Source organism: Artemia sp. Qi Xiang Cuo, chromosome 7 (assembly GCF_049724085.1).
Source record: "Artemia sp. Qi Xiang Cuo chromosome 7, ASM4972408v1, whole genome shotgun sequence".
Lineage (NCBI taxonomy): Eukaryota > Metazoa > Arthropoda > Branchiopoda > Anostraca > Artemiidae > Artemia > Artemia sp. Qi Xiang Cuo.
The window spans coordinates 69,003,890-69,075,978 of NC_142800.1; the positions used below are offsets into that span (position 1 = coordinate 69,003,890).

General features: G+C 36.4%; 1 protein-coding gene across 3 annotated transcripts; it reads right to left on the reverse strand.

The window, feature by feature from the left end:
• Nucleotides 1–2,599: 2,599 nt before the first annotated feature.
• LOC148950637 (JNK1/MAPK8-associated membrane protein) lies at nucleotides 2,600–37,301 on the reverse strand. Of its 3 annotated transcripts, none has more exons than XM_089092526.1 (7): nucleotides 37,243–37,301; nucleotides 23,365–23,458; nucleotides 19,575–19,809; nucleotides 16,733–16,945; nucleotides 13,167–13,339; nucleotides 8,163–8,239; nucleotides 2,600–3,108 (listed from the first exon to the last, which is right to left on the reverse strand). In XM_089092526.1, exons 2-7 carry the CDS (start codon nucleotides 23,396–23,398, stop codon nucleotides 2,893–2,895), a joined length of 948 nt encoding a protein of 315 aa, XP_088948652.1. In that variant the 5' UTR covers nucleotides 23,399–23,458; nucleotides 37,243–37,301; the 3' UTR covers nucleotides 2,600–2,892. The 3 variants fall into 3 exon arrangements, with proteins under 3 accessions (XP_088948652.1, XP_088948654.1, XP_088948653.1); XM_089092528.1 differs by having other exon boundaries at nucleotides 19,667–19,809; nucleotides 37,243–37,283; XM_089092527.1 differs by lacking the exon at nucleotides 37,243–37,301 and adding an exon at nucleotides 37,154–37,240.
• Between the last annotated feature and the right edge of the window lie 34,788 nt (nucleotides 37,302–72,089).

The following is a 72,089-nucleotide window of genomic DNA, read 5'->3' on the forward strand; positions in this document are numbered from 1 at the left end:
CTGTCAAATTGAAAAAATTGAAGTCAAACTTCATAATAACTTCCAGATAATATCTTAGACAGTCTTGTTTTCAACAGACTGAAGCAAAAGCCAGAAGTTTACCTTAAAATGACTGCACTAAATGTCAAATCGACATCGACTGGTGTTACTTGTACAATTCCTCGGTCCTTCAACTTAATATTCAGGGTCTTTGTTCATCTATTAATATGTTGAAACTAATATTTGGTGATGGACTGCCTGATATGTTCTTGGGCTATGAGTAACTATTCTGGAAAATAGTAATAAAATGCTGCTGGATATAACCGAAAATAGGATGGAAAGACTAAATTGGCGAAGAATGGCAAGAGGTGCACTTTCTATACATCCAATGACCTTCCGTATATTACCAGAAGAGATCTATCATGGGATAAAGAAAGGAATTTTGAATCCGCATTTATCAAAATTAAATCTCAAGGAAAGGACCTTATTATTGGTAATATGTACCAATCTCCATGAGGATTGATCCATCCATTTTTCATGTCCTTGATGAACTTTAGGAGACAATCCAAACTCGCTCGTATAAGCTCTTACAATATGAGATTTTAACCTTAAATTACTTGATCTTGCATCATTATCTATTAGATCTGCTCATAGCACGAACCTTGCCAACAGTTTGCATTCTGACACGCATAACTATGACCGCAGGATCCTTGATAAACAATATTTTCTCGTCTCAAAATTTCGCGCAGAATCTTGTACTAGTAAATGATCTTTCGGGCCATTTCCCGGTCTTTTCTGAATTCAGTCTTAAGAAGAGAGCGAGTCAGAAGAACCCACTATAAGCTCAGCTGCCTTTAGATGTGGTTAAAATGGAAAAACATAACTTAAAAGTCCGTTGATTTTGAATTGAAGTTATCAAGTATTTTGGGCAATAGGTTGCATATGTTGCATCAAGACTGTTATCATCATAACATCAAGTTATGTGGGAGGATTTTGCCATGGAGGCAGTTTTCATGGGAGAAAGGGCATTGCTATGAAGGGGGCACTGGATTTCCCAGCATTATTTAAAAAACGGTCAGAATTGAGGAAGGGTACAATAGAACGGGGAAGGCGCGTTTCCAGTTTGTAAAAAAATAAGGGCAGTGTGAGAGTATTTCAAGTGGGTAAATCCCCAATAAGTTTCTTTTTAGGCGCCCACTTTCATTACATTTCAGGGTTGGAAACGGTGGGTCCTCCGCAATATGCAGGCACGATAACGATGTTTTAATAAAGAAAGAATTGGTATTTTTAGACACTGTGCATTTAATAGTTCGCTCATAAAATCAAATTATTTTTCTTTTTTACGTAAAAAGTAAAACGTAAAAGTAAAAATGGAAATCTTAAAAGTCATCATCAAGTCATCACTACTTGCTTTCAATGTTTCCACAGCTATAGAAACATACACTGATTCAGAATGCAAAACACTTTCATTATTTTCAGGTATTTTCGAATAGCGTAAAGAATATTTGAAACACTTGGCAGGTGATTAATTCCGACCTAAAATTTTTGTCTCTGCTTTCGTACATTCCTCAAGTTCCATGGTTAATGGTTCGGTTGTTCAGTTGAACTTAATGTCCAAAAAGCATTTATCTCTAATTCTGGGAACACAACTGGTTCTTCAGTACGTTCACTTATTTCTAAGCCTGATTCCAAATCATATCTTAGTCCAACTTGCTTGAAGTCGATGCCCCTCGGGCCAATTTCTGTGGTTGAGGTAAGGAGACTCGTTAATGGATTAAAAGGTTCGGCATCTTCTGGTCCTGATTGTATATCCACCAAGGTGGTGAATTAATTCTTCCTTCAATCATCTCTCCTTTGAAAAGGCTTATAAATCTATTTCTCGAGAATAGAATCTTTCCCAGTTCACTAAAGCAAGCTCAAGTGATTGTTTTATATAAAGGCAGAGCTTGGAGTAATCCAGCTAATTATCGGCCAATATCTTTATTGTCTTTATTTAACACGACTATTGAAAAGGTCAAGTATCCTTTTAAGAGGCAAAGGATTTTTTTCATGATGTTTATTTTGGCTTCTGAGCAAAACACTCAACTGAGCAGGCTTGTGCTATTGTTTTAGATTTTCTGCAGTCGGCTGTTGATACTGGTCTGATTCCTGCCGCTATATTTTTGGATGTTTTTATCCAAAGAAATGTTGGATATTTTTGGGTGTTATATTTTGGAAGCTTTCCAGACAAACCCTATTTAATTTTCAATAGAAAGTAGTAGAGCAATGTGAATAAAACTATAAGAAACAGTTTAGACATTAACTGCTGAAATTATTTTGCGGTTCATTCACCAAGCTCAACTACTTTCTTTAGTATATTAAACAGAATTTTGTCTGAAAAGGAACTGCTTACCCAACGAGACTGCATCACTGCTCAGCATCATGAGCGAATCTATCTTCAGGGTCAGATATATAGAGGAGGGAGAAAGAGAGTCCCAGAGCCTGTTTCATACACCCAAACCAAAATATATTTACGATTTTTATGCTTTTCATATAAATATTTTTTCTTCCTCAAAGTTATATCCCGTCAACCCACCGAAAAGATTACCCCCACCTCTCCCAAACATTATAGATCCTCGCATAGGTACATGGACAAGTATATTGTCAATAAAAGAAAAACAAACAGATACATAAAATACGCCCGTGGCTATTAAAGCGACGAAGTGTCGAAAGTCTTGGCTTAAGTAAACACAAGAAAGTCTTAACCTCGTTCGACTTATTTCGCACTTGAGAAGAAACATACCAAAAACGGAGTCACGTCTTGATTGAGACACTCCCGCTTTCAGTTTCTTCTTTCTGATTCAGCCTCATTTTTCCTCTTTTTGAAGGACAACTACACGACCTTTTCGAAGGTTAAACAAAGTAAAGCACAAATTAGTCACTATGGAACTTTGAAGGGTCCGTGAGTTTTAACGTAACCAGATAAAAAATCAGGGGAACAGAAACTAAAGTTAGCATTTCCCACGTAAAGGGCACGCCGTTCAATTCAGAAACGGATAAAATTCCAAAGCTGGTGATGAGCCAATGTCCAATCAAAATTATTAGTAAACGAGGACTTGTAATGATGTGAACCAGCATCTCTTTAGGTTCCTAAAATAATAATGTTTCATAAAATGCATCTTCCTATTTACACAACAACGCTGTCAATAATCAATACATAGCTGTAAAGTGTAATTTCCTAAATACTGTATAGTTTTGCTAATTCATTACTTGAAACTTCTATTTTATTTCCCTTTACCTATTTTAAGGTCAAAATACAAGTAATTTAAGAAATACAAAACTAAACAAGAACCGGTATCGATATTGCATGGACGCAACAATCGTTGGCGAGGCATTTTACCCTCCCTCCTCAAATATTCCTAAGGCTGACACAAATATTTCTTCATCCTTAGTCTTTATTCTAATTTATGAGTTTTTGAAATTAATGAATATTGTATTTATGCCTGTCGCTTGGTTCCTCGAAAGTCAACAATTCTGTTCTGATATACACTCTTCCGTATAATTAAATTATTGGAGCTGCTCATAGATAGACACATGGTAAGACCCTTAGTGAGGGGAGGGGGGAGGGGAAAACACCAAACAGCTTCATTTTTCAGTAAATATTTTTAATTTATTCCAGGGGAGTGACCATTTCACCAATCCCAGAGGGGAGGTATCCCTTGTAATTAAGTATGGATATAATAATAGTAAGTATGGGTATAATAATGGTATACTCACTACATCCTATGATCACCCATCTTGCGACTATCGTATCTAAAATGATATTTCAAAATTCTCTACACTGAGTGAACCAAAAATCTATTTAAAAGTCAATTAGATACTTTCAAAATCCTAGGGATTATGAATTACAATGCTGAGCAGAATTATGAAGATTTTGAAATTGTCTAAATGATTTTAAATTGTATACTTGAAGTATTCAAAGGTAAAGAAACCTTAGTCTGATTTTTGGCAGATTCAATAATATGCAAGATGAGCGACATCAGTCTTAAGAATATATTGAGCTAAACGCTAAAAGACACTGTTTGCATTTACTGGGGAATTAAAATTAGAGGCGTTATGTTTTTTGTATAAATGACTGTTTTAAGATGATATAGCGTAAGCAAACATTTGGTCAGAAACAAAGAGGTAATTTAAAACCAGTGAAAAATTCTATAGAACTAAGAAATTTCAAAATTGGATGCAACCATAAAGACCAATACTGATACCGAAGTCTAAATTTTTTTTATTGACTCTCAACAAGGAAGCTTCAAAATAAAGGTTTGGCTAATTTTAAATTCAAGAAAAATGTAAACTGAAACAAAATATTTGGCTTGATTATCTTACTATAGTTACTTAACTCAGCTTTTGATGGAAGCTCTCCACTAAGTTCAATCATAAATTGAATTGTCAGATATACACGGGCGAGATAAAGGAGAGACAAAACCTTTTGACTGAAATCAGTAGTTCAGTTTCTTTTGTTTACTGGCATCATTTTCAAACTTAAATGAAATTAAACTTAAAACAATGAGCCGAACCTCCTCTAAAATTTCACAGTCATACAAAAATCAATTTAATTGAAAATCAATTCGATTAAATTTTATTTAGAAAGATTAAAATTCATTTAATTGAAAAATGAACCAACTAAAAAATCAATTTACATGCTCAAATCCTAGATTGATTCAGTTCATACAGCAATGAATGGATAAAATTTAAAAGAAGATTTGTTTGCAGTTTAATTTTAAAATATTACAACTCAAATTATAAGTTTAGCCATCACTAGTAAACATTCTTTACTTATTTTACTATAGCACTAGCTAAAAAAAAAGTAGTTGGAGAATTGCCAATATTGCAAGCTTGCTAGATAATTGCGAAACAGCCATTATAATATGATTAAATAAACATAACCATTTATCATTTATGAAAATAATGTGGAACTAGCAAGAGCTTAAATTTTGTAAAGATCTTACACTTTTTGGCAGACTGAAAGAGCATAGCTCGTTTTATTTATAATACTAAGCAATGGCCTTAAGCAATGACTAGCCAAACTACTTTTAATGTTGCCAATTGATGTTTCTGAAACCCTTATTGAGAAATCAATGATCATTACGTTTGAATGGTTTCAAGGAATATAATAGACATGAATCAACAGCTTGGTTAATACATTTGATTTTAATGTAATCTTCAGGTTCGGATAACAGATTTGAGCTTCGAAATAAAATTTTTGGGGTAAGATTCAGCTCGATATTCAAATAAAAAAAAAATTGTGGGCTTACTATCATGAAACTTGGCAAAAATTATTTACTTGTCCTTAACTTACTTATGGTAGCTTACCAATAAGTGCTTACTATTTTCTTAGAATTACTTGTCTATGTCAGGACGTGGGAATAAGGAATAATCAAATAATAGTAGAATATCTAAATATAATACTTTCCCAATTATAAAATAATTGCAAACTAACTACAGAGCTTGAGTTTTATATTTTGCTTATTATTGGGCAAACTTGAAGACGGCAGCAGGTTTTTTTTGGTAACTAGAACTAGATAAGTTACTTAAGGTGTTGCTAATTGATGTTTCTGAAAATATTACTGGAATGTTCAGTATGTTTAAAAGAATTAAAAGAAAGAAAGGTCCGATGAACAAAACTTTCTTTTTTACAAAACATAAGCTAAACTTATGATGAAAAGCACATCTACGTCAGAAAAAATTAAACTTTCACGAGTTTCGTAGATATTATTTTTCTCTTTTTTTTAAATTGACATATATCCGTCAAGAAATAGCTCGCAAACAACAATCTCATCTCAAAAAACAAGTCTAATGTCACAGTTATCGCACAGCCTACAGTTTTTTTTAAACCAAGGACTATTTTAAGCTTATTTTGATCTTTCATTTTCGCCATACCATAATGCAGTTTGTCCAGTGAAGAAGCTCTCTAACTTTATCTTTCAAATATTCTTTGCAGTAGCTATGATCTTTTCTTTTTTATCTATTGGATTTTTATTTTCTTATTCTATTTCTCTTATATTTTTCTTTTGCCTTGAGTAGATGAGGGTAGGTAAGGGGAAAATTAACTAAGTGTATAGCTTTATTACCTATTAGCATTCTCATTAAGGATTTTAGATGCTGCGAACACGTAAAAAGTAGAAGACCCACGGCTAAGTTTGGAAGAATAAGCTAAGACTAAGAGTGACCTAAGCCTTGGAATTAAAAATAGGATTCTTTGAAGTCACGGTAATGACAGTGGTCAGGTCTCTGAAGCCTGGGCTTCACAAACGTTGAGGAGTATAAGCTAGACGTTTCCCAGATGAAGTTTCCAGGCATAATTTGATATAATCGTGTGAATTACTGTATATTAAGCAATAAGCTACACAAAAAAAGCGGTTTAATTGGATATTTGAAGGCTATTATGAAAGAAGAATTAAGAAGGGGTTACATATTTTGGATAAAGGATGAGACATTAGCGAAAACCGTGCTTTTCAGCAACCCAGCTTAATTTAAACGAAAATGTGTACGGTATCAGAAATGGTAGAAGGAGGCAATAGTGGGTATTCCCCAACCCCCTAGGGTTTTTAATATTATTAATAATATTTCTGTAACAGGCATTTGGGGGAGTATTCGCTAAATTCCTAATACACAAACTTAATTAAAAACGAATTAACGCATTACATTACAAAACCAGTAGTCAATACCTGTTAATATGTTACTAAAAGACCTTTGAGGTTAGCTGCCAAAAAGGCAAGAATAGCATTGAAAGTATAGTCTTAATTATTTTTATTTCACTTTGATGAATTGACTCGTTTCACCTCGTATCTATCAGTCCTGGATGAACTTCGCTGAAGTGAGGATTCTGGGACTGTTTTAAAAAAAAAGTTTTAAAGGTTGTATTTTAATTTAAGTTTTTTTTTTATATTCATTTGTGTTCTGCCGAGGTCAGCCCATGGATGTAGGGTCGATATATTCATTTGAAGTTTGAGTTCCACTGTCTTACAAAAAAACCATCCCCATTGTTCTATCTGTTATTTGCGTTTAAAGATAGCCACTCTTGCCTGGAACCCATGAACATTGAATAAGACAGCGTTATTTGATGTTGAAGGTGAAGAGACAATGTTGGGTACCGAGAAGATCGGTTAAGAGGACAGCTCCACTTAGTTGGGTAGTATTAACAGTAAAAATGCTAGATGCAGTGTCTTGCAGTGTCTGGTAGATGCAAGATGTAAAAAGTAGAGCAGCAAAGGCCCATGATGTTCTCCCACGGTCAAAAGAAGTTTGAAAGAAAGGAAGATAAATCGGCAAACCAAGACTAGGATATTGGAATTTAATGGCATGACAGTGGTCAAGCATTGTTTTGAAGCATGGACACTTGGGAAGACAGAGGATTTGCTTGATATTTTCCAGGGGAATTACCTACGGATAGTTTTGGGTATACGTTTGACTGACCGTATACCGAAAAATCAAACAATAAGCTACGCAAAAAATGTGGTTCTATCCCACTCTCTAGTGTTATAATGACAGAAAGGTTCAGATAGCTAGGACACATTTTACGGACGAAGGATAAAAGACAGCCAAAGATCGTTCTTTTCGGCCATCCATCTAGAGATAAATGAAAAGAATGTCGTCCCCAAATATGGTAGGAGGAAGTCATAAGGAAGGATTTAAAGAAAATTGGAACTTCTCAGAGTGGAAGGGGGTAAAGAGTGAAGCTTTGAATAGATTCGGGTGGATCATGAGCATGCGCAGTTATGTTGGCTTCGGTCATTTTGGCGCTGCAGTGAGTTGTCAGTGGTAATAGTGGCATAGCATTCTAAAGACTTTGATTGAAGAAACTAGCAGTTTTAAGAAATGACAGACATACGAAAATAAATAAATACAAAAAGGGTAGAAAATCTCAATAATAATGAAAACCTTGTAATATTTATTTTTTGAAACGTAAAAAATGGTCCAGTAAATATTCCCAAGTCCAACATGAGTTCAAACACCAAAGTAACAGCGACCCCCCCCCCAATATACAGTCTTAGTCTAATGAAGCACATTGATCGTTCTAATTTAGATCCATTCGAATAGCTTCTGCTTGTAAAGTCAGACGTATAGATATAAAAACTAGACAAAGTTTCCTTAAATACCAAATACGCAATTTTTAACCGAAATTCTCGTCCTTAATATTTACTTACCTGGTATGGTCGCGAAGCGAGAAACCATGCTGTAGAAACTACTGCTCCAATTAGCATCAGTACAGGGTATGAATAATCTGCAATTAGATAAGAGAAATAAGAAATTAGATAAGAGACTACATGAGATCAGCACCACTCAAAGACTAGTTTAGTTTATTCCCCATTTAATTAACATCATTAGACATTACAGATTAAAATTTAAAATCTTTAGCTGAAAATAGGGTTCATTTCACTAAATAAAGCTGATTTTTCATATTCTACATTCATAACTTGTCCATGAATCAACAATAACATTTGCAGAAAAAAAGTTGTTCTGAACCAGACTAAGATTAGTTAGTTAGATATTTATTATATCCACAACTGATGAACTACCCCAAAGAGATTGGATAACTTGCAAGAGCGGAAACTGGCACTACAGTCGAGAAAAGAATCAACAACAGAATCTAGATTTTGGCGTTTCTTTGTATTTTTTTAGTGTAGGAATAAGGCTGAATTAGTACGATTACTGACATTGAAAATTAGCTTTATAACTATATTTAGTAAAAAAAAAAAAATAGTTTTCTATATTTTTTCTAACTATATTTTTCATAACTATATATTTGTTCATGGTTATCAAGTTTGAAAAAATCCCAAGAAACACCAAACACTAGATGGTGTTTGTTTTCTTTTTCTAGACACTAGCACCAGTTTTTCATTTTAATAAGTTGTCCATGCTCTTTGAACAACTCAATCATAAAAATTACCATTAGTTCAAATAAACTTTCAAATGGGGATAAATCCATTTATTTCTACTGAAGACGGTCACTGTATATGTGACCGAAATATCTGGACTTCTGTACCTGTTTTTTAACTGTCTAAATAAATGGATTTATCCCCATTTGAAAGTTTATTTGTTCGTCTTAGAACGGCAGTGTGGTCTAAGAAAACCACACCTAATTTAAAGATAATATGTCGAAAATTACCATTAGAAGAAAATAAGAATTGTTTTATCTCCAGTGGATACTACTGACATTACTATCTTGATTGACTTCACCGTCAGATGGACTTCTAGAAGTGACCTTAACGCTGTCTTAACGGGAAGTAAAGAGGAATGAATGCAGTTTAACTCCAAAGAGTAGGAATAAACACTAATATTGTCAATTAGTCTTGTAATATAGCAAGAAACAAGCTAATAATTTTAGTTCAAAACATAATATTAGCGATACCTCTGTACTTAATTCGAAAAAGGAGGGCAATATTTCGACAGTCTTTGATAAAAATATTTCAATTTAAAGAATACATTGAGGGCCAAATTTCGAATGAACGCGTGACCAAGCGCTGTAAATAGTAATTTACAGTGGCGAATTTCTTGTCCTTGCGGCTCACGATGTCTCTCGTGCTTATGATTCTGGTGCGTATTCCCGTTTGGTGTACGGCGCGCTGCAGGTAAGACTCAATCGTTCGGTTGTGCGAGTATTTAAAAATTTGTATGCGAGATTATGCGCTGTCGTGAATGTACCAACTCGTCATGGTTACTTAATGCGTAAAGCCGTAGAAACTGGGTTGTGTCTGGGTTGTACCCCAGAAAAAGGTTAGAATTAGTTTTATCTTTTAAGGTTTGGACCTTTCCATTCTCAATTACACTGACGACATCCTGAATTTAAGTAGAACCGTATCGTCTGTTGAGGAGAATTCCTCTGTGCTTATTAGGGAATATGCCGAAATTGGTCTTAATTTTAATGCTTCGAAGAGCGACATCCTTGCTTTCGGCAAATCTGTCGGCGATGTTGGATGCTTACAGATAGGAAATTCGAGCGTTCAGTTATCTGCTTGCAGTAAGTATTTCGGTCTCCCGATAGGGGATAGTGTAAAAATGACAAGGGCTCTCCTTATATATCATCTAAGTGAGAAACTTAGAAAAGCGTTTGGCATGCTAGTTCGCTGTAAAGCTTGCTACAGCAGGCGCATTCTCGCCCGTGTCTACAACATTTGTGATGCGTCATGTCCTCGCATTAACTCCATTTTGGAATATCTGTACAGCTACTGATAGAAAGACTATTAGATCCGTATATTTTCGCTTCGCGAAATTTCTCTTGTGTATACCCCTCTGAGCTAGAAAAAAAAGACTAGAATCAGCCTACGGGTTAAGTGTGCCACTAACAGTGGCTGAGCAGCGTCAAACATCGCTATTTTTCTAAGCTTGTTAGGACAAACAGGCTCCATCCCGCTATGTGTTAGTAGAAATATATTCATCTATTCTTGGTAGTATAGTCTTCTTTGTGAGTGTGTTTTTTTTTCTTTTTTGTCTTTTCATCTACTCCTTATTGAACCCTTGTGTGTTTTTTGGGCAATAAAGATAATGTATTGTAATTATAAATTCAAATTTTGCAATTTTTGTTCTTTATCAGCAGTCAAATTACGATTTTTTCATAAAACTGATCAGATATATTTTGAAATCGTTTCAGAATTAGAAAATGTGTATTTTAACGGTAAGGTTAAATGTGACAGAATTTACCCTTATGATGATTGTATGATTGATGAATGTAATTTTATGATGAATAATGATGACTGAGGTTTCTAGAATTCAATAAAATTGCGGCATGAATATAAAAAAAAAAAGAAAAAAAAATCTAAGTTTCGAATGATCTATCTACATTTGATTTAACATAATCTTCAGTTCAAATATTTTTAAAGGCAATAAGCATATAAACAATTTCAATTACTAATTGGTTGCGTTTATTGCCCTCTATAATACTTTCAATGAAGGAGAAGTTAATCTTGAGTGTAAAGAGCAGAGAGTGAAGGCGACTGCGGCACCTCTCATATACACGACAATTTCTGTCCATTTTAAGTTCTAATGTCACTACTTAGGCTTTCATTTGAAACAGCTTCTTTTTTGTAAATGTACAATATTCGAGTTTTTAACTTAGCTAAAATAAAACTTAAGCTGCACCAAATTTTGATGATCCTTTTTTGCTCGACGAATTTTAAGGATAAAATTTGCAGAAAAATGTAGGGTAGTATTTTGATCCCACTTTTTGCGCGAAAAAGTAGTTAAAACGTAGCTGGAAACTACACAAACTGTAAAAAAAAAGAAGAGAACCTTCTAGAAGCCCTACTGTTTACCAATGAATTTAAAATGAAAATTTGGAATGATATCCAAAAGTCTAAACATTAGTTGAGAAATCAATAAATTTATCCTAGGGAGGGAAGGGCAGCAAAATCTGAAAGGCACATTTTTAGAAAATATTACTAATAACTATATCCCCCTTATATTCCTTGTGTATTTACATATTAAATATATTTTTCTACAAAAATGGCGCAGCTGAAAATTATCAGACACAGTGATTGCTTGGTGCAAGTGAAGTAATCCCTTAAAACAAAACGTTGTATTACATTTTCCAACATTACTACTACTACTACTACTGCTACTACTAACAACTCACAGCAGCATCAAGCCGCACAAAGCCAACACAGCTACGCATGCTGTGTTGGCCTCCGTCCCAATCTGTTCAAAGCGTCCCTCTTTACACCCTCCCAGTAAGTTCCTATTTCCCTTAAATCTTTCCTTACGACATCTTTCCACCCCATTCGGGGACGACCTGCTTTTTGATTGGCCCTAGACGGTTGGCCGAAGAGAACAATCATTGGCAATCTGTCATCCTTCATCAGCAGAAAATACCCTAGCCATCCCCACCTTTCTCTTATTATAGCCCTAGAAAGAGGTATTGGATCACATTTTTCGTACAGCTTACTATTTGAGATAAGGTCAGTCAATCGGGTAACCAAAACAATCCGTAGGCAATTTCTGTGGAAAACATATAGCAAATCCTCTTCCCTTTTTGAATCATCCGCGCTTCAGAACTATACTTCACCACTGTAGCTTCCAATATTCCAATCGTAGGTCATAGACTTATCTTCCTATTCTTATTGACTTTTTTTCAAGTGTGAAAATGGACCCTGGGCCTTGGCTATTCTATTTTTAACATCTTCACTTCACCAACCATTTTTACTAAAAATCCTACCTAAATAAGTGAAGCTAGGCACTTGATCGATCTTCAAGTTACCCAGCATTACCTCTTCACCTTCATTAAATTAAATCACCTTCATTTAATTCTTAAAATTAATTTTTCAGCCTATGCTAGCACCCTGAATTCACAAAACCTCTAAAAACTCATAATTTTTTCTAACATTTTCATTTAGGATGCTTAAATCTTCAGTACAATCTAAGTTCAGGAGAGTTTTAGTTCCCCATTTGATTCCGTGTTCTCCCGTCGCCTTTGCTGTGCTCCTTAGGACAAACTCCATCAAAACGATCCATATAAATGGGGATAGAATGTAACCCTACATTACTCCTGATTTAATACAAAACCAGCAACTAACCTCCTTTCCTACCTTAACCGCAGCAATGTTATTCTCGAACATGGGACTAATCCCTTTTTTTTCAATGGAGATATAGTTTATTCACAAAAAAATAAACTTTAATGTATTTAACTGGCATACCATACAAGGATCAGACCTTCGCTAAAGCTCTTCTATCAACAGAGTCGGACGCTTGCTCATAATCAATAGAAGTGATGACTAATGGCGTTCGATGAGTCAGGCACTTCTCAATTATTAATCTAAAAGTGAAAATTTGGTCAACGCATCCTCTACCCTTCCTAAAACCACACTGTTCTTCTCATTAAATTTTATTTACAGCATCTTTAAGTCTAAAAAGTATCATCATACTGAGTAATTTACTTCCTACAGAATCCATGCCAATGCCTCTATAATTGCCACACTCCCTCTTATCACCTTTCTTAAAAAATATTCTTTTCCATTACTAAAAAAAAAAATCACGCGATGAATATTTTGATCCATATCATTCAACCCAAGCTCCTTGGAAACCGAACTTTAAAAAAAAAATTGTCCCCTCTGACCTCCTTCTTTTAGAGGGATAGACTCATTCTTCAAGAAATCGTTGATTAGGATTTGTGATCTGGTAAGAAATTGCTTACCATAAACTATAAGAAAAATACTTACATAAGTAACCAGCAAGAACTGCATAGAAAGCTGCCATAATTGGAAAAAAGTAAAGAGAAGCATAGATCGAATTGGCTGAATCTCTTCTAATCCGAAACATACGCGTCAGCGGAATCCTTATTAGTAAAATGGCAAGGATTGACAGACAAATATAAACAAGGACAATAGAATATCTGGAAAAAGAGAATTCGTTCTAACGCACTTGAGAGAACCAGACTACCAAGTACTACCACCAACAAACAGAAAGTTGTCAAAAAATTGAAACTTGAAAAAAAAACGAAAAAATTAAAAAAAAAAAATCTTTAAACAGAAAAATGTCTTCTTCTTTTTGTTAGTCAAAAAAAAGAAACAGTTTTTTTTGAAACAATTGAAAAACTGAAACAAAAACTTAAAAAAAAATTTTAACCCAAAAACTTTTGTTTCTTTTTCCTGACTTTAAATTTACACAAGTTCAAACCAAGTTACAAGAAGGCCTACATAGGATATCCATCCTAGGCAGGTGGGCCCTATTAGGCTTAGGTCGCTTGTTCACCTGTGAGTCCAAGCAAATTCAGTCTCCCGTTTTGCATACAAATCCAGTGGACATTCTTTGTCATGAGTCAACCCAAAAATCACGGTCACTCCCATTGCAATTCCAGTGGGCATTCCCAGTTGGCAAAGCTCATATAATGTGAACAATCTAAGTTGCCCAATTGCCTGCAAGTCCTGTGGACTTGTTCGGTCATAAATCTTAGAAAAGATTTTATTTGGAGTCTTCACTTCCCTTCGAATGGCTAATAAAACTAATAGACTATTAGAATTATCCTTACTCCATGCCTATCATCCTTAGTTCTGCTCTAAGATGCATGATAGACTATCTATCAACAAGTCAAATGACATCATTTTTATACATTCTAACAAAGACTTATGCCACCTTTGCCTCTCACTCAGACTATCTGTCTTGGCTTTTTTTTCGTCAACTTCCATTTGTTTAGGTTAAAGCTTTACTTTTTGTCCCAAAAACAGGAATTCAAAGTATTTTTTAAAGTACTATACAATTTTAGTGTAAATTACAGGGGACTAAGGAGGGGGCAACACCCCCCAAAAAAACACGGGATGATTTATGTTCCTTTTATGTTTAGTATCACTCCTAACTTTCATTTGAAAAAAAAGTTCTACATTTTATTGAATTTCAAGGGACAAAAGGAAGGACATTTAAAAGCACAGCTTTTTTTTTACTGATTTCAATGCAGCAGGATTTCATTTAAAGAAAATACTCGCACATATAGAAAAAAATATAGGAATGAAACTGGTGCTATTTCCACATGAACTGAGTGTAGGTACAGAAACCAGCTTGAGTGCGGCCGACTTTTGTTGGCCGAACACTCAGAATTACAACTACAGTTACACACAAATACACTTAGAATCTCAAGTCACAGATACCCAAAGAAAGGCAATTACACATAGCGATCAAAGCCGATTTTTTCTCTGCAAAATCTATCAACGGAGTCAATAGATTGTGTCAGAGTCCTTAAAATATACAGAAACCAGCAAAGGACAACTCAGCAAAGACAATTCAAAAGATTTGGCCAAACCAGGACGAACTGTTTGGTAAACAATATTTTTTTCAAGCTACATTTTTAATGTTAAGAATACGATATTATGGCCTTTTTTTTGTCACAAGCAGAATAAAATATTCTTCAGATCACTATTATCACTAGCCTACTTTGGCCAGTATATATTAAAATTTCATTTTTTTTTTTTTTTTTTTAAGTTGTCTTGCTTCAATATTGAAGCACGGATTATTGTTTTTTAGACTAATTAATCATTTAGTGACTCAGTATTTATTCGATCTTTAAAAAGTGTAAAATAAGCTAACCGAAACAAGAAGATATTTATGGTTTTAAACATAATTCTCTACATATTTCAAATAATTTCCTCGTTTGTTACGTTTCATTTTCAAATTGCGTTTCTTTTCGATTTACTTCAAATACGTAGTTAAATATGTGTGAGAATCCAAAAATACTCAGTATTATGTATTAGTATTAGTATTATGATTGCATTATCCAGCATCAATTGAAATTTTCACATTTGTCAATTGCCTTTGACATTGCTTTGGCTTACTTCATTATTACATATGCAACTCGGATATCATTCATTACACCATACACTTTTGACTCGTTCTTATTTACTCGGCTTTCCCAAAATAAACCAAAAGAAATCAGTGGTACAAAGTCACATGACTTCAGAACTCTGATACAAAAAGTATAAGTTGTTCTGGGATACGTAATATGCGACGGCACATTTGGGAAAAAAGACAACAGGCATATTTTGTTTTGCTCAATTCTGGCATAGAAAATCCATTTGGTGAGTTTTTGGGGAAGTCAGTAATCATTGACTATGATATTGTTATAAGTGCCCTTTGGCTCCTTGGAAATCCATTAATCTAGTAAAATCAATTTTATTTGAAATTCTTGCCGCTAAGCTGACGACCACGATGCTTCATTCTTAGTTGCAGCATTCCCTCCAAAATCTTCGAAGAAAAATGGTCCTCTACAACCCACATAAAAGGTGAATTTTTGTAAGTTTGAGATTTTTGATGAATTATAAGGTTTTCGCCACCCAGGATCCAAAGAAACTTTATTTATCTTCAGACTCACAGTTCGTAAAAAAAACTTCACCTGCAAAAAATTATATAAAAAAGTAGGTAAAGATTCCTAAATTGAAATTGATGGCTGCTGATAATAATAATATTGAACATTTGGGTGGTCTCTAAATCGATATGCATTTCCCACCCTATTACGATACACAGACGTTGCTTATCCTACTATTCTCAATTTTACAGAAGGGAGAGAAATAACAATAAGAAATACTAGAAATCATAACATGGTTAAGCACATGCTTTTAGAACCACTTCTGCGCAGATCTTATCTTGGCTTATGTCAGTGGTAAAGTTGAAATATGTAGTTAAAGTTTCTTTGAAAATGAAGTTTTGGAACACTAATTATTACTCAGAGACCTCGTATTTTTAAATTGGCTGCAATCAGCCTTATGTCTTGGAAGGAAACAGTTATTGTGACAAAACAACGGATCCGAAAAAACGTTTACGAAATACAAATATAAAAAAACACGTAATTTTTTGTGGTCCAAAGAGGCGAACACAGCGAATTGATTCTCAAGCAGTGAAAAGCTTACAAAATATGAGAAGAGGGCATTAGAGTCCTGGGCTGAGACCCAATGGTCAATCTCCTTTGAAACTGCAAGAATTTATATGGCAAATATAAAAGAAAATTAGATCTCGGTGACGAGGATAGGGACCCAAAAGTTCCAACCCAGCAGCTTTTCAGCTTAGAGAGGTTTATTCCGCTGGAGACTCCAATACATCAAAAGTTAAGCATAGAAACACTTTCTAAAGAAATAAAAAAATTAAAACGAGCATAAACTATCATATTAAAAGGAGGGGAGCGGATTGACCACCCTCGATTCTTCCAACTACAAAACTCCTGAAGAAGACCTCAGAAGAATGAGCGACCGTCCCCTGCTTCATCCTTCAAAACGTGCTGATCTAAAATGTGTGGAACACTTACACTGGATAAGCCGCCTCCTGAGTGCAATATAGCTTTTCTTCGTAATTTGGTTTAGGATTCTTGAAAACTGTGTAGAAATCGGATAACTGTTTCACCCCACAGCCATTTAATTTCAAGCTTCCAAATGGATTGTAGAGAAGCATGGAGATAAGGACTGACAGACTTGATTCAGCGATGGCAGAAAGATAAAGGACCATTACTTGGGGTTTCTTCCTACAGAAAAAAAGGATAAAGCGCATGCTTACAATTGGTCCTATGTCAGGTTTTCCCGGTTTAGGAAAAAAAAAATTTCGAAACCCGCATTTCCTGGCTAAGGATATCTTATGCCATTACTCCAGATTTATATTTTGAACAATTTGATCTAAGGTGACTATCTATATTTTTAAAGATAAACTATCCAAGAACAAATTCTTATTCAAAGGAAAAGAATAGAAGCATAAAATAGATTAATTTGGTTCATAAAGGGTATTGGCAGTTTTGACTTTTTTTTTGTCGTCTGCTTTTAACCAAGATGACAATTCTCCGTTCATCCCCGACAGACTATATTCCCTAAAAAATCGTAGCATCAAAATGTATTTTTCGACACTTTTAATAACTCCCCCCCCCCCCTAGAAGATCCTCTAAAAATAACTAAAAATATGAGATCGAATACAAAACATTACTTATTTTTACGTGTTTTTTTTTCTCCTTCCTGTTGGATCTTTCGTTACACCGAATCTCTTAGAAGGTACATATGAGCTGTGCTTTAAAATTATTTTATGCTCAATAATTACCCAGCTGGTTTAACGTCGTGTTAACAGTAAAGATCAATCAAATTAATAAGGTCACCAAATTCCCCTTAGTGCTACTACTACTAAAAACCCGATACAGGGTTTATTTTAAGGATGCCGGATCACTACCTAGCATCCCTGAATCACCCAATCGTAGTTAAAGTTTATGCTTTATCCACATCCCGAAATTTCGGAAATATTTAAGATCCCTTTCTGAATCTCTTTCCTCTACTTAATCAATATACAAAATGCTGTACCGTATGGCCATCCTTTACAAGCTATTCCCACATATTACTTTAGTTTTATAGAGGTGATCTGTTATATGGAAAATAAATTGATAGAGATTTTTACCTATAGCATCAAGTGCAAAATTTAACTTTAATTTATGTGAGTTTCAATATCATATTCAGAGATATTGTGGTTACGAGAGGGGTTTCCACAATCCTAAAAAAAAAACGCTATTCTTAATCCTTCAGTTCAAGTTCTTTATCACATGGCTTGCATTTGCCCTCCCCCTTCCCCTTTGTATTGACCAGAAAGATCTTTCATGGACAGTTTGATAATTTGGGCCTGAAAATACCCTTTTGAATCAGCCTCCTCCCCCATTTAACACAAAAAAACACTTTTAATTGTTAGTATATCTCCAAAAAAAGGAGATAGGAATTCCCAAAAAAAAGTTTCTCTGGTTTAATGGTTAGGGTGCAAATATGCAAAGCTCTACAATTATTTGTACTAATGCAAAAACAGTCTACCGTAGCAATTTTATTGTGCATGGCCTATATATATATATATATATATATATATATGTCTAGAAATGAAAAGCCCACCGCACGGTAGTAAGGCCTCTGAAATCGGGAATCCTTATTATTAGATGTTTAATAGTTCTAGGCCCATTGGCTATCTTATATGTTCTGTTCGACAACATTTTGGCCAAACTTGTATTTTTTGCAGACAAAAGGGCAGAAATCGACCTCCTGTTATGGCCCAATGTATTATGTTGCTTAAAATAGCAATAGAGCTCAAAATGTAGTTTTCAATATTTTTAATAACCCCCCTCCCCTTGGACATCCTTTGAAAAGAATTAAAAATATGAGAATCTACGAATACAAAACATTACTTATTTTTACGTGTTTTTTTTTCTCCTTCCTATTGGATCTTTCGTTACACCGAATCCCTTAGAAGGTACATATGAGCTGTGCTTGAAAATTCTCTGATGCTCAATTTTTACCCAGCTGGTTTAAAGTCGTGTTAACAGTAAAGATCAATCAAAATAATAAGGTCGTCAAATTCCACTTAGTGCTACTACTACTAAAAACCCCATACAGGGTTTAATTTAAGGATGCCGGATCACTACCTAGCATCCCTGAATCACCCAATCGCAGTTAAAGTTTATGCTTTATCCCGAATGTTTTCGCATAATTCAGCGCAATTTAAAATAGCAATATAACTCTAAATTTCCATTCGGACGAGCTTTTCACGATAATGTACGACCGTTTTCAATAGAATCACACCTGAAAAAAAGCGAATTAAAAAAACAAACAAAGTGCATTTCTGCCCATCTTTTTCGCCAAAAATCGATTTTCATAATTTTGAAGAAATGAAACTCAAACCTCCACTCTAGGGTCCTCATAAACCAAAACTCTATTTTTTCTTGCTTCGATTTCCATTATCAAGGGCCAATCTTTACCGTGAAGGATACGATTCAATACTACGAACACTATGAAAAGCGATATTCATTAAAGGAGAAGTAGTTTTATCCTAGTAAAGTGTTAACAGTAATTGAACTGATCACATTAACTTGCTTTAAAGTTAACTTAAGTGCCTACTACAAACCGTTAATTTTCTCCGAAAACTCAGTTTAAAAAACAAACAATTATGCCTTTTTGGAAATGCTATAATTTTTAAATAGGCTATATTTGTGAATTATGTCTATCTGTACCACAATAAGTTCTACACCACAGTTTAAGTTCACTTTAAAGCAAAACACTGTCACTCGAATAAATTTAAATTCATACCTTAGGGGTGCAGCGTAACTAAGAACAAATATTAGAATATAAACTCGAAAAACACACCTATATGCTAGTTTAACAGACTTATCAATAAAGTAGAAATGTAGAAGAACTGTCATTAGTACAACAGTTAGTAGATAGAAGGAGTCATATACTGGCAGTTCAGTGTCACAAGGAAGACAGATAGATACGTTTGCTCTATATCCCCAAGGGCATGCTCCACATCCTGAATATATACCATTAGAATAAATTCTGCCACAGTACAATCCTGGACAAGGCTTTGGAATACTTGTATGACCTAGAATAGGAATTAAAAATGTAAAACAAGGACAACTTTGAGGACATTTTGGTCTTATGTTAACGTATCATAAACTCGTATTCGTACAGTATTTTGGTAATGCATAAAACTCTTCACTAACATTTGATTTTAAGACCTCCCATACATCACAGTTTATCATAGGTTTTAAAGCTATATTACCCGATCTTTCTATAAAATTTCCCAAAAAAAAAAAAAAAACTGTTTTGAATGCCTATCTAGAAAAGAATACTATTGAATATAAGTAGTTAGCCCAGTAGCAACCTGGTGCCATCTTTGTTGAATAAATGTGCCTTGGTATAACTTCAAAGAACTACCTCTGACCACCACGCTAGGACGTCACGTTAGAGTAGGGGAGTACGTAAGTAAGTATAACCGTGCAGAAAATATACCTGGAGTCAGAACCCCATAATCTCAATCACGAGATTAACGGGTTTTCTTGGTATCTCCACAGCGATGGAATACTAAAATTAAATTTGGGAGGTTCATTTTCCCGAATTACACCAATTTAACCTTATAGAATTTAAAACCCTAGCCAAAATATAGGGTAAAAGGAAGGACTCATTTCTATTCAATTCATGATCTATTACCAAACCGAACTAAAACACCACTAACGTGGGGAACGCGACCAATCAGAGTTAGTCAAAACCAGTGGACCCGATCAGTAAAAATACTGATTGCAAGAAAGGAGTTCAATGTCTCTGGAAGCTGGATCTTCAACTATCAAGTTGAGTCACCTGCATTGTGGTGACTCTTCCCCTTAAAATCGAGAAAGTTGAGACTTTAATTAAGTGCTAAATCCAGCCGTGAAAAGGATGAATCACAGCTTTGCAAACAAGTAAAACATGAGAACCTTACAAAAGGAAGAAGAAGAAGAAAGGGTATTTATCTGATAAATAATTGGGTATCCTACAACACTCAATAAATATCCATAGGATATATTTGTCAGCGTAACAGCAGGAAGCTTTTAATGCTTTTTTGGCCCAATTTTGCCAGCCGAAGAAATGAAGTTTCGGGGTTACCCAAACGGATTAGAAAGAATAATTGCCCAGATAGCAAATTTATTTCATTGGTTAACATGATATGCAAGCTGTCAGAGCTTTATTGTTGCTAGGAACTTTTGATATCATGCCTGATAGCTGTTTAAATAAACATGCACTTTCAATTTTACAACAATTATTTGGATGTGGAAAAAAATTTATACTAAATTGTATTTAAATTTTTTTCAAATTCTTATAGATGTTCAAATCAAATAGAATACATGCCTAATTTTTAGAGTCTTCAGTCACACTCTTAGGTAGGAGAAAATGAGTACAAATACGTTTTGATGAATACTACTGCTTCTTCTGACAACTGGCAGCAGTACCTAGCCACCTGAGGTCGACAAAGGTACACATACACCCCACCTCCTCCTAAACACCACTCAGTTTGGAACTTCACTCGCAACTCCCTTCCACAACATTTTCATTGAAATTTTCCTTGAAATATTTCCCTCCAGCTCAAGGACACCTTGCTTTTCGTAGGGTTCAAGCTAAATAGCGAAAACTCATATTCTGTTAAAACTCGTCATATTTAATTCAGAAAAAATGACCTTACTATCTTAAGCTTTTAAAAAATATGAAACTTGAAGAAGGATTAGGTCATATTTTTTGTACAGCTTAGTGCTTCATACAGAGTGATTTGAACGATTTCCTAAGACCATCCTTTGACAACTCCTCTAAGAATACCTAGCATATTTTCCAAAGCCTTAGAAGTACTGGTGCTTCACAATCATTTTTGGCCTGTGTCATTATCGTGACGTATAGTGTCTTGATCTCAGTTCTAACACATTTCTTCTAATTTTTTTTTTTTCAGCTGAATAAAAAACAAATACACCTAAATTTTCTATCTTCTACACTTCAGCGCATCCACTATCATTGCTAGTAATACTACCTAGGTAAGTGGCATACTCCAGCCAGTTTATTTTATCACCATTTCATATCAGTTCTTCCTCTTTACTCATTCCTAATTTTAACACTTTTGTCTTCTAAATTTTAAATTACAAAACCACCTCTAGAATCCTGAATCTCTAAGATCCATTTATTTCGCTAGCACTTACACTTTGGATGCTCAAATCACCATCTACACAATCCAAGTCTACGACAGGATAATGGCGACAACCTTCTCGTGTTTTCCCTGAGAGTAGTTGGGCTTACTGCTGGTAATTTCAGTCACCACCCAGCAATTGTCCAACCTACCCAGTATATGGCCATGACTTGAGGTATTTTGTGAAATACACCACCAAAACTGTGAGGATAAAAAGTTGATGTCATTTTATGAAGTGCAAGAGGGGATTCACAATTCTAAGTAAAAATTGAGGGAAACGTTACAGTACACAAGGTGCGGTGTTGTCTATGCCCAAACCCTCCAAACAGCACAGGGGTCCAAGCCTTTTTTTAGCCATGCAAAGACTGTCCTGTCATTTGGCATATAATTTTGTACGCTATCAATAAACACCAGCTGGCGAACCAGAGTGGAGACTGAGATGACATACTGGAGGCTCCATCCAAAATCGACTCCTGTAAAATGTTGCATTGACTCTCTTCTAAAAATCGGGTCCCATGGACTGGATATATAGAGGGAAAAATGTATGAACAATAGAAAACTGTACATTGGTAAATAATGTCAAAATCAGTAACTAGGGACTTTAAATAACTCGCATGCTTAAATGTGGACTCTGATGGACTGCTTAACAGCGAGTCATCTGGGCCAATGCTTGTGGAAGATATAGCCTCACAGCCCCTAGGGGATGGGGCCATAGAGACACAAGAGCAGCCAACAATGGCTGCTCTTGTGTCAGCCATTGAGATCACATGAGATCATGCCCAGAGAAGGAAGAACCCCCCCTGGACATGTGAATCACAGACCTACAGCGCAAGAAAAGTTCCCTTATAGAGTGCTCAGAAGTGGGAGAAAGAAATCCTCTTCCTAGTATCAGTTCTGAGGACAGGATGCTCCTTGCTGCAGAAGGTTGGCAAGTAATGATTAACTTTCCCTCTCTCTTTTCAGATAAGATTGCTGCCTGCCAAAGCTGGCCTGAAGCTAGCGGTTTGGGCTCTCAGAAAAAAGGGGAAAAACAATGGTGGAAACCTTGACATTACCGACAAAGGCACACAATTCCAGCCCTTAAATTACTCCTAGGGTAATTTAGGGTCATTTTCATGTTCAAAAAAGTTTCTTTTCTTGCAATTTTTTCTAGAAAAATATCTTTTCACTAGAAACATTTGGAACCCTAGGCACTAAAATTTATGGTTTGACTTTTGGATCCTTGGTTTTCAATGACAAAAAAACCACCAGTGAACACCAACTGCATTCAAATTTGATATATTTTTATTCAGAATTTAGCTGTGGGTTACAGGGTTTGGCTAACAAATGAAACCAGTCAACATTATGCCATTGAAGTTTGTGTTTCTTTCCCATTTTTTCTCTTGTCAGAAGTAGAGTATTAAATGAACATCTCCTTAATGTACAAAAACTGCCGTTTCAAAATAGACATACCTTTTTCATAGGAATAATACTCAATATTGCTCATTATTTGTTTTTGATAAGCAATGATTCTTCAAAAACAGGCATCCTTATTCATATAACAAATCTAAAAAGAAAACACAAGTTTAATTCAGTGACTTCAAATAGGCATTTAAAGAAATGAGGCTTATATCTGGTTTGTTTTAGCTATACATGCAGACAATTATATACAATAACGATTACATTAGGACAAGGATAAAGATCATCCAGAACCACTAATGGGATAGAGGGCCTTGAATTGACATTTCAGTATCTTTTTTTTACAGGTAGCAATTCTACAACCCAGCCTTGCAGCAGGAGGAACAGAACCCTGACTTCCTATTGCAAAGCAGAGCATCAATCCACTCTTGATGTCTTGCATGCCTCAAAAATCATTGGGTTCTCTAAACATTTCCCTGAAAATTAATGTCTGTAAGCACATTGATCAATAACATTACTTGAGGCAAGCTTTTTGTCCAAGGTGGAAGATAAAGAAAAAAGTTATGAAATCCTGTTCTCTACAATTTGTAATTACTTTTTATTATAGTAATACGATTTCATGGAATGTTTATAGTAAAGAATAAATTCTAGCCAATAGTAACAAAAATATTAAAATAAAATGCAAATTTTGACAATAACTGAATGTTCAATAATGTTTCAAAAAATATTCAAGTACATGAATGTTCACAAAAAGGGTAAACCACTGTTTTTTTTTTGTTAATGAAATTTGTTTGGTGAATCTCAAGAACCTATGAAAGATCTTTGAGCCAAACTGCCCAGCTATGACAAAGATAAAAAGAAAGAAAAGTCAATGAAGACAACAGACAAAATAAGACTTCAGCCAGTAGTGGCTGAAACTAGAATTGTAGTTTAATATTGGTGGTGGTTATTTAGGTGTTTTTAGTATATTTTAGTTCTTTAATCTTTGTTTCTTTTATCTTGAAGACGCCTCGGATTTATACACGCAAAATATCCGTGTTGTTTTGGTTTTTTGTCTTTTTGCTACTGGCCGAAGTCTCGTTTTGTCTGTTTTATTAATTGAATTTTCTCTCTTTGTTTCTTTATACCAATCACCTTATTTTCTTTTGGGTAAAATTTTGATGCAGGGATACTGTGGAAGCATTGTGATAGGCTAAGAACCTTTGTCAAACAGGGTTCCAAAGGCAACCAAATGATCTAAATATATACTAAATTTTATTCTAATTAAAAGTGAATCAGACAAACCTACTGAAAGCCACCTTTGTAAATATTGAGGAAAAGGTTACAGTACCTAAAGAAAGGTTTTGTATATACCCAAGCCCTGCAAAGACTACAGGGAGCCAAGCATGTTTTACCCAAGCAAAAGACTGCCCTGTCATTTGTCAAATAATTTTGTATGCCATCAATACTAGGACTGCTAGTGAATACTGATTACCTGCCCCCCATTGGCGCTAGCGATCACCTCTGTATTTCCCATGACTTGCTAATAAGTCAACCACCAAACAACTGCACCAAACGAACGTATACCGACTACAGCAGGATCAGGGAAATACTACAGGCGGTTGCATGGGATCAAGTGACTAACAGTGATGATATAGAGCAAGCCTGGCTAAATTTCAAGAACGCCGTCCTCCATGCTGAGCAGCTTTGTACTTCAACGTCTTTTGTCAAGGCACCTAGAACACTGCCTCACATAGATCGACCCATTAAAAGAGCCATGAACAGGAAGAAAAAGGCACTTTCGAAGTACAAGAAGTGTGTATGCACACGACACTGGGAGCATTATGCCAGAGCCAGGAATAAGTTGAGACATCTAACTAGGCATTTTATGGCAGAATATGAGGAGAAGATAGCCTTTAGTATAAAGGAAAACCCTAAACGATTTTGGAGGTATGTGTCCAAGAAAGATAAGAACAGGCGATCAATACCATTCTTATTCAACGCTGAAGGGAAAAAGTTGGAAGACCCAGAAGCTATAGCAAACTTGCTTAACACTACCTTCGCTTCGAACTTCTCCTCAGACTCATCAGCTGAACCCTCATGTCCTGACCCCAGACATATCGAACATCTTATGCCGAAACTCATCATCACGACTGAAGAGGTTAAGAAAAGACTATCAAAGCTGGACCCTAACAAAGCCAAAGGACCAGACGGCATCCATCCCAGGCTGCTCAAAGAAATCTCTGATATAGTCACCGAACCGCTCTGCTCCTTGTATAATCTGTCTTTGAAGACAAAGAAACTACCACCTGATTGGCGTACAGCAACAATAACTCCAATATTTAAGAAAGGTTCCAGAAGCCAGCCAGAGAACTACCGGCCCATAAGCCTTACCTCAGTCGTTGCTAAGCTGATTGAAGGAATTGTCAATGATGCCGTTATAGCTCACATGACAAGGAATGGTCTCCTTTACAGCGGCCAACATGGCTTTAGAAAAGGAATGTCCATTGAAACGAACCTGATCCAAGCTTATGAATCAATCACTGAGGTTATCGAATCGGGATCCCCTGTAGACGTGTTCCTACTGGACCAGGCAAAAGCCTTCGATAAAATGTCCCACCGGTACCTGATGATTAAACTGTCAGCATATCACATTGATGTAGACGTAGCCCAGTGGATCCATAGCTTTCTGTCTGATAGAATCCAGATTGCTGCAGTCTACGACCACAACGGAAACCTCGTGTACTCGGCACCAGTAAATGTCAGAAGTGGTGTGCCACAGGGAACTAAGTTGGGCCCGACTTTATTCAACCTCTACATTAATGATGCTCCTGAGGTTGTCCAGAATCTGCTGGAACTATATGCAGACGATTCCAAACTCTTTGGACCTGCCGCTTCTGACGAAGACTGCAATGCCCTGCAACAAGACTTAACAAACCTCTGCCAATGGGCCTCAACTTGGACACTAGAGTTTAACCCAAGCAAATGTAAAGTTTTACATCTTTGACTGAACAACCCTTGCCATAGCTACCATATGTTGGACTCTACTGGTGCTATAACACCCATCCAAAGCGCAGAGGAAGAACGTGATCTCGGGGTAATCATAGATAATAAGCTGAAGTTCCATAGTCACTGCCGAACTCAAGCCGCAAAGGCAAACAAGATCCTAGGCCTAATCAAGCGATCAGTGACTAGTCGCCACCCCAGGGTCATTAAGAAGCTTTACACAGCCCTTGTCCGCCCTCATCTTGAGTTTGGGATGGCAGTTGCAAACCCCCACTTCAAATGCGATGCAGAGTTGCTTGAAAAAGTCCAGAGAAGAGCTACTAGGCTCCCATTTGCCAACCAACAAATCCCATATGAGCAACGCCTAGAAAAGCTTGATTTGCAAACTCTGACCTACCGTAGAAAAAGGGGGGACGTAATTTTGGCATATAAGTTGATGAACAGCAGTGTTATCAAGCCCATTCTCGAACAGGACCAGTCTAGCAGAGCGCGAGGTAACCCCATAAAACTCCGCCAAAGATTCAGCAGAAAGCGTGAGAAATATAACTTCTTCACCAATCGCGTTGTTCCGTTGTGGAATTCACTGAGCGATTCAACTGTTTCCGCAGCTTCAGTTAACAGCTTCAAGACTGGCGTTGACCATGATTGGAGGAACAAGCCATGGAGGACGCAGTGGGATGAGCCTGCATCCACCACTAGGGTCTATTAGTGTGTGATATTCAACTGTCCTGTATACGTGTAGGATGTGATGATCCACTAATGAATTGTGCAACGAACTCCTGTCATTACTACCTGGCGACATCTACAGGTTCCTGCAACCTTAGTCGCTAGAAGATGCGATTTAAGGTAATTTAAGGTAATAAACACTAGTTGGCAAAAGTAAAGTGTGGTGTTGACTCTCTTCTAAGAATTGAGTGCCATTGACTAGATGTATAACAGGAAAAATGTATTAACATAGAAAAGAGTATGTTGGTAAATGATGTCAAAATCAGCAACTCAGTTCTTTCAGTAAATTGAATACTTGAACTTGGACTCTGATGGACTGCTTAACAGTGAATCATCTGGGCCAATGCTTGAGGAAGATATAGCTTCAAAGCACCAGCCCCCCAGGGGATGCGGCAATAGAGACACATGAGCAGCCAACAATGGCTGCCAAAATCATGCATAGAGAAGGAAGATCCCCCCCTGGACATGTGACGCATAGACCCATGGCACAAGAAAACGTCCCTTGAAGAGTCATCAGAAGTGGGAGAGGCAAAAGAAAAGGTCCCTTGAAGAGTGATCAGAAGTGGGAGAAAGAAATCCTCTTCCTAGTATTCTGAGACTCATTTGTGCTATTTACAAAATCAGATGTCCTTCTTTTTCTCTTCTAATTATTTACCACTATTCATCACTATTTATCTTTTTATCTTATCTTTATCACGCAATTTACTAGTGTCAACGGCTGAAAACTTTTTATAATAGGGTTTTTAGGTTTACTAATTCTATAAAACACAATTTGTTGTTTGTTTGTGCAATAATTAGGCTGTTTTTGTACATTTTTCAAAAAGCCCACACTCTGTATACAATCCAGCAAGGCTAGAAAATGTTATGTTTGTTTGATTTTATGTGTTTCTTTACAGTCAACAAGCTCACACAAGTAAGGATAAACGTAGCCTAGAAAGTTTACCAACTGCATGTTTTTAGTGGTTGGTTTAAACATTAATAAATTTGGATATGTGTATGGTGTCTTTAGATGCCTATATAATATTAGGAACACTTAGGACAACAAAAGTTTAGCCAATTGACTTCCATTACAATTTCAGAAATTATCAGAAGCCATTTGTCATTTAAACTTTTTTTGTAGCAAAAACAAAACATATTTAATTTTGTAACAAATAGCTTATGATATTCTGAAAACAACTTTAAGAAGTTCTATAATACTTACATCATTAATAAAAGCATTTCACTTTACAGTACCCCTACCCCCCACCTCATTGTTGTATATATCAGGGGCAAACCCAGGGGGGATAACAGGGATACATCCCTGACCCCCCCCCCCAAAAAAAAAAAAAAAAAATCAGAAATTTGTCCAGTAGGGTCAACATTCTTATAGATCTTGAATAATCCAAAAGGATAATATATGCTGTAAATCTTATTGTGATGAAGATAGAAACTGAATGATTTATTTATTTTATAAAATAAAATTTAAAACACAACTGTCTTAGGAGCTAACAAAATTCATTATGGATTTGAATCCCATTGATGTAGAGTAATGTATGCTCAACAAGTAGGTAATGTGTGACAATCTCCACAAGGGAATTTTGAAAATGCAGTTGAAAATAATGCCAGGCTGCTGCTAAGTAAGCTGTTATGACCTTGGGCTCCTGAGATTGTTCAACTTCATTTAAATCCAACATGTGCTTTTTCAGTATTTATATAGAAGTCTATACCCCTGTGTGTTAATTAGTCATCCATGATTTCAAAATGGAAATCAACAATTATAGGCTTGTTAAAAAAAAAAAAAAAAAGTTGGATGATAGCAGACCATGGCTGGGTGATACAAATGTTAGTTGGAATAGGAAGCCAATACTTAATGGACCAAGGTTTTGATGGAGCTTTATCTATGAGCAGCCACTTTCAAGGTTGTGCTGCTATACTCTGTGAATTTTTTTTCCATGCAGTCTATGTTTACTGAGCAAGTCACTCCTTTAAACTTAGCCCTGTGTCATTTGTACAATATACCTGTTATAAGAAATTGTCTAGGAACTTTCAAAGAAGTAATAAATTTATTTAGAATTTTACTTTAAATGCTCTGCAATTTTCAAACAAATTCCTCAGGAAATTAATCTTATCACAGGGACAAAAAGAATAAGATTGAACAAATTTTGTAAGACTGGATGAATAGAGCACTTAAAAGCAATAATTCTGTTTAAAGAAATGTTCATTATAATCTGTAAGGCTGTGAGAATAACACAAGAACATCCTGATTCCAATTCTGAATCTCCAAGCAAAGCTTATTCTTTGCTATCTGTTATTGAAAGATGCAGTTTTGTAGCAGCTATGGTTACAGTTTTGCAGCAGCTATAGCACCTCCCAGTAGGGAGGCACGGACCAAGGGAGGACCCAGTCTCTGGGGGTCTTGAAATATAGCTGGAGCACCCACGTCTGGGGGCCATAAGCTCAGGCGGAGGAGGTGGAAGGCCCGTCTTATGTTCACAGGGCACGACCCACCGGCAAATCGATACGTCCCGCCATTAATAAACCTTCTCCCAGCAATGGGAAAATTGCAGGTGATGCAGGACGCCAGAAGGGCGCATTATCGGTAGTAGATATAGCCGGACCCTGCTAGGAATGGAGAGGAGTGGCTTACCGCTGTCCCGAAATTAGCCAAGAAACCTTCTTTCCTATAAAATATGAAGTAGGCTACAAACAATCAAGAACGAGAACCAATACTACTGCGTCCGGGGCAACCGACGAAGTTACCGCGTCCGGGGCAACCGACGATCTGACGACCGAGAATCTCCCTTTAGCAATGTTGACAACTCCAAACCCGGAGGCTATGCTTTCTCCTAAATTGATTTTATCTGTTGGAACCCTGAACGTTAGGACGCTTGCTAAACAAGGCAAAATAGATCTTGTCCTAAATGAACTAAACCGATATAAATGGGATATTGTGGGACTTTCAGAAACACATCTCCCTAGCACCAGCAAAGAAAGGATTGTCAACACTAGTCTGATAGTGTCTGGGAGAACCGATGGCATCCATCGCCAAGGTGTTGGCTTTTTGATGTCAACTAAGGCACGAAGATCCCTGATTTCCATAACGCCTGTGTCAGAACAGTTGATTATGATACAAATGAAAGGATCACTGATCCACATCATGATCATACAAGTCTACGCTCCTGACTACAGAAAACCAGATGAAGAGTCTGACACTTTCTACCTTCAACTGCAAAACCTAATTGACGCAGTTCCCGAAAAAGACCTTGTTGTTGCTATTGGCAACTTCAATGCTATTGTTGGTAACGATTCTGCTGGAAACGAAGATCTTATGGGTAAATTTGGCCTTGGACGACTTAACAAGAGGGGAGAACGCCTCATTGAATTTTGCACAGACAGTGATCTAGCCCTTACCAATACTCTCTTCAAACATAAAGAACGTCGTAAGGCGAAATGGACTTTGCCAGATGGAAAAACCCATAATCTTATTGATTACGTGCTCGTCTCTAGGCGGTGGAAATCGTCTGTGCTAGATACTGTCACCCTCGCAGGTGGCGATTTCGACAGCAAACATTCCCTGGTCACGTCTGCACTAAAGATACGCCTGAAATCTTCCGCAAAGCTGAATAATAGACCTGCTTGTTTCAACACACATCTTCTCAAAGACCCTCAAACTCGCCAAACCTACATCAATGAACTGTCTACTCAAATATCGGACCTTCTTTCTAATATTCCTGTAACTATATCTAAAGAGGATATTGATAAACTGGTCACAGACTCCTCTAAGATCATCAGCAAAGTAGCAATGTCCTCCTTGGAATCAAAAAGGGTGATAAAAAGCCTTGGATAACCAACAAAATCATTTTATTATGTGCTGAGAAACAAAAACACAATAACAGGTCAGACAGAGAGAGCAGGGATAGATATAAGCAGTTGAAGCGTGCTGTAGAAAAAGCCACCGTGGAGCCCATCGCACCTACATTAAAGACGAATGTGAACAGTGTGAGGCTGATTTTCAGAAAGGTGGTTCGTACTTCAGGTATAAGAGAGTTTGTGAGATAACAAGCAAGAAAAGCCACAGTTCTTGTGCACTGCTAGAAAATGGCTCTCAGATACAAAGCACAGAAGGTATCCAATCCAGGTGGATGGAGCATTTCAAAAAAAAGCTTAATCCTGATATCTTTCCAAACCCTGCTGTCCTGGACCTCTTTCCCGTTACTGTCTCAGACCCCAGCCCACCTCCTCTCCATTCTGAGGTCGAGGATGCCATCCAAGCACTGAAGACTAACAAGGCCCCTGGCCCGGACAGGATACAGGCAGAACTGCTGAAAGTCTGGTGTGAAACACTTATAGATCTTTTCCACAACATTGTATCTGGTGCCTGGCAAAAGAGTCATTTCCCAACTTCTTGGTGTGAAGCCACAATTGTTCCACTACACAAGAAGGGGTCAAAGGCAGTATGTGATAATTACCGTCCTATTAGCCTAACAAGTCAAACTGCCAAGATCTTCACCCTAATCATCCTCCAACGGATCAGAGGCATGTCATCCAAGAATACCAAGCTGGTTTTCGCCCTGGGAGATCAACTGTTGATCAAATTTTCACTGTTCGCAAAATTTTAGAGAAATATCTGGAATTTGGTTGCTACCTGTATCAGCTCTTCATCAACTTTAGGCAAGCATTTGACCTTATTTGGAGAAATGGCCTATGACATATCCTCCTCCATTACGGAATCCCACAAAACCTAGTAGATCTTATCAAAGACTCAAAATTTGGGAGTCACGTCATGACTAGTGAAGGTGTCACTGACAGTTTCCAGACTTCCGCAGGTGTCCTTCAAGGATGCCTTTTGTCTCCAGAGCTGTTCAACCTTTTCCTCACAGCAGTCTTATCCCTGGTCGAGACAACTTGTGGCGCACATATAGGGGGTGTTCAGATAGATTAGCTAGCCTATGCCAACAATATCAACGAAATGGCTGAAACATCCGAGGATCTACAAGCTGTTGCTAATGACGTCTTTGAAGCCACTAGTTCTTTTGGAATGATCATAAATGTATCAAAAACAAAGACTATGTGCTGCTCATGAAAGCTGCAGGATACAGTTAAGCCAGACCTGAAAATTAATGGAGAGAGTATCCAGTGGGTTGACGAGTTCCCTTACCTTGGTAGTCTGATCACCAGTGACAACAGTCTATCAAAAGACGTCTTGCCCTTGCAAGTTCCAGTTTCAAGGCCCTTATGCCCATATGGTGAAGCAAGGATTTGTCTCTGGAGCTTAAGACACAACTTTTTGATACCCTGATCATCCCCATCAAAATCTACTCATGTGAAACATGGACACTGAAGGTAAATGACAACTGTCAACTTGCAGCATTTGAAACTAAGTGCCTCCACTGCATTGGCGGGATCACTTACCTTGATAGAATCTCAAATGTCGAACTTCTTGAGTGCCTTAAAGTACAACAAACAATTCTCATGAAGATCCAGCTCCAGCAACTTTGATGGCTTGCTCATGTTCAATGGATGAGTCAGTCCTGTCTCCCAAAAATCACCTTTGAAGGCCAAATTCATGGTTCTCGTCCTTGTGGTTGTCCCCCAAAAAGGTGGAAGGAAAACTTTGCACCTCACCGCCTCTTGGACCTTCTTTGCCTAGCAGAAGACCATGAAGCATACAAAAGGCACATCCATGCCATTACAAAGAAAGAGGCCCCAAGACGACCTTCAAGGATGGATAGGACTTAAGTCAAGTAAGTCAAGTATCGTTACTGTCAGTAAAGTTTTTAGCCTGTCACACAATTTGTCAACATTTTGCCATCAGAAGCTGTAGATCTTGTATACTTTCTCAAACATGCTGATGATCTTAAGAGCAAAGTTAGAGACACAAGAGAGAGGAGTGAAGCTATGTTTCATCTACTTTTCACTGAAGGGACTGAACTGTGTCAAGATTATGAAATCAGCATTAGAGTGCCCAGATAAGCTCCAAAGCAAATGAATAGGAATAATTATACAAAAGCATCAGAGGATCCTGAAATATATTAGCTACATCTGTGTTTATGGACTACTTTCTGCAGCAGCTGTATCAGCAATTCCTTGGTCACAGGAAGTTAATAGAGTCACTGCAATATCTACTTCCTTAGAACTGTATTTTCCTTGACAAAGAAAAAACTAAGGATATATCAGATAACTGACTAATTTTTGGTATCTTGATGCAGCTAGCTATAGAGGAAGCTTAAGATAAAAAAAGAAAAAAAGAAAAGATATTTATTTTCGAGAAATTACTATCACAAGCCCTGAAGGGCCAAATTCGAATTTCGAAGTCCATAAAAAAACAAACAAGCAAGAAAATCATAACAAAAGCACAACAACTAAAAAATTGGCAACCAATGCAAAAAAATAAATAAATAAATAAATATCGGAATGCTATATTATTCCTTTGTCACTTATATTAAAAACTGCAAAATGGCAACTAGTTAAAAAGATAAAAACTGAAAAAACAAATAATATATACGTTAACAAATGTTTCAAAAACAACATAAAAAGAGGATAGGGAACAAAAAAAAAGTATAAAGAAAAACGAGCTGTTTCTTTTATTATATAAGAGAAAAGACAAAATTTATGTACAAATTAACCACTATTTATTATACCAGTAAAAAAAGGGATAAAATATTTCTTATACTGCAAGGTATTACAAAGAACAGGAGATAAGGTGGGGATAGGCTGGGACACAGTTCGTGGAGGACAATTTCTATCAGGTACATGGTATTCAGGGAAAAGGTTTGCAGTATGGGGGTTCAAAAGTGCCAACTTACCAAAACGGAGGCACAAATTATTTCTTCATCTCTCAAGGGTCTCTAGGTTTGAAATATTTAACAAATGCAAATACGGTATCTTGCCCTCTTTAAAAATAATTCTTAGAGCTCTCTTTTGGACATTTTCAATTTTTTGTGTTGCTTCATTTGAGAGGCCAGGGTGCCACACAGGACAAGCATACTCTAATATGGGACACACAAAAGAAATGTATACTTGTAGTAAATGTGATCGGGGGCAACTAAATTTATTTGAAAGTTTAAGGAGGGAAAGCGAGGAGTTTTCTTGTCACAGGATATTATTTATATGGGCATCCCTTTTCAAATTGGATGAAGTTGTAACATCAAAGAGTTTAAGAGAAGTGACAGAGGTTTCAGGAGCAATAAAAGCAAGAAAAAGGGGAGGGGATTTAAGGGAACTTACTGAGACTATTGCGGATTTAGAAGGGTTAACTGTCATGTCAAGGGAAGAGGCCTCACAGGCAATATCTTGGAGTATGCCCATTGGGTTGCTTAAGATGTTTTTATGACATATCTCTAAAACTGTCAAGTCATCGACAAATTTCCACCTATTGTCATAAAGGGTTGAAAGGCTGTTAATAAAAAGAGAAAAATGGACAGGGCCTAGAATAGTCCCTTGATGATTGCCATTAAATATGGGGAGATGATCTGAGAAACAATTTAGATATTTAACTGCTTGAGATCTATTAGAAAGAAAAGAGGCAACGAGCTTAACAAGGAAAGTTTCAATGTGGAATTCATTTATAAGTTTATCTATGAGTAAATTGTGGTTAATCAAATCAAAGGCTTTTTGAAGATCAATAGAAATTAGATCAAGCCAAGTGTTAGGTTTTTCAAGTAATTTACCCATGGTATCAGCAAGATGGATCAGGTAATGAGAGGTTGACATGGATTTGAGATTACCAAACTGTCTAAGATCAATGAGGGGGAGGACTTTCATCTTAAGCCAGTCTGCAAGAAAACTTTCATACAATTTTGAAAAAATCAAGATGAGAGTAATAGGACGAATGCCATCAAAGCCAGGCTTCCCATTTTTCTTTTTGATTGGGATTATAAAGCCTTGTTTCCAATATTGAGGGAACTGTCCAGATTCAGTAACTTTATTAAACAGGGTGGATAGGGGTTTTGAGAGGTAATCACTGAAAGCTTCCATCAGGGGAACAGGAATATCTAAACGGCAAATGCTTGATCGTTTTAGTTTTTCAATTTTTTTTTACAACATCAAATGGAGAAATATGTGGGAGTGAAAAAGGATCAGGAACATCTGGAAATGTGTAAGGTAGTGGTGGGAGACTCTGGACAATAGAAGCCAGAAAATGAAGAGCAAATTCAGCTTGCAAGCTGAATTAGCTCTGTGGAGCAGAATGTGGATACAACTGTCTAAGATCAATGAGGGGGAGGACTTTCATCTTAAGCCAGTCTGCAAGAAAACTTTCATACAATTTTGAAAAAATCAAGATGAGGGTAATAGGACAAATGCCATCAAAGCCAGGCTTCCCATTTTTCTTTTTGATTGGGGTTATAAAGCCTTGTTTCCAATATTGAGGGAACTGTCCAGATTCGGTAATTCAGAAATTTGCATACATGACAGGTCTATACCCATTGAAATTTACAACATTTTACCTTAATTTTCAGTTATCAGTTTTTTTTTTCTCTTGCTTTAGCTCTGAAAATAAAATTTCAGTTATTTGATTAGAATTTTAAGCCATATGAATGTTTTATCTTCAAAATTTAGGAAATGTATTTGCATATCTTTGAAACCTTATAAATTGGGATTGAGGAAAGTTGTGAAACTGAAATCAATTTTGTTGTACTCCATTTAAGCAGAAGATCCATATTGCAAGGTTTTACTTTTATAATGCACAGATTTTTAAAGGTCATCAAAGGTCAGGGACCCTCTAGAGGGAGAAGGAGTGGAGGTAGGTACTTCAACACAACTTCCCAGGACATACTTTAGCCTGTAGACCCATCCCTGAAAGTTTCATTTTCCTAACCTAGCCCCTTTCCAAGATAATCAAAAGTAGCTTAAGTAGAATTTTACCTTCAGAATTTCTGGTCACTATTTTGGTAAATATTTCACTGTTCATATTATTGACTTACAAATAAAGTGAATATACCACTTGGTGCCTTCTTTATGCTCTTTCCAAATATAATAATCATTTTTGTTGGAAATGAATTTTATCCCCACCCCTATATATACCAATTCAGGGTATATATTTGCACATTAGGGCAGGTCAGTGTTGTGACAGTAAAGTTTAAACTTGCCTCTCATTTGCTTCAGAAATAAACTTCACCCATCCCCTAATGTGCAAATATATACCTTAAATTGGTACATATAGGGGTAGGGGTAAAATTCATTTGTGACAAAAATGATTATTATATTTATAAATAGCACAAAAAAGGGCATTGATTGGTATGTTCACTTTATTTGTAAGTCAGTAATATGAACTGCCAAATATTTACTGTTAAGTTTTTAAAAAAGACAGGGTGTAACTAAAAGGGTCCCTTTCATAATAAAATTTACCAAGCAGTATAAGTTTTCAAATTGATAGAACATCATCCCTGTTCTAATCTTTTCTTAAGTCTGATCAGATCTGTCCTTGGTCTGACCTAGAACATCATTGATAGAACATCATAGCCTAAATAGGAAAGTATGGACCATAATTGAAACACCTTCTAGGCAAGGCTGTACCCAGGATATTTTTTTGGAGAGGGTTTAACTCAAGGTTTTTTTTTTTTGAGGGGTTTGTAAGGGTTGTTCCAGGGTTGTACTTTTGAGCACTTATCCTTAGCTGGAATTTTCATCAATTTAGACTGGCATAAGTAGCCCAACAAAAAAAAGTAAAAAATAATTGGATGAACAATGCTTCTTGACTACTAAGGTCCCTGCATTGGCCCTTCAGTGTGTTGCTATAGCCAAGTTTGATCTATGGGTCCTGTATTACAAAGCTGAGGTCAAACCCACCATGCCACCCCAGGACAATAACAGATCTGATCTGAGAGATTTGAGTCTCCTCTTGACAGCAACATCATTTGAGACTTCTTTTAATATGACTAATTTTCTTCCTTCTCAGCATGACACCATTAGCTGCAACTACTTTCAATAGGCCTACAGCAATTATTAATTGCCCTCAGCTTCAATCTAAAAAGAACAGACAATCTTCCTTTATGGCAAGTTTTTTTTCAGCTATATACCACTTAGCATGTACAAATATCACTGCTAAGACCATCATTCATACATAGTCCACATAAAAAATCAATCCTTTTTTCAACACTGACAATACAACAATTGCAATACTATCAACCTCAGATAAAATCTTTTTCTCTACCACTTTCCCATATAAACTTAATAGACAGGTCTATCATCCTATTCTTCAAAAATCATCATCAATCAAAAGTTTTTTTTCCAGCTATATACCACTTAGCTATTTTGATGTTCCTTATAATTTAAAGTTTTTGCCGAAATCTAGTATACAAGGTTGCCGACGATGAAAGTTCCTTGAGTGCAGTGTTGCCAGATTATGAACAAAAAAGTAAGCAGCAGTCTTTGAAAAACAAGCCAAAAATAAGCAAGACATTTTTTTGCCCAGAATTTAACTTTACTTTTAAAGGTTTCCAAGTTTTGACGGCCGTGTTATAGAAATGCTCACCACTATTCAGGCCCTTTGATCCTACTGGAATTATACACCTTTCAATTTGTTCCCTGGTTTGCGGAAGTTCAGTTCCAGTGTAGAGATTAATTTGAGGCTGCATTTAGTAGAAATGCGATAAACCACTACCCCATGTGGAACTCTAGAGACTTTACAGAAATTCCCGCACGCTATGTTCAGAAAATGCTTGACCGTGCTTACTTTCCTGTCCTACAGTTCGGGAAAAATTATTGACGAGGACGCCCACCAGCTCGATTTCTCCTGTGTTAGTTTGAGCACTGTCCGTGTGTGCGCCGCAATTTCTGTATCCCATAATTTCACTGAGTTGGACCTCCGATTACTATAATGATACTCTGTGACCCAATGCAGCACAACTTACAATGCCTGCCCCAGGCCCTGGGGGGTAGTGAGGACACCTTAATTTTTGCTATCTGACTTTTGAGCAATTTTTAACTTAATGGATATCTCAAATTTTTTTGTGAACGTATTTGGGAAAAGGAGCATGGGGGGGGGCTAGTTGCCCTCCAATCACTTTTTACTCTAAAAAACTGAACTAGAACATTCAATTTCCAATCAAAAGAGCCATCTCTGAAGTTTTTACAAGCATCCCTTCAATAAGAGCCATATATTCCCCAGGGCGTAACTTACAACACCTGACCCTGGGCCCTGGGAGGCTGTGTTGACCTTGGAATTTTTTTTATATGATCTTTTAACTATTTTAAAAAAAGCTATCTCACAGTTCTTATTGATTAGGTTTGAGAAAAAAATGGCATGGAGGGGAGCTAGGTGCCCTCCCATCTCTTTTGACTCTTAAAACTGAACTAGAACTTTCAATTTCCAATTAAATGAGCCCTCTTTGAAGTGAATATGAGCCTCCCTTCCATAAGACTCATATATGCCCCCAGGGCACAACTTACAATGCCTGCCCTGGGCCCTGGGGGGTTGTGTTGGCACCAGAATTTTTGTTATATGATCTTTGAACATTTTTATTGGATACATTTAAAATTTTTATTGGATGCATCAGGAAAAAAGAGGTTTGGGGGGGGGAGCTGGCTACCCTCCAATATCTTGTGATGCTTGAAAAGTTAACTATAAATTTCAATTTCCAATAAAATGAGCCCTCTATGAATTTTATTTGAGTATTCCTTCCATTATGCATAAGGCCCAAAACCTCCCCCCTCCCATGGCAAAAATTCATACATCTTTCTCAATAGCAAATACTTTATATAAAAAATAGACAAATGCCATAACTTAAATACCTTTCTCCAGGGGGTTAGTGGGGTCAAGTTACACTTGTAGTTATGTTATTCCGACTGATTAAATCTTTTAAAAATTAATATTTTCCTGGTACATTTTTATTATAGGCCCACCAGCATCAGCAGTCTGGAGGAGAGTATGGAGGAGTTGAATTCGAATTTAATTGGAGATCAATCACCCCAGGGTTAAACTAGAATTCCTCCCTTCAAAATAGGAACAAATTGAATCCCAAACTGCAATCCATGATTTCAAACAGCTCCTAAAGGGAATTTAATGGATATGCCCAAGTATATGTTGATCGATCTTTAAGTGAAGAGGGATGTGGAAGTGGATGCTTTTTAAAAGAGCTCAGCCTATGCATTATGGAAAAACACAAGGCAGGGACCAGCACACTAACAGCTGAAGTAGCTGCAATCAATTTGTGCTTAGAGACCGTAATTAAACTGAAACAGAGCAATTAACATATAGTAATATTCTCTGACTCTAAATCTGCTCTCTATATCCTAAGAAACACTGGGCATAGGCCTACATCAAACCAAAGAAAACCTAAGCAGCCTTGGAAGATTAGGCTTTGTTACTAAATTTATCCCCCTTTCCAGCCAGTATACAATCAGTCTGGTTCAACTGCCTGTGTTCAAATACAGCTAATTTCAACCACCACTCTCCTTCATACAAAATAAAGCAGCCAAATGGAGAAGTTGCCAATAGCCCATTTTGCAGGTACTGTAAAAACATAGAAGAAACCCCTGAGCATATACTATTGAATTGTAAAATACTGGAAAGAAAACTGTCAATGGATTTAAATCTACAACACCATATATAGTAGGTCAAAATACGTTGACTATATTAAATTAGATAAACCCTACTATGATGTTACCTCACATTATTAGCTAATAGCTGATTTACATCTTTCCATATTCAACCACATTTTCAATATTAATAAGCAGTGTTTACAACAAGGTAGTTTGCTATTACAGTAACATAATTTTTACAACAAAAAAAACTATGTAGCAAGGGATTATCTCATTCATTAAAAATTGAATTCTCCCAAGAAGTAGTGTATGAACTTATCATGAGAAAAGAAGGACAAATTAAAGATTTGGATCTATTGTCAACCCAGCCCAGAAAGAAGAGGGGTCAATGATCTAGTATAATGATCTAGTATGAGGGGTCAATGATCTAGTATTGAAAAACAAGCCAAAAATAAGCCAGACAATTTTTTGCCCACAATCTAACTTTACTTTTAAAGGTGTCCAAGTTTTGACGGCCGTTTTATAGAAATACTCACCACTATTCAGGTCCTTTGATCCTACTGGCATTATCCACCTATCAATTCGTTCCCTGGCTTGAGGAATTTTAACTTTTTTTAATTTGCCACTATTTTAACTTTTGATGGAACAACTCGTCTGTATTTGGTGATGGCACTGCTATCTCTCGTCCCTATACTAATTTCAGGTTCTGATTTGTCTATTAAAACTCGTTTTGGCTCGGATCCACCACCATCAGAACCATCTGTTCCAGCACTGTCCGGTTCAGTTGAGTTGGAAGGCCTAGTAACAGTGAAAAAGTTCGAATTTTTTTTCTGCCCGTTTCCATCATATCCAGTTGAACGTTTCATTTTTATTTTCACTCGGGGTGAATGACATTCAATCTGAAAAGAGTATGGAAAAATAAACTGAATCTGTAAGTTCATCTTGGAGTAAAAATTGACAATAAGGTCCAAGCTAAGCTTGTACTTGTAACAATATTTGAATAATATATCCTGCCTATTCTGACGACTTCTAATTACTAAAAGATGATTTTTTAAACATCTTGCAACATAGCTGGGTTATAAATTTACATTGCAATACTGACTTAAAGAAGTTTAATTTTTGATTTCAGAAGTTTAATTTCAGAAAAAACTCAGCCCGGGGTCAAATTTGTGCGAGCAAAATCTCAGCCAACAGCTCTCACAAAACCAATAGAAGAGGAATTTCTGAGCTGAGCTCGGCCAAAAGGTTGCACAAACACAAATGGAATAAAATTTGTGAGGAAGGCTGAACTGAGCTCAGAAAAATCGAGCAATGGAAAACGGCCTCAATGTTGAGTTTTCTCATATACTTCCACAAAATAAAGGTTGTAAAATGGCTATATTGACAGTTCTAGAAAAATCTTTCAGTACTGAGATATCAAGAACTATTAAACAGGGGCCTCTCAACAGATAAAGGGATGCAAACAAATAGCATTTGGCAGAGCAGAATCTCAACTTTCTTTTCATTCCCAACAACAATGTTTATACAAGGTTTAAGTACTGATATCAGTCAGAGAAATTAAAGCGAAAATTAAACATGGGCAGTGGCAATTACAAAGGCTCAGGCTCCTGTATTCATATATCTCTTTCTGATATTTTCATTAGTATTATATGGTACTTTATTACATATTAGCTATTAGCCTATATTATATATAACTAATTTCTCTAGTATTTAACTATAGGCTAATACATTGGGAAAAATGAATAAAAGTGAGTCTGAAACAAGATTGATTGCTTCAGGTTTGCTTATGTCACAAGCTGATGCTCATCACCACTAAAAATGGGGGTGCAAACCAGTCATGTACACAAGCTATTTTTCTGTGGCATGTACCCAATTTGCTGGTAGCCAATGCATTGAGGTACACACCTCAATGCATTGGGTACCCCCCCATACCAGTTAGGGATTAATTGTTTTATGTACAACCATCAACATATAATGTACTCCTTCACCACTGTAGTAATATACCACAGGATCTGTACCTCAGAATTTGATACCTACATCTAACCAAGTGTACTACTCCATATATAGCGTAGCAGGACCTACTCCATATATAGCGTAGTAGGACCTATGCCATGTTTAATGTAGTACTGATTGTGGGGTGTAGTACTCAAATTCTTAGGTACAGATCCTGTGGTGTACTACTGCAGGGGTGAAGTAGTAAGTTATGTTGATGGTAGTACATAAAACAATTAATATCCCTTACTGCCCCATACCGATTTTCCCTTTTGCATGTATTCTGAGAAAACCCATGACCAGTTTGCTTCTTCCTTTGAGCATATTTAAACTGAAGTGATGCAAAGAAAACCTCAACTATAAATAAATATATCTTCTCAGACTAGGCCTAGACAAAAAGTGAAAACGGGTATGGGGGTACCTAATATATTGGGGGCAGTACCCAATGCATTGGGGTGTGTACCCAGTGGGCTAGGCTGTGTACCTAATCTGTTTGTACAGAGATACAAACCAGAGCAAATATCTAGAGTGTACATGACGACAGCATGACGACTCCTGGACGACTCACATGAACTAAACAGCTAAACAGGATCTGTAGATGTTACAGATATATCTGTTATGAGGTTGATTCCTGGCGTTATTCTATACTAACAAGTAACAGATAAAATACTGTACCTTCAGCTGTAGTTCAGCCCCATGACTTTATGTCTAATGCTTTTTATGCTGTTGTTACATGCTGTTGTTACGAAGCCACGTGTCTCATAGGATTTGAAAACTCCATCGCACTGCCGCGGTTAGATTCATATTTTGACCATAGAGTTAAAACGTGATTTTGACCTTTTGTGAGTATTCGTTCGTTCGAGAATCGGATGAATTGCCAAAAAATATAAATTCTTTCCGAAAAAGTAAATCACGCCAAGAAATAAGCCAGCTCAAAATAAAAATAGCCAAGTTTTAAGCCACAAGCCAGTTCCAAAAATTTTCACGCCAGTCGCCAACAAAATAAGCCAGTTTGGCGTAAAATAAGCCAATCTGGCAACACTGCTTGAGTGCTACAATTACCCAGATTTGTGTGATACACTGCGATTTTTGGCGCTACAGTGAAAAAATTTTGCACGGATTGCGGCTTTTGCTGATGGTTCGTTTAAACATTGCGGAAACCCATGCCGAAATCCGTCCGTATCTGTTCGAACTATAGCTAAAATAACCCTGCGTTTTAAGGCAATTATTTCAATTGATTGAAGCAGAGTGGCCTCTGTTCTTCCCCTATTCCGACAACTTTTGAGCAACAGAGACCCAAATGACATTGTTTTTCTTTATTTTGTTATACCCTATGTCTATAGAATCATAGAATATGGGGTAGCATTAAGCCGAAATTATAATATCCTGTGGTTTTTGATAATCCATACTCATGATTTTATTCACTTAAAGATCTTGCCAAGATTCCGTCCTGATTTGAACAAAACGTTGCGGAAAGCTAGAGATTTTTTCTAGCACAAGAACGGACGGAATTTCCGCACGGATTGCTAAATCCGCATAAATTTCCGCAATGTGTAAACGAACCATGAGACATGCACACGATCCATTTAAGTGAGCTTGGTTTTTTTTTTAAGCGAACAGCTCTCATTTAAGTATATTTAGATTATTGCTGGGCATAAAAACATATTGAAACATACATCTTGATATGGGGTTCATTATGTAACTGCATTTTATTTAACTACAGTGCTTCCAAACTATTCATTTTCTGTCAAAAATAAGACAAAAAAATAAAAGCAGGTAAATCAGTCTAGAATTACTTTTTTTTTCAAAAAACGTCTGAACAAGTTTATCAGCTATCCCAGGGCCGTAGCCAAGATTTTTCCGGGGATGGTGGGGGGGGGGTTACAAATTCTGTTAAAAAGGCATCAAAATTTAGTTTTTATGCATTTTTTACAATTTAAAGATTGATTTTTTAACAGGGGTCAATCCCCTTAACCCGTCTTTTGGATACGCCCCTGTGCTATCCTCGTCAAATGTGTTTTTTTTAAGCCAAAACCTAAAATAAACAATTTTATAGCTTCAGCTAGACCTGTTTCCTTTTTTTGTTCTAAACAACGTTAACAAACTTTTTTCTTTATCACTTAGCGTCTCTGATCGTCTCCTTCATCCGACATTTTTTTTTTTAGAAAAGCCTCTTCCTAACTTTTTTGTTAAAAAGCGCTTGGACTCAATCGTTCGAGGTCATTCTTGCTTCAAATGTGGCTGATTCTCCTTCATGGCATTGAATTCATATACTTCCAAGCGGGAAAGAAAACTTAGACCGAGAATAGATTAGATCAGACCGAGAACAGATCCCATCAGACCGAAAACAGACAAGGTCAGACCGAGAACGGATCTAATCTGAAATGGAAAAGATCAGACCGGACAAAAAACAGATCCGATCAGACCGAGAAACAATCGGATACGACCGAGAACAAATCAGATCAGACCGAGAACTGATCAGATCTCTAATGGTTTTTTTTTTGTTTATTTCTTACAGGCTTTGTATATTCTACTGGGGGGGTTTTTGTTTATTATTCTAATTGGGGGTTTTCGTTTATTAGTTTTACTATAATTTATAGCATAGTCTGCGGGGGAGTTTCGTGTAGCGGGGGATTAAAATAGTGAATCAAGCAGGGATCATATATTGACGGCCATACTGAGTCAAAATCAGATTGAAAGGATTCAGGTTCCCTTGAGAGCGGTTGGAGCCACAAGGACTAACTATTTTGAGAAATATTAACATAAAAAGTAATGTATTGATTTTTACTCACATTATCGGCACAAAGCTTATCAGGAATATCAAAAACACTTCACAGTCATAGACGCTAAGACAATTTTATAGACTGGGGCACATACAATGCAACAGTTAAATCACTCACATTAATTGTTCTCAAAGGTTCACTCTAAACTCATAATAGACTGCTGATAGACTGACTCTAGACTCACTCTAGACTCATCCTAAGACTCATAATAGACTGATGATTTCGCCGGAGGTTACATTCAGGCATTGCTAAAAAGTATATTACACTGGTCCTATTGATTCAGACAGTATGTCCTATATCTTCATTGGGCAGGGATACACCAATTGGCTGCTTGAATTTTGATACGATTTATAACTTTAAGACTTCACTTTGGAATTTTTCTCGACAAAACAAAGTTTGACTCTGTAATTTTTTGCTAGCGACATGTCACTTAGTTTCCAGAAGATTTATAACTTATCTCTGTGAGAGTTGTTAAAGGACAATACAATTTAGTTACATTGGAAAACATAGTCTTAAACTTAGTTTTCCGAACAATGCAATTAGATTACACAAAAATACTTAGTATCTCTAGCGACTATTTTTTTGTATGATAAATTCTACCTTCTCTTGACAGTTTGGGAATTCAAGCTCTTAAGATTTAAATTATATTGTTGGTCACCTGTCATGTAAGATTCGGTCAGACTGGTATTTATTGCATACTTTGGCGACGCAGAGGCGGATTTATTTATTGCTATTACATTTTCTGTGGGAAAGATTTTTTACAAAGTTTGTCCAATTAAGATACAATTGTTTCACTACTTTTTAAATTCGACGATTAAGTCTTATTTGATCTATAGGTTACTTGAATTTTTTGGTTAATATTTTGCGTGAATTTTATTTTACTTGGGTAACTTTAATTGGAAAATTTTTGAGGTTTTGAAAATTGATCCCATTACATATCATCCTTCCCATTCTTAACGATGTCCTCATCGTTGTGTTACTACTACTCTTTCTACTTTTTGAATTTTGATCTCGCTTTATCATTGCAAAAAAAAAAAAATTAAACTTGGCCCTTTTGAATTAACTCAGCTTTAGTAAGATGTTAATTTGTTTTATATTATCGATTGTTTTATGTGACTACATATATGAAGACATTACTTTAAAGTCCATCACCTATTCACTCTATTTGGCGAAAGGGCCAAAGAGTTTCTATTGACTAATACATTTGGTTATGTGATTAGGTACGTAATTATTATGTTCCTCCACCTAACACTAAAATTATCTTCACCTGATATGCTAATAATTCTACATGGTTTTAACTAATTAAGTTCTGCCTTTGCAATTATTCTACTACCTGACATGGTACACGTTCGCTACTATTAATACTAGGTTATACTTCCACCTGACGCTATATTGATACGATAAGTAACCGACTTCAAGAGCACTGATATGTATAGATTAAAATAAGAAAAAGTTTGACACATTTATATATTTAAACTTAATATCTGATTTCAACACTGGGATAATGTAGCTTTCACTTGTTTTCATCTGTTTTATGGAAAGTTTCTCAATATTTACTAAAGTTATAAGTTAGATAAATAAGACTTCACACTAAATTCATCATTCTACGTGTCTATAATACTCACATACGTTGTCACTTTATCTTGCGCCTCCGTTTAATTAATTACTGGGTTGGCTCATTGTTTATGGTTTGTCTTCGTGGTGTTTCACTTTTTGGAACTTGTTTCTTGAGATAGGTGTTTATATTGCTCATAAGTATGACTACTTGCACAAAATTGTCCTTGCGTGGTTTGCTACGTAATTTAAGAGTGGTTGGTGTTATTGATTTGTTGAAATGTGTCCTTGATACATAACCCTTTGGGAATGGATTACATGAAATGGGTATCTTGATCGCTGGGCTGGGTAATTCTTCTTGGGCACTTATATCCTATGCAAAATTTTATGCTCGTACAGTCTATTATCCCGTAGATTGTTCACGTTTAGTCCTTCTTTTATTTGAATAAAGGGCTGTGTTACGATATGTAAAGGTAATTATGGTTGGATCAAAACTTGATCTCAGGTTCTATGTTCGACGGATTGTCTTTGATTCCTGTTTTAATGATACACCATTATTGAGGGCCTAATCATGGAGATTATGGCAAAGATAACTTGGTTTGGTCTCTTCTCTGACACTTTATTTTGGGAAAGTTTTGAACGTACAGTTTATATTTCCCGCAACATTGTTCGTGTTTGGTTCTTCTTCTCATGGAGGCTGGTTTTTTCGACATCTAATAACGATTGGATAGGGTCAAGATTTAAACTTGGAATCTTGTTTCAACACATTGTCTCTGATTTGGGGCTTAAGATATATAATCTTTGAGAGATTGACTCCAGGGTTATTCTTGGTCCTTAGGATTTAACGTTTGGGACTTTGCCGTCTAAGGATAGTCATTTGACGGATTTTTATGCAGTTTTGCGACATGCTTGGTCGGGGTGGTTCTCTAGATAATCTTTGGTTCAGACATATATATATATATACGGGGTCTTTGGTTTGATGATATTGCTTGAGGTAATGCTACCTGGTACTAGGCTTTGGTGACTTGGGTCATCATCAGGGTTTTGTCCTTAGGGATTTCCTTGGTGAGTACTTATCGGTGGTTGAGGAATGATGAGAGTAGATGCTACTAGGCTGTATCTGTGTTGCGTGCTGGTATACCAAGAATGAATTTGCACTGATTACTCTGCTTCCTGGAATATAAATATCTAGGCAGAACCATATGCTCTTTACAATTACGTAAGTTAAAAAACATACGGCAATAATACATAATTTATACAATATTATACAGGAACAATTGTTTGAAGTAATCGTCGTGATTAGTCACACTAACAATATTAACTTAATATGGGTAAAGTTAAATTTAAAGATAGAACGAATAAGAGCAATTTTCATGCTTTTTATATGCATATTGCAGTAACACTAGATTACTATGAGATAAGCTCAGTAATCATAAGAAAAATGATTTAGTATACGAAAAATAACACAATATGAAAAATTTCAAGATTAATGCTTATATATAGATATATATATATATATATATGTATATTTGGCCCATATACAGCATTTAATATATTTTAAATGTTACTCAACGCTCAACTACTTAAGTATTTACTTTTCAACTATCTAACTACACATGAGGTAGGTTACACGGTTTTATGAGAGGTCTTGACTTACTATAAATTTTCATGTTTCTACTGTTTACGCGCGTCCATGCCGCCAATGAAATGCATATTTTATGTTTGTAGCTGCATGGGTTTACGCAAACAATAAATAGATATTTGGGACTGGACACGGCACGAATGAGGACCTCTATTCCCATTCGCTGGATCATGTCCTCCCGTATTTTAGGGCTTAAGGGCGATCAGGGAGTTCCGGGTTTAGGTTTTGCATCTCACTCAATTCGATGTGATCTGTCTTTGGGTTTTGTCTCTGTGATCTCATAATTTTTCATAACTTGGATCAACAAAATCCTCATGGTTAGGGGAATCAATGAGCTCCGGTCTCGTAAACGACTAAATATTCCACTTGAAAGGAGCTGAAGACCCTCCACATTGGTTTCACGTATTTGATAATCTTTGGTCTCCTTGTGAACAGGAGAATTCATATTTCCCATGCACTATGGCTTTTTCGGGGGTAGTTCCCATGCTTAGGTATTATTCCCTGCTGTATGACGTCTTGAGCCACTGCGTGAACAATGAAAATTATGATGGCATTTGTTAGTCTCATCTTCCTGTCTAATTCTAAAACTAATATGTGTTAATTTATATTGCAATGTAATCTATTTTTATATGTTTTTTATTATTTTTTTCGCGATTTTATTCTTTTGGGTTTTGAATATAGATTGTATTATTACGCGAACAGCTAACATCGTTAGCCACGTGGCTTCTACATATATTGAAGGTACTAATCCTTTCTCGCATTGTATTTTATTCTTAATTTTCCTGTTACGGATTGATATTTGGGTTTATTTGCCAGTCGTAGTCCAAAACGATACGATTCTATGTTATAGTCCCTTAAATCATATTTGACATTCTATTTTTTTCGCGAAAACATCTTCCCCTGATTTTCTTTTGCTTTCTTTATAGTTATGAACTCTGTGTCGATAATTCCCTTGGCCATTGTTCTGAAATGAAAGGTAGTTTCTCATAGCGAGCTTGGGATCAATCAGGAGGAAGAGGGATAGTAGACACCACTTCCACCGTACTGCCCAAGGCTTCCCACGACTGAGGGTCCATCCATTTTCCCAAATCTCACTTTAATTCCAATGGCTATTTTGAATAAGTCATCCCGCGTTGATTTCTGAGTATTTCGTGGGTCTTTTACAGATTATTTTGCTTTATTGTTATTTGTAGAAGGGTTTCGCCATGCATGTTGAGCTTTCATTACTTCTCGAGAGTAAAAAAAAAATTATGTTATTATCTCCCGGAGTGGGAGGGGTATCCCTACTGATTTTTAGCTAAATGTGTCTTTTATCTAGTTTTGAGTGGGTTTTTGAGCTTAAATCATTAAGGAAAGGGTTGTAGCATATTTTACGCTAGCATATATCAATTAATGCGAGAACTGGCGATTAGTTTGAAGGAGTTCTCAAATTCTCATTTAGGATTTACTGTGGGCATTCAATCCCTGTTTTTTTTTTTGCACATATACGAATACTTGGTAAATCCTCATATCCAACAATCTTTTAAGCATCCGTAGTTAACAAATATTTAAATAATCTTTTAAGCATCCGTAGTTATTACGTATCCTGCTAACATAAACAAATTTCATTACGACCGAAGTTTGAAAATATGAATTTATCTTCTAAGACTATCGAAACTAAGGCCTTAATGCTTATTATAGGGCAATAGTAAGCTATAAGACTGTAAGGCATTTTCGTTAATTGTCGCATTTTATTCATCTTTGATTACCTGCTATTAAAATACCTATTGATTTATTTTCCTCAGTCCGGCACTTGATTAATTTAAAGTGAATTAATTTATTTTATAGTGAAGGCGGTTCTTCCTTAATTGCTTATTTTGATAGCTAATTCTTAAGTTAGATCGATGGAAGGTTTGTGTATTGATGTTTACTCAAATAATATCTTTAGAATGTGTAGGATTTAACTCCTTATTTCAGGGTATTTCAGGATTGTCTAAAATTGGTGGAATACAAAGGGTTGTTAGTCGAGATTAAATTTTCCCGTTCAAATGAGCTAAAAAAGAAAAACATATCAACATTTAATGTGTCGACTTATTCTTCTTCCGTGGCAGAGTTATTGCCACGTGGCAGAGGTGCTTATATTCATGCGCGATATTATCTAAAAATTTGTTAAGGCATAAAAGATTAATTTCTCCATATTCCCTAAACGAAATTTAGATATATTTACGTATTGTAGTGAACTATTGGTGAATTAGAGTTAATTTAGACCCAATTTAAACGTAATAGGTTACAATAAGCTGTAATCTTTTTGTTGTAAAGTTATGGGAAATGCGACGGGAAGATATGGCCATTAAACTGTGGAAAACGCGCTGTATAAAACTTGTTTGTTTTAAATTTTTGTGTAAGCAAAATCATTACGTAAAAGAAACTTTCTTAGATGACGGTATTAAAATATTGTAAAGATACAGTATTTTAATCATAACCCTACTGGGCTGTGTAGGGCGCATTGCATCCCTATACTGGGGGCAAACAGACAGAAATCGGGGCATTGGCCCGGTTCTCGCCATCAAATGCGCAAAAAGTTCCGTTTAGTCGGGATTTTATCCCTTTGTATAGTCAATATCTACTACGTCTCACCATCCTGCCTCTGTGGCAGAGATAGTGCCACATGGCAGAGGTATGATACTACCTAAAACTTTGCAGGGATATGCGTATGGGTTTTAATAGGCGCCTAGCATAATGTATAAAAATTTATATACTTTATATTATTTTAATCGTAAGATTAGCCCGCGTGAATATTTCTTATTTAGTTTAGCGTGGACTAGTATTGTTTCCGCAAGACTCAGAACTGTCATTTTTTTTCAATTTTACTATTCCTTTTCCTCCTATTTATAATTCATTCAAGCGGTATTATGCTTTGAATCGTTACTTTTCTGAAAAGAATCCATTCGATTTGCCTAATCTGATTTCGCAGTGGCACACGTCGGTGCCACGAAGGTACCACACGAAAGTGCCACGCGACAAGGGGGGGGGTTCACACATTTGATTATAATATTACCTATATTCTCTGTTACTTTTTTGAGTTCTATCGTATTTTTTCTTGCTAGGTTAGCCTTTTACAGGGATTTGATTTGAAGAGAAAGTTCTCGAGAATTAAGCTTTGTTATACCTTCCAATTCAGGGTTATTCAAACGTGTTTTTTAAGAAAAAATAAATTTTAACTTTGGGCCCTTGTTATAGTATGTTACAGGTGGTAGGATTCTATTCACCTATTCATAAAATCTCGGCAATTTACGACTTCAGCTTTTGTTCGATTACATTAGAAACTAACTTTGAATCGTATAAATGTTCGTTTTTCTTTTATTATCTTTAGTTCGAACTCATACATGCCTTAGTGAATACATATTTTTTGAACTTTTAAATAGCGTGCATTTCGTAAAGCTTGATTTTCATGAATAACATGCCGTTTACTATGTTACACTTCTTCTTGGGGGGAATCAGGTTTAGCAAGGATCGAAGGCCGTGACTAGCTCATAAGGTTAGTCAAAACTATTAAATTTCGTGGTTCTTATTGTATGAGCGTTTATGAATTACGATAAATTTTTGGAAGAATTTTCTTATTTGTACATTAATTGGTTAGTTTGTGAATAATCTTGGCTCCTAGTCTGTACATTGGCAGGCCTATATTCGTCTAATTTTGACTTACTCGTCTGGACGACATGTTGCGGGACTTGCGTCTTTTGCGAGAACTCATAGAAATTGGATTACGCTATTTTTTATGCAATTTCTCGAAAATTAGGCTAAAACCGCAGCCTTATTCTTACAGTCGTGATAACTATAGCGCAGGTTAGTTTAAAAAGTTCCCGTTAACGAAAGGGTTTTGATTTATGCATTAATTTTTTTGATACTCTTCTTCAAGGCCTATTATTCAAGTCTTCAAGTCTGTTTTCTGAAGCAGAATAATATCTGCTATTGTCAAAGAGACATTAGCCTAGTTGTACACATTGCCCCCTTTTTTTCTTATATTGCCACAACGAATCTATGATTGATTGACGCAAGGGTCATTTTCACGACAGATGCTATTTGGTTGCACTCTAAATATTGTGCCAAATTTCTTTATCTGCGAGTTACGATATTTTAGGATTTCAATAATTGTTTTTATGCTTTTACCCTTTTGGGAAGCTATTTTAGTAAACTGCCTGTTATATATATATATATATATATATATATATATATATATATAATATACACTGATTGTTGGATTGTAAGTGAACAGTTTTATTCGAGACGAGTCCTGCATTTGACTTACAGGTTTGTGATTATTTTTGAATTACGTTGCAAAACCTTTTGAAAGTTAAGGAATCGTCTGGCCTAGGAAAAAGTTTTTATTTTGTCATTTTTATTTTTACAGGTTAGTTTTCTTATTCTTTAATTGTGCGGTTCATTTTTGTACGCTTCGATTCGTTTTAAGATAATTTCGGTTGAATTTATTGCTGCAATTGTTAGGGTTTTTAACGATTGTTTTGCCCTCTGCCTACCGGCTGTATGGGTCCTGCTGTTTTTGCTAACGATGACAAAACTAATGGTTCAGTTAGCTAAGCGTTGGTTGCAAATTTAGTTTATGGTACAACAATTTTTTGATAGCAAAAATACTTTCTCTATAAAGGGCCATCAAGAGTAAAAAAATTAATCAATATTTGTCCTTTTTTCTTTGCTTTAGTTCTGTCTTATTTGTGACTCCCAGATATGATAGTTTAGAACTTTGATAACTAATTTCATGTATTTTTAACTTATGGAAGGTTCCTCTTTTTGTTTCTCAAGACTGTCTAAACTACGCGAGTGACATGTGATTAGTTGCTAGATTGCGGGGACAGTTTGTCGAAATAATTTTATTTAGGGTGCTAGTCACACTTGACTTAAAAGATATGTGAATTAACTTTTGATTATGCCACACAAGAAATCGAGATTTCTAAAAGAGGAAACAAAAGAGAAAATCTTTTGTTTTTACTTACGGACTTATCTCCTATTAAAGATTATATCGCATTTCTATAGGTTGAAATTTACGTGCCAAAATTAGCACTTTAAATTCTACAATTTTGATTTATTGTTTACACTCAGGGTTATTAATTTTTTTTGTTTTGCGTCATTTCTCTAGCGATTATTCTTCTTTTGAAACAGAATATTATACTATTTTATGTATTTTGGATTATACCACGCCAAAATATAATCAAAATATAATCAAATATCAATATATAAGTAAAAATATATCGAAGATATCAATATTTGAGACCAAAATGGATATTTTAATTTTCTCGTTTTCACCGAGGTAATTATTTCTTGCCGCTGGAGTTGGCGTTTTTTTGTATTTAATGAACGTTTTAGCACAGTAAGTTAATTATTCCTATGATCTTTGTTTTCATCGAATAGACTTCTCATTAAAGGTATCAAGGTAGCTCAGAATCTGTATCAAGGTAGAGAATCTGCTTGGTCCCGTTCAGTGATTTGCAGGGGTTCTTCAAATAACTGAACCTATTTTAAACCTCAGAAGAATCGTTTTATTTCGCTGATAAAGGATGTTTTTTTTTGATAATTTAATCTTCTCATCATCACATATCTTACATACGGATTAAATATCAATTTATGTCACCAAGGAAAAGATATAATTTTACTTATAATTATTTTCAATTAGTGAATTTTTGCCAAATTCTTGAGTTCATATATTGATTCGAATATTTGGCAACAGATTTTTTTTTCTTTTAGTAGGCTTACATGGATAAATTTAAAAGGTTAGTCAAGCCTGCTTCTGTGATTTAGATTGACAGAAACTCTTATATTTATGATTCGGTTAACTAATATATCCCTACATGCAGGCAAATCATGCCTCACATCGTTACTACCCTTATATATATATATATATATATATATATATATATATATATATATATATATATATATATATATATATATATATATATATATATATATATATATATATATATATATATATATATATATATATATATATATATATATATATATATATATATATATATATATATATATATATATATATATATATATATATAGATCATTACATTACTGCTAATTACCAAACTGAGAAACCTTGGTTATAATTAATGCGATAACGACTCGTACATATTTTTTGCCGAATAAGTATTTTAGGTTATCTAGTATTTTATAAATTTTACAGCAAGTTAGGGTGGTTATTTCCGGTCATCTTTTCTTGTGATTAAATTCGGACTACTTTATTTTATTTTTTTCAAAGAATGTTTTTTGTTGATATTTGGGTTAAGGCTTTTTTTAGCTTTATTGTTAGAAGCGGTTACTTATTATTTAGGTAATTGAACGTCGCGTGTCTTATGATTGGCTATTATGATAATTCTATTGATAATAACAAGATATTGCTAATATAAGGATTTACGTTTGACCAATTGTCTAACTTGACCAATTGTTTGATTACCTTGTTCGCCTGCGTTTTTTTCTAAATTTGGATAAGTTATCAAATAAAATAATTTCAGAAGAGTTAGGATCGATCCTAAAGGAACCCTCAGTACATCAAACCTCAAAATAAAACAAAGAATCAAGCCTTTCAAGGCTCGATACACCGAAAGTCTCCTCAGATCCGCATTTGAATACTCCATTAAGCTCAAAAGTAAGTTTTGAATTATTGTGATTTGGGGTTGTGCATTGGCATACAATCGAACTCAGCACGCGTAAGTAATCCTTATGCACTAAATTCAATCATATGCCAAGTGATCCCTAGTGATCTTCATGTTTACCTACTCTGGGGGCTACCCGGGACAGGCAAAACTAGGACTACGGCTGAATTCATAATATGTTATTTCTTCCAAAATTCAGGAAATACTATATTCTGCTCAGCAGAAATACAAGTCCTCTAGTTTAACGTGGATCGTGCACGGGGTATTAGGCTATATCTATATCCTTGCTTTTGACTTTACTATATTAAACTTGTAAAAAATATTTCTTTTTTTCATTTAAACGAGAAAAGAATTTTTACCTCCTTTTTGAGTTTAATTAATAGCCATGATTGATATTTTCTTAGTTTTCTGTATCGTCTGGTAACGGTCGCGTTCTGGGCGTTCTTTGTGGTGAAGAGATCTCTGAGGAGTCCTGGCAAATTGTATCATTTATTTGGCCGTTGGGGTATTGGGTCCTCATAGTTACGTTATTGTCCGTTGGAGGGTTTTGTTGAATATACTCCATTTGGAGTTTTATATGGTGTTGCCGGGCTTGATTTGGGATTGCAAAATACAAGGGTGGTGATGGCCCTTCGTTGTAATTGTTAGCAAGAATATTTCCAAAATGGGGGTTGAGGGGTAGATCAACTTCAACTGTGAAATAGGTTTCCACCATTTTCACTAAGTTTGAGCAGAATTCTCTTTGTTTTTGCAATTCTCTGTTGATTTCGGCTTGGTTTTTCTTCAGTTGTTTCTCTAAGCTGTCCTGTTGTAGTTTAATTATTTCTTTCTGTGTTTTTAAGTGGCCGTATTTATGCTGTAAGTCTACGAGCTTTACTCGTTCAGGTGCCAGTGCTTCCTGTGCCGCTATTGTTGCAGATAGAACAGTACTGTTTCTATAATCTTGCACTTTTTTACCAATTTCTTGCATTTTATTATATAATGCTTTTAATTTTAGGACCTTGTCGGGATAATTATATCCCTTAACAAGCGTGGCGTCGCTTATTGATTCCATTTCATTATGGATTTTTGCGGTCTGCTCCTTAACTACCATAAAATCAGTCTCGATTAATTTATCCAGTTGTTTAGTCACCAGGAACTCATTTATTTTTTTTTTCATTTTTTCTGTGGAAGTCTTTACTTCACTAAGAGATTTAAGTATTGTTTCTATCATATTCTCGATTTTCAGTCTTTCTGTTATCAATTGTGCCGAGGCGTCAAGGAGTTTCGATCGCATCTGAAATAGCTGGTCCATAGTCGTTCCGTCTGTAACGAGGTTGTACTAGGTAATTTTTTTTTGGAGGAGGGGTTGAACAATTCTTGTTTTACTTCTATCCTCAGGTTTTTCTATCAAGTCTGGATTCAGTTTATCTCGGAAAGCTAACTATTAATTTCCTTCGACCTTTTAGGGATAACTTTCGTTGAAGTTTTGTATCCATACATCTTTGTTTTAAGGTTTTTTTTTTGCGTATTTAACCTACTCACATTGTCTTAACACTATTTTATGAATTTTTTTTGGGTACTTGATCTCTAGACATATTTCCATTTATTTGGTTTTTTACTTACTCTGCCAGATTTTGTGGTAACTTCCTGTTCGCTTTCTGACGTTTTATTCTTTTTTGATTTTCCCATAGAGATTAGGTCAAATTTCTGTTTTAATACGAATTAAAAGTACTGTTTTAATAAGAATTTTTGACCTTTTAATTTAGCCTGTTTTGCCTATGCGGTAGCCGAAGTTGGTTTTCGTTTTTGTGCGTCTTGGGGTTCGTCTGGAGCTGATTCATCGTCGGATTCAGTAGAACTAGTTCCTGAAGATTCATCATTAGGACTTTCCGGGGTGGTCCTTTGCGATTTTGGACTATCGCCTGCCCATGCTTCATATATCTCGTCTCCTCTCGAGGTAGAGGGCTTATTTTCCAATTCCTCGCGCTGAAGTCCTGTTTTGGGGGAGTTAAAAGATTCTTGGGAACTCTGAGAGGAGTTGAAAGTTTATGGAGAGTGTCTCCATTGTTTGAATGCCATATCCTCTGGGGGGTGGGGTATTTTTGTAACAAGATATGTTGCCAGGAGGCTGATTCCTTGGGCTTGACTTTGGATACCGTTATGTGAAGGTATTGTCCTATATTTTTATCTTCAGGGTATTCCTGGGTCCAAGGAAAAGTACTTTGCGTTGTTTTTATTGGGTAATTGATGATGTCCATAGCTTCTCTCAAATTTTTTATATTTCTTTCCCTGGGTGGGGTTTTCTTTGTTTTTACACCCGGAGTTTCCATAGCTCTATTTAATTCATCCTGTAACGATAGGGGTCTCTCTATCGGGGTCGCTGGTGATACCATATCCTCTGGAAATCTTTTGGGGGGACAAGGGGTTGAAATTCTATCGGGGAAAAATTGGGTTTTTGGGGACAGCGTATAATCTAATTCTTCCGAGCTTTCTGATGATGAACTTTTCGGACCTTTTGGGGTTCTTATTGGTATGGGTATTAAAGATTTTCTTTTAGGGATGACTAGATTTTTCATGGATAAAAATTCTTCAAAGTTTTCCTCGTCGCTATGATTCTCGAAATAATCTTGTTTGAAGTTGAAAGGTTTTAACTCGGCTAGCCTTGACTTAGGGAATTCGTTTTCCGTGTTTGACGAATCAGTAGATGAGGGTTTCGGTGCCCATCTGTCTGGGTATATGGCCCTTTTTATGCGGCTAACATGTGCCTTATATGCTCTTCCGCTGTCAGGGTTTATCATTTTAAAAGTAAAATTAATGTCGTATTTTTTGATAATTCTGTAAGGTCCCGAATACTTATTGGAAAGTTTTTTGCCTTCCACCTTTGCCTCATTTCTTAGATATACACATTCTCCTACTTTAAAATTTATGTTTCCTTTGACCTTGGATTTGTTTCTCAGCTCTTGGTTTATTTTGCATTTTTCTAATTCTTGTTTAACTATCTTATAGGTTTTTCTCATCCTATTTATAAAATCTTACTTGTAGTCATCTGTATTATTGTAATATTGTCTGGACTCTATAATTTTTTGATAAGGTATTTTAAAATTACGTCCGAAAAAAAACGGCATTCTTTAGTTGTTTCTGAATAGGCAGTATTAATTACATTGGTTAAGTAAGGTAGATATTGCTCCGAAACCTTTCGGTTGTCTTTGGTATAAATGCTCCAGACATTGGAAAATATTTTATGCCTGTTTTCAATTTTTCCATGAGCTTGGGGATGGTAGGGGGAGGTCACCAATTTCTCTATGTTAAGGAAACTCATCAAATCTTTTGTTACTTTAGAAACAAAATTACTTCCGTTATCGATAATAACTTTGTTAGGGACGCCAAATTTTAAAAATATTTTTGCTAACGCTTTACTCGTAGCGTATGCACCTTGATTTTTCAATACTTTGGCAAAAGTTAACCCGGGAAAGTGATCTATAACTGAAAAAAGGCAAGTATGGCCTCTGTTGGAAACAGGTAATCCTCCACTGGTTCAATATAAATCGAATGACACAATGTCGAAAGGAAACCTTGCTACTGGAACTCTTCCTATCGGGGGGTGGGTATAAGTTTGTGGATTCTCTCTTAAATTACATGATTCGCAATTGTTTATAAAGTCTTTGAGTTTGGTTAATGCTGAAGGAACAAAGAAATATTGTTTTAATCTATGATAGGTTTTCGTGATTCCTAAGTTTCGGGCTGTATCTGAATGAAAATATTCAAAGGCAGGCATTGTTAGGTTTTGGGGTAACACAGGTATCACTGAGGTTTGGTTTCTATTTGTATCGCCTGTTACTATCCTGCCAAGAATTTCTTCATCGAAATCATAATAAAAATTGTCTATTTCCTTTCTTAGGGTTTTGAACTTATCAGGGAGATTATCCGAACTCACAAAATAATTAATGAGAGTCGAACACATTTCTTCCTTAACTTGGTTCCTTTTAATGTTAGCCAGTGATAAGGGGCTATGAGTAATTTCGTTTCCTTCTATTTGGATTTTAGGTTTATTCTTATTATTATTATTATTATTATTATTCATTTATTGCCCGTCAAAAAAAGGTACAAAAGGTACAGTAGACGGAGTAATCACTAAAGAAAACAAAAAGAAAAAAAAAAGAAGAAAAAGAAGGACACAAACATACATTGAAAATTCAAATACATGACAAAAAAACTCTTCATTACATTAATACGAACAATGATGCTAACGAAAGGATGATAAAAGTTTCTTTTAAAACGGGAGAGAGATTTATTAATACTAATATTATTATTATTAATATTATTCATTTAATACCCGTCAAAAAGAAAGGTAAATATACAGAATAACCCCTAAAATGACAAAAAAATAGAGAGAGAAAAAAAAATCATTATATGCATTACGTTAATACAAAAAAACTATTGTGAACTAATTGGTGACCATGGATAATTAAACTTACTTTTAAAACGGGATAGAGATTTATTAATGCTAATATTAGGGTCAGCTAGCTTATACAAATGAATAATTTTACGGTTTCTTGTCCAAGGGAGCAAATGTAGAAGATATTTAGCAAATCTGAAGAAGATTTATCGTAGCTGCTTTTTATCTGTAACTGTAAAGAATTTACAGAAAGGAGCAATGTAAAGCATATGTGGAAGGGCTGTGGCGTTGTAAATGGATGCTAGAATGTAACGGTTGAAACGTAGTTTGCTTTTTACGATTACAGCGTAAGAAATGCTAATTTTGCGCTCAACGTGAGAAATCAGCAAACGACGTGTGTGGCCTATAGATGTGCCAATTGGAAGGCCCAGGTATTTAATATGGTCTGAGGGTTTAACAAGAGAACCGTCCATAATTATAAGAGAAGTAGAGGGATTTCGCAAATTGAAAAGGATTACTTCGGATTTCTCAGGATTAAAAGACAGACCGATTTTTGAATATTCATCTTTGAGGATTTTGAAATTCTGCTCAATGCGCTGGATCGTACGGCTGAGATTCAGGTTGTCATCAGCATAACAAATAAGAGACATATCGATTCTCCCAAGAATGTATGAAGGAAGACACTTTGCCTGAGCTTCCAGGACACTATTATTGAACAGGGCTGGGGAAATGATAGCTCCCTGTCTAATCCCTTTCTTAAAGAGGATGGGGTACTGAGGATTCACAAGCATATTCGAGGGATTCAAAGAGTTTGGCCTCACACGAGAATTAATGCAATTATATAGGGATTGATGAAGAGCCGACTGCAGGGGAAAACGGGATGGAAGTTTTAAACGCACTCTTGGATTCCTATATAAAGCTTTGAGAACACGGACAACTGATGGGTTTACGCCTTGCCTTGCCATATCTGAGGAGTTAATTTCGGGGTATCTACTCAAGTAATCACAGTGGGCATTTTGTTTACCGGCCAAATGTTCAAATTCGTAATCCAGATCTTGGATTTTCATTATCCATCTAGCTAAGATTCCAGTTGGATTTTTGAATGTGCTTAGCTACTGTAAACTTTTATGGTCCGAACGCAGCTTAAATATTTGACCAACTAAATAATGTCTAAATTCGTCTAAGTAGTGGATAATAGATAGTAGCTCCAATTGTGTTGCAGAATAACTTCTTTCACCCTTTGATAGAGTTCTACTTGAATAGCATATGATTTTCTCTATATACTGAGAGGGTTTTTGTAGAGGATTAGGGTAGTTTTCTACGGGGATTAATTGGGAAAGGATTGCACCGATGCCCAAAGCTGAGGCGTCAGTGGTGACTACAAATTGTCCTTTTTCAAAATCTGGTAGCGACAATACTGGTTCAAAAGTAAGCGCTATCTTGAGAGTGTCTAAGGAAGTATGAGCTTCCTGCGACCAGGTAATATTTTGGGGGGTCCCTTTAGTTAGGTCCGTTAAGGGTTTTGCAATTTGCGCGTAGTTACGTATGAATTTTCTCAAGTAACTTGTTAAACCAAGAATTGCTCTCAACTGCTTTCTAGTTTTCGGGGGTTTGAGGTTTTCTACGCATTTTATCTTTTTGGGATCTGGTGATATTTGAACTTAGGTCACTATCATTCCCAAGAATTTTATTTCGGGTTGAAGTAAATTTTCTTTTTCAGCTCTACATTTTAGATTACCCTCTCTGAATTTTTCAAAAAGTTTTGCTAATGTGTTTAAATGATTCTCCGGGGTTTTTCCTACACAGATCACATCATCCACAAAATGAATAATATTCTCTACACCTCGTAATAAGTGTAACAGAGGTCTACATAGTGCACTTGAACTAGTTTTGAGTCCGAAGGGTACTCTTAAATATTCATAAGAGCCAAACACTGACGTCGAAAACGCCGTTTTATAAACGTCAATGTCTGCTATCTTAACTTGATGATAACCTTGTGTGAGGTTGAGAGATGTAAAAATTTTATTTTTGGTTGAGATGGAGTTTAGTATTTCATCGATTCGGGGCAGGGGAAACTTGTCACTAACTTCCTGCTTTTTTAAGGCTCTATAGTCTACTACAAGCCTAAGGTCTTCGTTCTTTTTTGGTACTAGTATAACAAGGGCCGAATACGGGCTTATACTTGGGCGTATAATGTTGTTTCTTTCTAATTCGCGAATTTTATTTTTTAACCAATTTTTGTAGGGATGAGGGTTGCGATAGGGTTGTTTAGCTAGAGGCAACACTGTAGTTTGGATAGAATGTTCATAGAACGGTATCAGTCCAATGTTTTCTTCACAAGTGGAAAATATATCTCTAAATTTCCAGAGCAATTCGCATAATTTTCCTCTTAATTCCGCATCTTGGACGTGATCTAATTTAAATTTTGCAAAAAATTGGGGTCTTGTTAGTGGGTACCTATTCCTTGGATTACTGACACCAATGCTATTAACTAAGCTTTTCTTGGAGTTTTTCCACTCGTTCAGCTCACACTCGGAAATCACTTGTATTCCCACGAGACATGTTCCCTTTTTTATTGTAATCGTATTATTTTCATGTGTATTAGTCAACCAAATAAAACCTTCTCCTTTCTCATATGACATGATCTGTTCTTCAAAAAATAGACTTTCGGGAAATTATCCACACGGGGATGCAAATCTAATCTCAGAATTGTCGTTTACGGGGTGACCATTTGTGAGATTTGAACTCTTTACATTGTTTTTGGGGGATTTTTGTTTTACGCACCGCGAATCCACAATATTTTTCTTCCGAGTCATTTTCTATTAAGTTAAGATTGGCGCTTGGTTGCGTCAAATCTTCCGCTTGTGGGGTTGGCTGTAAGGGGACCGTATTGAGATTTATTATCTCGTTCCATAATTCTGCTATTTTCTTTATTTCTGTTTGTCTATACTCCTACATTTTCCCTATTTTTGTTTGAATTGACTCGATCCATTTGCTGCTTGAGTTTCTCCTACAGGACGAGAAAAGAGGTACAAAAGACTTTATTCTATTTATTGTTGCTTCCCCTTTCTCCACGCTTCGGAGAATAGGATCGGATGGATATACGAGTCTGTGATTCACTATATATAATAAAACTTTATTAGATTTTAAAAAATTAGCACCTATTATAGCCTCATATGGGAAATTCTTGCATATTATGAAGTTGGTAGGAAAGATTCTATTATCTTTTGTCACAGCTAGGCATATTGAACCTGTTGCTTCCCGTCTATGCCCTGTGACGCTAGTGAAACTGGAAATCTTAAAATTTTTCCGTCGCTTAATATATACTGGTAATTTATTAAATATATTCGAGTTTCTTATGTTAACCGAGGCACCGGAATCTACTAGCGCTTTGAAATAAATATTTGCAACACCAAAATCATTTAATATAGGTAATATATCATTATTATCACTTAAAGAAGGTACAACGATTGGAAGGGACCTATAAAAAATACTGGCCTCCAGGGTCTTGGTTAATTTTCTTGGGGGCCTGATTCGTTTTCCCATGCATTTATTTGATAGGTTGGTGTTTGATATTGGGGCTCGGTGGGAACTTCCCTAGTAAGTTGATTGACATTTGATTGTCTTGGTTGCCACGTATTATTACGTGGGTTGGAATTTCTTGCTCCTACGGCTCGCGGCATTTGTTCATTTTGTATTGACGAAATGTTTCTACCCTTCGGGAAAGAATATCTTCTATCATCATTTGTATTCCTGCTAAATCTGGTAGGATACACTGTCCGTGAATTAAATTGGTACATATTTTGTCGGGTATTTTGGTTGGGGAACCGATAATTATTTTGTCGGTTGAGGGAAGGATTTGCGTATTCCAATCCTTGTTGGTAGGGGTTATGGAACAAAGGGAGGCGTGAGGATTACTTCTATAACTTCCTGACCCATTGGCATTTAAGTTTGTTCTCCCGAACAAACGGTTATTAAAACTAGGGGTTGCTGGTCTATAATTGCTTCTAGTACGGCAGTACCTGGCAATATGTCCTTGTTTATTACATGCATAGCATATAATTGGAGGTTTATTTACGTAGTTTGCCGTGTTCGTGGGTACGAAACGTACCATTGTTTGCCTGGTAGGGGTTGAGGATTTATTTTGGTTTGGTTTTGGTGAATTATCTCTCGAGAAAAATGTGGGTGAAATTCCTCGTGATCGTTTGGGAGTTGATTCTCCTACATTATTTATTCTTGACTTATTGTGATTTGCAACAATCGTGTCAATTTCAACCATTCTCTCTACTTCCTGAACTGCCAGCTCTAATGTTTGAATATTTTTTTATATTAACATTCGGTACAGTTTGGGGCTTAATCCTTGCAAGAAAGCATTTCGTACAATTTTATCATATAAAGGACCAGATTCTTTCCCATATTTAGCCTCTATGGATACCATTACTTTGTGTAGGTATTCCCTAACGTTTTGGGTTTCGTCGAAACATACAGTTCCGTGCTTTAATTTTTGTGTAGAACTGGTTTCAACAAATCTTTCTCAGAACGCTTTTAGTAATTTTCTATGGAATTTATTGGAAGATTGTTATCTTACCCTATAGTGTTCTCTATTTGTTTTAAGAATGTTAATGCTTGCCCCTTAAGTCTCATTAGTAACATGCCTACTAATGGTTTTAAATCCGTTTTAGTTACTTCTACAAATTGGTTTAATTGGATACTAAATTCATCTACGTCTGAGTCTCCGTTATATGTGGGAAGGGATTTTGAAATTTCCACTGTTTTGGCAATAAGCTTTTGTTTTAGCAATTGTTCTTTTGGATCTAACGACATATTGGTTATTTACTATTATTATTTTTTTTTTTCAGAATTGATTAAAATTTGGCACTGTTTTTTTTTCTTTTATATATATATATATATATATAACTAAAATTTGACACTTACAAATTTCTGTTATCTTATGAGGGGATTCTATATATATTTTTTCTTAGGGAGTATACTTTTTTTTGTTACTATCTTAAGGGGACTTAGGCCTAACAAAATATTGTACTTCAAATACTGCACAAAATATTGCACTTTCACAATGCGTAATATTTCTCAATAATCTTTTTTTTTTTAAGTGGAAAATTTTGTCCTTGTGTTTCCTCCTTTAAACAGCGCCGCGCCAATTCTAATGTTTGTTTTTGTTTATTTCTTACAGGCTTTATATATTCTAATGGGGGGGGGTTGTTTATTATTCTAATAGGGGGTTCTTGTTTATTTGTTTTCCTATAATTTATAGCATAGTCTGCGGGGGAGCTTCGTGTAGTGGAGGATTAAAATAGTGAATCAAGCGGGGAGCATATATTGACGGCCATACTGAGTCAAAATCAGATTGAAAGGATTCAGGTTCCCTTGAGAGCGGTTGGAGCCACAAGGACTAACTATTTTGAGAAATACTAACATAAAGAGTAATGTATTGATTTTTACTCACATTAGCGGTACAAAGCTTATCAGGAATATCAAAAACACTTCACAGTCATAGACACTAAGACAATGTTATAGACTGGGGCATATACAATGCAACAGTTAAATCACTTACATTAATTGTTCTCAAAGGTTCATTCTAAACTCATAATAGACTGCTGATAGACTGAGTCTAGACTCGCTCTAGACTCATCCTAAGACTCATAATAGACTGATCCAAAATTGCTAAGTTCTAAGCAACTATACCCTCCGATTTCACCGGAGTTGACATTCAGGCGTTGCTAAAAAGTATATTACACTGGTCCTATTGGTTCAGACAATATGTCCTATATCTTTGTTGGACAGGGATACACCAATTGGCTACTTGAATTTTGGTACGCTTTATTACTTTAAGACTTCACTTTTGAATTTTTGTTGACAAAGCAAAGTTTTACTTTATAATTTTTTGCTAGCGACATGTCAATTAGTTTCCAGAAGACTTATAATTTATCTCTGTGAAACTTGTTAAAGGACAATACAATTTAGTTGCATTGGAATACATAGTGTTAAAGTTAGTTTTCAGAACAATGCAATTAGATTACACAAAAATACTTAGTATCTCTAGCGACGATTTTTTTGTATGATAAATTCTACCTTCTCTTGACAATTTGGGAATTCAAGCTACTTAAGATTTAAATTACACTGTTGGTCGCCTGTCATGTAACATTTGGTCACACTGATATTTATTGCATATTTTGGTGACGCAGAGACGGATTTATTTATTGCTGTTACCTTTTCTGTGGGAAAGATTTTTTTACAAAGTTTGTCCAATTAAGATACAATTGTTTCGCTACTTTTTAAATTCGAAGATTAAGTCTTACTCGATCTATAGGTTACTTGAATTTTTAGGTTCATATTTTGCGCGATTTTATTTTACTTGGGTAACTTTAATTGGAAAATTTTGAGGTTTCGAAAATTGATCCCATTACAGATCAGATCATGAACATATCTGATCACACCGGTAAAAGATCAAATTAGGCCGAGACCAGAACATATCAGACCGAGAACAAATCCGATCAGATCGAGAACAGATCAGAAATGATTTAGAACAGACCAGATCAGACTGAGAACAGATGAGATCAGACCGAAAACAGATCTGTTCAAACTGAGAATAGATCAGATAGGACAAAGAACGGATCAGGTCAGACCGAGAACGGATCCGATCAGGCTTGAGAAAATATTAGATAAGACAGAGAACCGATCTAATCAGACCAAGGACAGATAATATCAGACCGAGAAAAGATCTGATCAGCTTGAGAACAGATCTGATCGGACCGAGAAAAGATCAGATAAGACCGAGAAAAAAATTAGAGCAGAACGAGAACAGATCAGATCAAACCGAGAATAGATCATATCAGACCAAGAACATATCACATCAGACCGAGAACAGATCAGAACAGACCGAAATCAAATTATATCACACTGATAACAGATCAGACCAAGAACAGATCAGACCGAAAACAGATCAGATCAGACCGAGAACAGATCCGATCAGACCGAAAACGGATCAGAAAAGACTTAGAACAGACCAGATCAGACCGAGAACAGATGAGATCAGACCGAAAACAGACTTGTTCAAACTGAGAATAGATCAGATCGGACAAAAGACAAACCAGGTCAGACCGAGGACGGATTCGATCAGACTTAAGAAAAGATTAGAACAGACAGAGAACAGATTTAATCAGACCAAGGACAGATCCTATCAGACCGAGAAAAGATCTGATCAGACTGAGAAAAGATCAGATCAGAACGATAACAGAACAGATATAACCGAGAAAAAATCAGAACGAGAACGGATCAGATCAAACCGAGAACAGATCAGATCGGACCAAGAACAGATCATATCAGACCGACAACAGATCATATCACATCCAAATCAGATCATATCACACTGATAACAGATCTGCCCAAAAACAGATCAGACCGCCAACAGATCATATCAGACCGAGAAAAGATCAAATCAGACCAAGAACAGATCAGATCAGACAATGAACAGATAAGATAAGACCGAGAACAGATCAGATCATACCGAGAACAGATCAGATTAAACAAAATAAAGATCAGATCAGGCCGAGAACAGATCAGACCAAGAACAGATCCAATCAGACGGAGAACAGATTAGATCAGCCAAAAAACAGATCAGCCAAAGACCAAGAACAGATCAGATACGCACAAGAACAGATCAGATCACACCAAAAACAGATCACATCAGACCGAGAACAGATCTAATCAAACCGAGAACAGATCAGATCGTAAACAGATCAGATCATACGGAAAACAGATCAGATCAGCCAAAGAACAGATTCGATCAGACCTGAGAACAGATCAGATTCAACCAAGAACAGACCAGATAAGACCGAAAGAAGACAGATCCAACCAAGACCATATCAGATCAGACCAAATCTGATCAGATCGAGAAAAGATCCATTCAGACCGATAACAGATGAGATCAAACCTAAAACTGATCCTTTCTGACCGAGAACAGATCATGTCAGACAAAGAACAGATCAGACCAGGGATTAGATCCGATCAGACTGAGAACAGGTTAGATCAGACCATGAACAGATCAGATCAGACCAAGTTCAGATCAGATCAGACCAAGTTCAGATCAGACGAGACCGAGAACAGATCAGGTCAGACCAAAAACAGATCATATCAGACAAAGAACATATCGACCGATAACAGCTCAGATCAGCTCGAAAACACATCTGATCAGACCAAGAAAAGATCCAATGAGACCAAGAACAGATGAGATCAGACCAAGAACAGATCCGATCAGTCTGAGAACAGATCTAATCAGTCCAAGAACAGATCTAATCAGACCGAAAAAAGATCCAATAAGACCGAGAACAGATAAGATCAGACCGAAAACAGATCCGTTCCGACCAAGAACAGATCAGATCAGACAAAGAACAGATTAGATCAGACCGAAAACAGATCAGATCAGACCGAGAACAGATCAGGTCAGACCGAGAATACATCTGATTAAACCGAGAACATATCCAATAAGACCGAGAACAGATCAGATCAGACTAAGAACAGATCTGATCAGACCAATAACAGATCAGATAAGACTGGACCAGATCAGATCGAGAACAGATCAGATCAGACCAAAAATATATTTGTTTAAACTGAGAATAGATCAGATCAGACAAAGAACAGATCAGGTCAGTCTGAGAACTGATCCACATCAGACTTTAGAAAATATTAGAACAGACAGAGGACAGATCAAATCAGAGCAAGGACAGATCATATCAGACCAAGAACAGATAAGATTAAACCGAGAAAAAGTCAGGTCAGAACGAGAATGGATAAGATCAAACCGAGCAAAGATCAGATCAGACAAAGAAAAGATCACATCCGACCGAAAAAAGATCAGATCAGACCAAAATCAGATCATGTCACACTGATAACAGATCAGACTAAGAACGGATAAGATAAGACCGAGAACAGATCAGATCAGACCAAAAACAGATCAGATCAGACAGATGACAGATCAGATCATACCGAGAACAGATCAGATCAGACCAAGAACATTTAAGATAAGACCGAGAACAGATCAGATCAGACCGAGAACAGATCAGATCATACCCAGAACAAGTCAGACCGAGAACAGACAAATCCGACCGACAACAGATCAGATCAAAGCGAAAACAGGTTAGATCAGGCCGAGAACAGATCAGATCAGACCAAGAACAGATTAGATACGACCTAGAGCAGATCAGATCCCACCGAAAACAGATCAGATCAGACCGAGAACAGATTCAATCAGACCGAGAACAGATCAGACCAAGAAAAGATTCGATCAGACATAGAACAGATCAGATCAGCCAAAGAACAGATCCAATCAGACCTGAGAATAGATCAGATCCAACCAAGAACAGATCAGATAAGACCGAGAGAAGATAATATCGAACCAAAAACACATCAAATCAGACCAAGAGTAAATCTATCAGACCAAGAAAAGATCCAATCAGACCGATAACAGATGAGATCAAACTGAAAACTTATCCATTAAGACCGAGAACAGATCAGATCAGAAAAAAAACAAATCAGATCAGACCGAGAACAGATCATATGAGACCCAGAACAGATCAGATCAGACCAAGAACAGATAAGATAAGACCAAGAACAGATCAGATCAGACCGAGAACAGATCAGATAAGACCCAGAACAAGTCAGACCGAGAACAGATCAAATCAGGCCGAGAACAGATCAGATCCGACTGAGAATAAATCAGATCAGACCAAGAAAATATCAGATCTGACCAAGAACAAATCAGATCAGACTGAGAAAATATCCGATCAGATCGGGAACAAATCAGATCGAAAAGATTTCGGATCAGACCGAGAACAGATCAAATCAGACCGAGAACACATCTAATTAGACCGAGAATAGATAAGATCAGACCGAGAACACATCTGATCAGACCGAGAAAAGATCTAATAAAACCGAAAACAGGTGAGATCAGATCAAGAACAGATCAGATAAGACTAAGAACAGATCAGATCAGACCGAGAACAGATCAGATCAGACCGAGAACAGATCTGATCAGACCGAGAAAAGATCCAGTAAGGCCAAGAACAGATGAGATCAAAACGAAAAAAACTCCGTTCCCACCGAGAACAGATCAAATCAGACAAAGACTAGATTCGATCAGACCGGGACAAGATGAGATCAGAGGAAGAACAGATCCGATCAGACCAAGAAAAGATCTAATTAGACCAAGAAAATATGAGATAAGACGGAGAACAGATGAGATCTGACCGACCGAAAACAGATCCGTTCCGACCAAGAACAGATCAGATCTGACCGAGAACAGGTCAAATCAGACCGAGAACAGCTCAGATCAGCCCGAGAACAAATCTGATCAGACCGAGAAAAGATCCAATAAGACCGAGAACAGATGAGATTTGACCAAGAACAGATCCAATCAGACTGAGAACAAATCTGATCAGACCAAGAACAGATCTGATCTTACCGAGAAAAGATCCAATAAGATGGAGAACAGATAAGATCAGACCGAAAACAGATCCGTTCCGACCAAGAACAGATCAGATCAGACGAAAAAAAGATTTGATCAGACCAGAAACAGATTAGATCAGACCGAAAACAGATCAGATAAGACTGGGAGTAGATCAGATTAGACCGAGAACAAATTAAATCAGACCAAAAACAGATCAGATAAGAATTAGAACAGATCAAATCCGACCGAAAACAGATCAGATCAGACCGAGAACAGATCATATAAGACTGAGAACAGACCATATCAGATAAAGAACAAATTATATCAGACCGAGAACCGATAAGATAAGACTGAGAACAGTTCAGATCAGACCGAGAACAGATCAGATCAGACCAAGAACAGGTCTGATCAGGCCAAGAAAAGATCCAATAAGACCTAGAACAGATAAGACCGTGAATAGCTCTGTTCCCACCAACAACAGATCAGATCAGACAAAGAACAGATTAGATCAGACCGAAAAAAGATCAGATCAGACCAAGAACATATCCTATCAGACCGAAAAAAGATCCGATCAGACTGAGAACAGATCAGATAAAACCGATAACAGATCAAATAAGACCCAGAGCAGATGAGATCAGGCAAAGAACAGATCTGATCAGACTGAGAACAGATCCGATCAGACCGAGAACAGATCAAATAAGACTGAGAACAGATAAGATCAGACCGAGAACAGATTAGATCAGACCAATAACAGATCAGATAAGACTGAGAACAGATCAGATCATACCGAGAAAAGATTAGATCAGACCAAGAACGGATCAGATAAGAATGAGAACAGATCAGATCAGACCGAGAACAGATCCAATAAGACCGAGAGCAGATGAGATCAGGCCAAGAACATATCCCATCAGACTGAGAACAGATCCGATCAGACCAAGAAAAGATCTAATTAGACCAAGAAAAGATGAGATAAGACGGAGAACAGATGAGATCAGACCGAAAAGAGATCCGTTCCGACCAAGAACAGATCAGATCTGACCGAGAACAGATCAAATCAGACCGAGAACAGCTCAGATCAGCTCAAGAACACATCTGATCAGACCGAGAAAAGATCCAATAATACCGGGAACAGATGAGATCAGACCAAGAACAGATCTGATCAGACCAAGAAAAGATCCAATAAGATGGAGAACAGATGAGATCAGACCGAAAACAGATCCTTTCCGACGAAGAACAGATCAGATGAGACAAAGAAAAGATTTAATCAGACCAGGAACAGATTAGATCAGACCGAGAACAGATTAGATCAGACCAATAACAGATCAAATAAGACTGAGAACAGATCAGATCAGACCGAGAAAAGATTAGATCAGACCAAGAACAGATCAGATAAGAATGAGAACAGATCAGATCAGACCGAGAACAGATCTAATAAGACCGAGAGCAGATGAGATCAGGTCAAGAACATATCCGATCAGACTGAGAACAGTTACGATCAGACCGAGAAAAGATCTTATTAGACCAAGAAAAGATGAGATAAGACGGAGAACAGATGAAACCAGACCGAAAACAGATCCGTTCCGACCAAGAACTGATCAGATCTGACCGAGAACAGATTAAATCAGACCTAGAACAGCTCAGATCAGCCCGAGAACAAATCTGATCAGACAGAGAAAAGATCCAATAAGACAGAGAACAGATGAGATCAGATCAAGAACAGATCCTATCAGACTGAGAACAAATCTGATCAGACCAAGAACAGATCTGATCAGACCGAGAAGAGATCCAATAAGATGGAGAACAGATGAGATCAGACCGAAAACAGATCAGATAAGACTGGGAATAGATCAGATTAGACCGAGAGCAAATTAAATCAGACCAAAAATAGATCAAATAAGAATTAGAACAGATCAAATCCGACCGAAAACAGATCATATCAGACCGAGAACAGATCATATAAGACTGAGAACAGACCAGATCAGACAAAGAACAAATTAGATCAGACCGAGAACTGATAAGATAAGACTGAGAACAGATCAGATCAGACCAAGAACCGGTCTGATCAGGCCGAGAAAAGATCCAATAAGACCTAGAACAGATCAGATAAGACCGTGAATAGCTCTGTTCCTACCAACAACAGATCAGATCAGACAAAGAACAGATTAGATCAGACCGAAAACAGATCAGATCAGACCAAGAACAGATCCGATAAGACTGAGAACAGATCAGATCATACCGAGAAAAGATTAGATCAGACCAAGAACGGATCAGATAAGAATCAGAACAGATCAGATCAGACCGAGAACAGATGCAATAAGACCGAGAGCAGATGGGATCAGGCCAAGAACATATCCGATCAGACTGAGAACAGATCCGATCAGACTGAGAAAAGATCTAATTAGACCAAGAAAAGATGAGATAAGACGGAGAACAGATGAGATCAGACCGAAAAGAGATCCGTTCCAACCAAAAACAGATCAGATCTGACTGAGAACAGATCAAATCAGACCGACAACAGCTCAGATCAGCTCGAGAACACATCTGATCAGACCGAGAAAATATCCAATAATACCTGGAACAGATGAGATCAGACGAAGAACAGATCTGATCAGACCGAGAAAAGATCCAATAAGATGGAGAACAGATGAGATCAGACCAAAAACAGATCCGTTCCGACCAAGAACAGATCAGATCAGACAAAGAAAATATTTAATCAGACCAGGAACAGATTAGATCAGACCGAGAACAGATTAGATCAGACCAATAACAGATCAAATAAGACTGAGAACAGATCAGATCAGACCGAGAACAGATTAAATCAGACCAATAACAGATCAGATGAGACTGAGAACAGATCAAATCATACCGAGAAAAGATTAGATCAGACCAACAACAGATCAGATAAGAATGAGAACAGATCAGATCAGACCGAGAACAGATCCAATAAGACCGAGAGCAGATGAGATCAGGTCAAGAACATATCCGATCAGACTGAGAATAGATCCGATCAGACCGAGAAAAGATCTAATTAGACCAAGAAAAGATGAGATAAGACGGAGAACAGATGAGATCAGACCGAAAACAGATCCGTTCCGACCAAGAACAGATCAGATCTGACCGAGAACAGATCAAATCA

What these genes read in the sequence shown, in the direction of transcription:
- LOC148950637 (XM_089092526.1), bottom strand. Translation starts at nt 23,398, where the DNA reads ATGAGCAATATTGAGTATTATTCCTATGAAAAAG. An exon ending in TCTGTTAAACTAGCATATAG is followed by an intron (nt 16,946 to 19,574) that starts GTGTGTTTTTCG and finishes TTTTTTCTGTAG; the next exon opens with GAAGAAACCCCAAGTAATGG. An exon ending in AGTTCTTGCTGGTTACTTAT is followed by an intron (nt 8,240 to 13,166) that starts GTAAGTATTTTT and finishes ATCTAATTGCAG; the next exon opens with ATTATTCATACCCTGTACTG.